Source organism: Cervus elaphus, chromosome 9, assembly GCF_910594005.1.
Source record: "Cervus elaphus chromosome 9, mCerEla1.1, whole genome shotgun sequence".
NCBI lineage: Eukaryota > Metazoa > Chordata > Mammalia > Artiodactyla > Cervidae > Cervus > Cervus elaphus.
Genome location: NC_057823.1, coordinates 7,211,330 through 7,275,111, shown reverse-complemented (window position 1 = coordinate 7,275,111; position 63,782 = coordinate 7,211,330). Strand labels below are relative to the sequence as shown.

Below are 63,782 nucleotides of genomic sequence, written 5' to 3'. Positions count from 1 at the left end.
CATGAGAGTGTGTTTGGGGGTGTGTGTGTGTGTGTACACACCACAGGACAAGCAGTGTGGATACATGAGTGTGTGTGTGTGTGGGGTGTGTGTGCACACTGTGGAGTCAGGTGTGTGCAATGGAGGGTGTGTGAGTGGATTTGGAGGTGTATGTGCAAGGGTATGTGTGTGAGTTTAGGTGTGTATGAGTGTATGTGCGTGAAAGTGAAAGTCGCTCAGTCATGTCCGACTCTTTGAGACCCCATGAACTATACCATCCATGGAATTCTCCAGGCCAGAATACTGGAATGGATAGCCTTTCCCTTCTCCAGGGGATATTCCCAACCCAGGGATCAAACCCAGGTCTCCCGCATTACAGGTGGATTCTTTACCAGCTGAGCCACAAAGGAAGATCAAGAATACTAGAGTGGGTATCCTATCTCTTCTCCATCAGATCTTCCTGACCCAGGAATTAAACTAGGGTTTGCTGCACTGCAGGCAGATTCTTTACCAACTGAGCTATCAGCGAAGTCGTACATGTGCATGGGTGTATGTATATGTGTGTGTATGTGTATGTGCACGGGTGTATGTATATGTGTATGCAAGAGTTTGGGTGTGTGCATGCATGTGAATGAATGTATACATAAGTATGTACATGGGTTTGAGTGTGGGTATATGTGCATATGAAGGGGGTGGGGTGTGAGTGTGTGCAGGTGGGTGTGTGAGCGAGTCCAGAAGGGTTGGGAGCTTGGCCCAGGGTGCCCTGTGCCAGGACAAGGAGCTCTGCTTCCCAGTGGCTGAGGTCAGCCATGTCCCGTTCTGTCGTCAGGCAGCACCTCCCCAAGAAGCTGTGCAGCCCTGGGCATCTGGGGCTGTCTACTCCAAAGTTTCCCCTCTGCCACCCACAGGACATTAGTTGCAACATGTGAATTAGGAAATGTGAGTGTTCTCAGCCGGGGCGGTGGAGAGGCAATGGTGCTCGTTTGGGTGGTGTGCCCTAGACGCTTAGCAGCCACCACTCTCACTGCAAGTGGTGTCTCTCAGGGAGATGAAAACCCATGCCTGGGGCAGAAGCGCTGCCGTCGGAGGGACTGGATTTGGTCTCCACGTGTGTGGCCAACTCTTGTTCCTTGCCCACTCCAGACCCAGCATGTGGTGCGTGTGCTCCAGGTGAGCTCCAGCTTCCCACCCAGATGTGTGGTCCTTCCGTCTGACGCTGAAGCCTTCCTTCTGGTGTCAGCCAGGTTGTGCTGGCGCTAGTGAGCATCACTCTCTTTTTCATCCTCTGTGATTCCTCATGCAACAGTTAACTGGTACCACCTCAGCGCAGAGTGCAACGGCGAATCCTCGGACTGCATCTCTCCAGCCAAGGGGCCCGCCAGTGTGGGTCCCAGGCCCCAGCATCCTGTCCCTGTGAAAGACCAGCAGTCTGCCCTATCCACTAGGCCCCACCAGGTTTGGGGCCTTTTACTCTTCTCCCAGTCTTCTGCTTCAGTCAAAGACCCTGCACCTTTTGCACGCCTGGGAGAAGCTTCTCAGCGTGTTGGACTTTTACATGAACACTACGATGGCACATTCTCATCCTGGGACCTGAGGGACCCTAGTGAATGCAAGGTCCACATAGTTCCCTTGGAGGGGCGCAGTGGTAAAGAAATCATTAGCCAGAATGACTTCACAGAACTCAAACCTCCCACCTGGGTTTCTCAAGCAAGGCACACTAGTTTCCTGTGCTCTCCCAACCCCACCCCAGCTGTTTCCTCCCTGCATGGGGGAGGGACTGTGTCCTCATCAGAGCACCCCAAGGGTTAGCTAGAAGGGCGTGGGGTGTGCACACCACGGGGCCCCCTTCGGCCCATCTGCGGCTGGCTTCGAGAGGCCCGAGGCCCCATGTGATACCGGGAGTCCTGTTCTCAACGCACCACCCAGGGAAAGTTGGGGCGAGCGGTGGAAGACTGACGAGGCTGGGTCAGACGTGGAATTTCTCCTGGAAGGACAGGAGCTGTGGAACCCCATGCTTTCTGCAGGCCAGCAGGAGTCCATCTTCCTCGGGTAGAGTGAACTGGCCACAGGCGGCCCAGGGCCTCGCCGTGGTGAGAGCCAAAAACACACAGTCTTATCCCGAGAGGGAGCCCAGGGCAGCCGGCCGCTGGGCCCACCCTCCGTATCATCCTATCCTCCTGCCCCCGCGGCGGCTGCCACTCGAGCTGGTCAGGCTTTGACTCCCAGCCGGTTGAGAAGCAAGGATGGGAGAAGGGAAGGTTCAATGAGGCAGCTACACGATCTCACCTAGGCCCAGGCTCCAGTGGAGACGGTGGCCCCTACAGGTGGCCTACACCCAGCTCGTCACTTGGAGGGGCAGCAGGACACTCACACCCTCACCCCTCAGACCCCGTCCTCCCTGAGTGCGGTCAGCTCCTCTCCAGTTCCTCACTGCAGTGCATGCAGTGCTTCCCACAGCCAGCGCAAGGCTTTGGGCCAAGTTTCCACTGAGGACAGGGAGGCTGCCGTCCATCCTCCTGTCCTAAGCCTGGCTCACCTTCTCTTTGAGTGATGGACGACACTGCAAGAGCTGAAGGAGAGGCAGCCGAGCAGGGTTGAGGAGGAAGAAAAGCGCCTGGTTTCATCCCCACCCTTGGCAGAGCTGAGGCTCTGCAGAGGTAGAGTGAACTGTCCCCAAGGCTGCCCAGGGCCTCGCCGTGGTGAGAGCCAAAAACACACAGTCTTATCCTGAGAAGGACCATAGGGCAGATGGCTTCTGAGTCCATCCTCTGGGCAGAACCAGCCCGCCCAGGTCAGGCACCTCTCCCCAGCCCCAGTCCTGTGTTTTCAGGTCTTCACTGAAAGGGGCCAAATAAGTTTCAAAAAATTTAAGGAAACCAACACTAAAAAGTAGAAAAATTCACAAATACAGACCCTGCAAATAATGAGGGGCCATTATAACTAGATAATGTACCAGTCAACAAATTAATGGTTTGTGTTTACTTTCTCTCAGAAAGGATCATGCTGGCTTAAAATAAAAACATGTATATGGAACACTTAAAACTGGAAAAAAGCTTAGGAAACTCTGTCTTGTGGAGAAGGAAACAAACCGGGAAACTGGGTGAAGTCACCTCAGGAGGCTGGGCCAAGGCCAAGCGGGCATGTAAATACCTACTTTCGTCGTATCTCTGGGTGGGTGTGGGCTAGCTGAAGAGTTTACGGGAGAAGTGGGTTTTTTTCCACCTGCCACCTTCCACGCAGAGCTGTCTGGAGTCCTTCTTTAAGGTGCTAACTGCGTACTGCTTTTCTGGAGCTCTCTTGGTTCTTCCGTGACCCACACACATTGGAACTAAATGTGTGCATGGATTAGGGATGGTTCCATGGTCCTTGCAAGTGTTGGGTGCTTCTTGCTGACTTTTGTTATTTATAATTAAAAATACAAGCAGCTGTGTGGAGCTTTGCAACACAAGTTTTCCTTCCCTGGAGCTTCTGGATCACTGTTTTGATATTGCAAGGCAAACTTAAAAACAAAACATTGAATTTACTGTAAAACCAACAAAATAAATTGTAGCTGAGACTGGCCCTAAAACAGCCTCTTCCTTGACTACCTCTGTAAAAGTCACAGTTTAAACGTATCACCAATAGATTTATTTGAAATCCATGACCTCCTCTCTGGGATTGTTCCTCAGTTGCAATTTTTATCTCATTTATGGGTTGACCATTAAACACTAATTCCCAAAGGACCATCTGCAGTAGTAATCCTGCAGACACATTCTCACCAGGTACCCTGTAGGGTGGGAGCCTGCACCTCCTCTCCAAAACTGATGTTTGCTTTCTAGTACACCTCGGAGTGATATTCTCAAAACCTATGTTAGCAGATAGTCTTTGTGAAAGGAAAGAAGAGGGGAAATTTATGCTGGAAATATAGTTTTCTTCCCTAGTTACTTTTTAATCTATATCAGGAAATGGAGGTTATTTTCAGGCAAAACTCTGACTTGTAGACACAGCTAGAGTGTGTGAGTCTAGAAATCCATGCTCCAAGGGCCGTCAGAAGAACCTTCTGGCCACACATGCCCTGGGGAGCAATGGCCACCATGGGCTGCTGGCCAGTCTCCTGTCTTCCTGTGATGTCAGGAACATTTGTATTGCTGTGCAGTGTTTATGTATATTCAAGGTTTTGTCACACAAACTTCCCATGGAACTGGGCCCAGAAGGAGGAGACTGTGTCTCAGCTACCTTTGGTGGCCACTCCATGGAAGCAAGCCTTCCATCACGTGGGCTCCTGGAGCACATGCTCACTCACTAAAATCAATGTGGGAGAGTTGCTCTGGGATCATCCCCCAGCAACTCAGATGTCATTGCGCAGTTATTTCTTCACATGTGCACACACAGAGACATACATACACAGAGACACACATGTGCCGGCAGACTCAGGCACGTGATGCTCATGGAGACACACACATGAAGAGACCCGCAGACACGCAGAGAAACGTGCAGACGCACACAGACGCACGGAAACCTGCAGGCCCGTGCAGACAGGCACACACACCATATACTCAGCGCACCTTGTTGTTTAGTTTTGGAGCAGCTTGTAAAGGATGCATAAAATCTCTCACAAAATAAGTTACAAGAAAGAAAATTTGGGAAAAGTATAGTGACATCAGGTTGGAGGTAGGAATGAGTTAACAGAAAGCATCACTCACCATGTGCCTGGGCTGAGGTCTGTGTGATTATCCTGCATGTTGCAGGTGAGAGGCTGCACGCCCAGTCACCTGTCCTGGCATCTTTAGATGGTGTCTGCATGTGAAGTACAGGCCCCTCCGTCAGGAACCGCCCCCCAAGCCCTGCTGTGAGCAGCACCAAGCAGTGCCTGGCACGTGTCCGAGCCGCTTGGTGAGAGAACAGAATTCCTTCCTGAGGCCTCTGTGGGTGCACTCTGCTCCCATAGCCTGTGTCTGGCGTCTCTCGTGCCCCAGACGAATACGGAGGCTTTGGTGTTAACAAAGGCCATTGGCCGCACACTGTGGGCTGTTCTCTTAGGCCCAGATATGGTTTGGAGATCAGAGAGGGCATTTTAAGGAGGGATGGGGGCGGGGGGCTCATGTTGGGACACCCCCTGTGTCACCATATCTGCCCCTTTTGTTCAGGGCAATGATTGGTAGCCAAGAGACCTGTCCCAGCTGGGCAGCCCTGTGGTTCCAGGCATTTCCTTCCCTCTCCAGGCCTTCCCAGCCTGGCCATCTGGTCAGTAAGGGCCTGCTACTTCTTGAGCCCTTGAGGTGAGCTTGTTTTCCTGGTCAGGCCAGCCTCCACACTCACACAGTAGGAATAGAAACCACAGGCAAAACCTCAGACCAGAACAGGTGTAAGTTCTCAACTGGCAGATGCCATCTGACAGCCTGGAAAAGTTATTGTGGGAGAGCAGAAAAACGAAGGTAGCTACCTACCTGGTGAATAGGCTTCTCATGGGGCAGGTGTCTGATTAGGGTCCCGCCAGGGTCTCTGTAGCAGTCATCCTGTCTGAGGTTCCCCTGTTTGTTTAAATCCTTATCTGTCCCCACCCAACAACTGCAGTGTAAAACCCATAGGATCTGAGACTTTATCCAAAACTATTGATATTACTGATGACTGAGCTGGAGCCTCCACCTCAGGTGCCCATAGGGCCTCACTGCAGCCTGAGTGAGGAGGAGCAGAGGTCCTGGAAGAGGAGAAGGCCCAAGGCCTGCACATGCATGCCTCGGTCTCTGAGCATCAGCTCGCTGAGCTGAGTCACAGCCACAGCTCCCCAGGGGCCACGTGAAGGTGCTCAGCCGTCACACTTGGCTGTTTCCATCCAAAGCTCATCAACCACTCGTTTTCCTTTAATTAGCACAAGAGCAGATCCTGCGAATCTTTCCCAGCCTCTCCAGTGGCCCCCGCTGAATTTAATCGAGCTGATTATGGTCTCTGTTACTACATACTTAACTCTGCCGCAGTGGAGTAGAAGCAGCCAGTGACAAAATGAAAGCAAAGGGGTGTGGTTGTTCCAATAAAATTTCATTTATAAAACAGGTGGCAGCCAGACGTGGTCCATGACAACCCCTGTCCTAGATCATCTCATCAGTTTACCCATACACCCTTAGATCATCCTAAAACAAACACCTTTCCCACATCCTCACCGTCCTCTCCACTCTAGCCTCCCAACTGCGACCCGGGAACCTCCCCCTCTAGACGTGCTCCTATCCCTATCATCCCCTGATACCTAAGACCTACCTGTGAGGTGCTTGGAGGCTTCCACTCATGGCATCTGCCTGTGATGTCTTTAGAAGGGACTGAGCAACAGGATCTAGGATGTGCGCACTCCTACACAGAGGTGCGCACTCAATCGGGTTCTCTGCAGTGAGGAAGGGGAGGCCTGGGAGCTCCTGTCCAGTGTGGGACTCTGGGTGTTGACCAAGGGGTGCAGCCTGGATGCCCATGAAGTGCTGGGTTGTGACAGGGCTTGCAGGGGGTGGCAGAGGGGCCTTGGCTCAGGAAGACATGCTGGAACTTCCCTAGTCAGAGACAGCAGGGGCGGCCAGGCCCAGGGACTGGGAAGTCACCTTGAATCCCAGTTCCTCTTGGCAGAATCCAGACTCCAGTCCCCAGATGCTGGAGGGGCACCCGGCGGGCCTTGTGGGGCAGAGCAGCAGGAGTGGAACCTCAGGGCCTGGGCTGTGGTCTGGAGGAGAGAGGGAAGGGCCCAGGTCCCGCCTGTTCCTCATGCCTCCTCTGACCCGTGTGATGGATCCAGAAAACGTAATTTGGAAAATCCACATGACATCACTGGAACCAGACAGGCCTGCTGCTCCCAGGAAGGGTGGAGCTGCCCTCTTGTCCCCTGGGGTGGGCCAGGACCATTGGGGCCCCAGAGATGACTCACAGGAGGGCCACAGGCCCACAGCCAGTTCCAGCCTTGAGTTATGCTGCTTCCTAGGTAATCATGCTTGGGTTCTGCAGTGGGGGGTTTTCATGTGTTTAGGCAGCCCCTGGGTTGGCTGGGACTGACATACACATCACCTCCTTTAACTTGCCCCCTCTTGCTGTTGGAGGGGTTTCTATGCTCCAGGCTGATTGCACTCTCTCTGGGCAGGAATGGGACTCCTGAATGAATGAGAGGGTGATGCATGAATGAGAACTAACTGTACCAGAAGGAAAGTGAAAAGTGAAAGTGTTAGTCACTCAGTTGTGTCTGACTCTTTGCAGTCCCATGGACTGAAGCCCACTGGGCTCCTCTGTCCATGGAATTCTTCAGGCAAGAATACTGGAGTGGGTTGCCATTCCCTTCTCCAGGGGATCATCCCAACCTGGGAATTGAACCCAGGTCTCCTGCACTGGAGGCAGATTCTTCAGCATCTGAGCCACCAGCTGGAGAGAGGCTCAAGTTTGCCCCAGGTGGTCAGGAGCTGGGATCTCCCAGGTACCCCCAGCATCTGGTCCTTTGGGCCAGTGGGTCTTGCAGCCCCAACTTGGCCACCATGTCCCACCCAGGCCCTGCCCCACTCTTGCCTGGGTTCCGCACCCCAAGGATGCTAAACTCATCAGCCCCTCTTGGCCCTGCCCCATCTAACCAGAGACCCCTCCCAGGCGGGAACCCTATCTCTCTCTGCCAGCAGTTCCTGGCCCCCCTGCTCCTACCCTCTCCTGCTATAGAAGCTTGACCAAGACCCCAGCCTACCTGGACAGCTCCTTCTCTCAGAGCTTAGCTCAGACTCTTCCTCCGTGTAACCCCCTGGCCCACTGGACCCCAGAATCTCATCCCTCAGAAGGCCTGAAAAGAGGTGGGCTGCTGTCTAGGGTCTCACCCAATGCTGCTGCCTCTGGCTCTGTATCATTTCTTGAAAGTCTTGGAAAGTCCTGGCTGGTAAGATAATCAAAGTGTCTGATTTCACATATCCTATATAGACTTCAAGAACGGGAGTGGCAGGATCTCTTCTTGTTTCTCTGGAGTAAGCCTGTCTTAGCATCCAGAGTGGGGTGCTGAGGGCAGGGGTGGTTTTCTGGACACCCTTCACTCAGAGAGTCAGTTGAAAGAGGAGCCTGAGCAGGAGCGCCCAGCGCAGCAGCAGGAACTTCTGGGTCACGAAGGAAAAGTGCTCAGGGATGCAGCTAAGATGGCAGGGGAGGGAGTGACAGCCTCCAGTCCCTGAGGCTCAGCCCTTCAGAGTGAGGGCTCAGACAGCCCCCAACCCTGACTTCACATGGGTTTCAATAACAGGCCAGGGCCAGAACCCTATGGGTCCCAGAGATCTGAATCTGGAGCCTAATGATTCTGAGGCCTGTGACATGTGAACCTCTTTCTCCAGAAGCAAAAGAACCTAGCTGCTAAGACCCATCCCCTGAAGAAAGACCAACAGAAGTATTCCTCGCTCCATATGAGCCGCACAGTCAGGGAGTGGTCACCCACTGTGGCAGTGTGCCGTGGCCATGGGCTTCAGGACTGGGGTCAGGGTAGAGTGGGCTAGAGGACTCACTTGCAGTAGGGAGTGGAGGGGGTGGCCCGGGGCCGTGGGGTGTGGTGGAGGGGCCAAGGGAGATTGCTGAGAAGGCCAGACAGTGGCCAGGGCCCTGGGAGGGGAGGGCGCTTCAGAGCGCTGGCCAGGGTGGACTCCTCTGAGCTCCCCCTGAGGCTTGGCCCAGAGGCACTAAGGCAGATAGCACTGAGCTTCCATGGCCAGCTCGCCTGCCTGGGGTGGGAGACGGCTCTTGGCAGACCTAGATGGGCCTGACGCTGGGCACAGGGGCCAGGGGCTCCCAAGGCCTGGGCCCCACCCTCAGGCAGCAGTCTGGTGTCCATTGGAGCAAGCCAACACTGTGGGAAAGCTTTGCTGACACTCCCCCCACCATTCTGCCCCCTGGCTCTCTACCCTCCCCTAGGCAGCTGTGGCCTGGCCCTGTCTGACTCTTCTCCAGCTCCTCGCCTGTGGGGCCTGGGGTGCAGAGGTGCTGGTGAGGCCAAGGTGCTATGGGAGAGGGCCCACCCCCCGGGACTGCGGCCCACACTGAGTGGGCTGTCAACAGGCTTTCTGAGGGGACCCCCTGGTGGTCCCCTCATTCCTACGGGACAGTTTCTGACCGTGTTCTCCTGCACTCTCTCTGTGTACCCTGTCTTGGTCACCCCCAACTACCCCACATGGCCTTACACTTTTTGTTGAGGTGATCAGTTCAGTTCAGTTGCTTAGTTGTGTCCGACTCTTTGTGACCCCGTGGACTGCAGCACGCCAGGCTTCCCTGTCCACCACCAACTCCTGGAGCTTGCTCTAACTCACGTCCATACAGTCAGTGATGCCATCCAACCATCTCACCCTCTGTCGTCCCCTTCTCCTCCCGCCTTCTCTCTTTCCCAGCACCAGGGTCTTTTCCAGTGAGTCAGTTAGTTGCATCAGGTGGCCAAAGTATTGGGAGTTTCAGCTTCAGCATCAGTCCTTCCAATGAATATTCAGGACTGATCTCCTTTAGGATGGACTGGTTGGATCTCCTTGCAGTCCAATTTGTATAAAATGAAAGTAACTATTTTTAGGTAACCATTTCAAGTTCAGTGGTATTTGGTGCATTCACAGTCTTGTGAAGTCCCATCTTTATCTAGTTTCAGAACATTTTGTTACCCCCAAATAAAACACCAGTAAGCAGTTTCTCTCTATTCCTTTCCCCCTGGTCTCTGGCAGCCACCAACTTGCTTTCTGTCTTTGTGGATTTGCCTGCTCTGGACATTTCATATAAATGGAATCAAATAATATGTGGCCTTTTGCACCTGGTGTCTTTCATTTAGTACAATATTTTTGAGATCCATCCATGTTATGGCATGTGTCATATTTCATTCCTCTGCGTGTGTGTGTGTGTGTGTGTGTGTGTGTGGGTGTTAGTTGCTCAGTTGTGTCTGATTCTTTGCGACCCCATGGACTGTAGCCTGCCAGGCTCCTCTGGAATTTTCCAGGCAAGAATACTGGAGTGGATTGCCATTCCCTTCTCCAGGGGACCTTCCTTACCCAGGGATTGAACCTGGGTCTCCTGCATTTCAGGCTGATTCTTTACCATCTGAGCCATCAGGGAAGTCCTTTTATGGCTGAGTGATATTCCACTGTATGTCTTATCCACTGATGGGTAGGCTGTTTGCATTTTTGGCTATTGTGAATAGCGCTGCTGTGAACAAGGGTGTATATGTATTTGCTCAGGTCCCTGCTTTCAGTCCTAAGATTCCACTACCTAGGAATCCTAAGGAATAACCATATGCTAGATCATATGGTTATTCTCTAACATTTAGAGAAACCACCATTCTTGTTTCCACAGTGAATGCACCACTTTACATTCTCACTAGCAGTTACACAGATTCCAATTCCTACACATTCTTGCTGACACTTGTTACTTTCCTCCTTTTTTTGTATCTCAGCAGATGTAAAGTAGTATTTTGTCGTGATTTTAATTTGTATGATCCTAATGACTGATAATAATGAACTTCGTATCATGTACTTGCTGACCATTTGTCATATCTTCCTTAAAGTGTCTGTTGAAGTCTTTTGCCCATTTTTAACTGGGTTGTTTGTCCTTTTGTTGGTGAATTGAAAGACATCCTTTTAAATTCTGCATACTAGACTCTTTTCAGATGTATGATTTGCAAAACTTTTTCCATTCTGTGCATTGTCTTCGACTTTGTTAATAATATCCTCTGATACACAAAAGTTTATTTTGGTGAAATCTTATTTTTCTTTTATTACTTACACATCATACCTAAGAATTCACTGCCAAATCCCAGATCATGAAGATTTATCCCTGTGTTTTCTCCTAAGAGTTTTATAGCTTTACATCTATGATCCGTTTCGGTTAACTGGGTGGGTGGTTAATTGAGATTGGGGTCCAACTCCATCCTCTGTGTGTGGCCATCCAGCTGTTTCTGCATCATTTGCGGATGAGATTCTTTACCCCAAATGATCTTTGTATTCCTGGTGAAATCCGTTGGCCATAGAGGCTCGGTGTGTCCCTGGACTCCCAGCACCATCCCTTGGTCCTGTGTCTGTCCCCATGCGATGACCTGCCCTGCGTTTGAACCACCGCTGTCCCCTCAGCCTCACCAGGACCCCCATTCTTCCTGGGTGTCTGGGTCCTGAGCTTCTGCTCAGCTTTACCTCTGCTTTACTGTCCCTGCCTGGACCTCCGTCTTCTATCTGCAAGAAGAGGGGTTAGACTTGCTTCACTCTGAGTCCATTCCAGCTGTGGCTTAAGGCCATCTGTGCTGGCCCCTCTCTGCCACGGTTACCTGTGTCCATCCCGAGTAGTGCCCCACTAATGAGGGCCCTGAGTTCTTCTCCCCCTTCCCCCTCCTCCCCCCTTCATGCAGCTGGCCCTTTCCTGGGCCTGGGTCCCTGCTCCATGCTCAAGGCCCAGAGCACAGGTCCAGCCGCCCCCATCCATGGCCATCTTGGTTGGAAGTGTGGCCCCGTCGCAGCCCTGGGGCTATGGGGAAGCCCCAGCTCTGGGAATGCAGCACTTGCTGGTGAGCGCGAGTGTGCATACATAAAGGCTCAGTTCTGACAGCCACACCCACGGGCTCAGCTCCCAGCCCGACCGCTTCTGTGGTCTGACCCCGGCTGCTGACCCTGTAGCGGAGGGTGACCTAGTGCCATGAGGGGCTGAGCCCATCATTTCTACTCCCGTCTGGGCCTGAGCCCCTGGCAGAGGGCAGTCAGGGTAAGTCACTACTGATTAAGCTAGGCAGGTATTTTCTGGGTAGCGTTATATGTCTGGAGCAGTCCTGTCCTCAAGAGGCATATGCAGACAGACAACCACTGCTATAGGGGTTCACCTGAGAAGCTTGGCATTGCACAGTGGAAGCTCTTAGGAACTGGACCCTGTGGGCTTACCACAAGCTGACCAGATAGAGGGGACAGGTAGGGTACAGGAGGCAACTGAAACTCAAAGTCCAGAGAAGGAAAGAGGATGGCTTGTATGGGAGAAGGTGGGCACAGCTGGTGTGGCCAGAGCACAAGTGAACCTGAACTCTTATGAGTTCTTGTGAATGTCATCACATGCGTGTAAGTGGGCCTGTGCATGTGCAAATGCGTGCATACATGCATGTGTACAAGTGCGCATATTTGCAGGTGTTTGTGTGTGATAGCATGTATGTGGGTGTAATGTGTACATATGATTGCATGTGTGCAAGCATGCCAGAGTGTGCAATGAATATGTGTTCATGCAGGTGAGTGCATCCATGAACATCCTCATGTGTGTGTGCTGCGTACTGTGTGCACTTGACTGCATGTGTGCCGCTGTGCCCACACGTGCAAGTGTGTTAGTGTGAGTGAAGGCTTGTGTGAGTGCAAGGGTGTGAGTGTGTGGTGTGAGTGCACATACAAGTGCATGTGTGTGCATATGCAAGTGTTCATTTGTTTGCACATGTGTGAGTGCAAGGGTGTGAACATGTGTGCACAGTGCATACACACGAGCATGGGTGTGCATTCCCAAGTGCCTGCCTGTGTGTCCAGTATGGACCAATGCTCTAGATGGTTGATAAAGGGTAGGGGCTCCAGCAAAACCCTCGAGGTGGACATCCTGCAACATCAGTGAGGCCGCCTAGGGTGTGGAGCAGAACCGCTATGGATTGGTGCAGACAGACTCCTAGGAGTCAGGGGGTGGGGACCAGGGTCAGGCGGAGGCCTAGAGCCAGGGTCCAAACAGTAAGAGGCACATGCCCAGAGCACAGGTGACGTGGACAGGTAGGTGGGTACCCGAGGGAAATGGCGATCCCTAGTTGAAAGTCAAGAGGTCTCAGGACTTGGCAGCTAGAGACCCTGCCCTGCCAGGTCCTAAGTAATCTGGGATCGCAGAATGCCATGAGTAGGGTGGACCTGGGCCTGCAGAGTCCCACTCAAGGAGGGGTCCTGACTGGCTTCCATTGTGCGGCACGGTGGGCCAAGGCCAACCCCACCTCCTGAGTCCCTGGTGGGCCACGCCTTCAACACAGCCCGGAGGCTCTTGTCTCCAGAGCCCTGAGCCCCACGACCTCCCAGGATCACCAGTCACCCAACCTGGGCTGCCTCAGGTCCTCCCCTACAGCTACGAGAGCCCCGGTGCCTGAAGACAAAAGGTCCTAGGACCTAAAACAGTCTTCAGCTCTCTCTCCCGTGAGACCTAGTGCAACACTAGGAGGCCATGGGGCCAGAGAGCCCTGGGCTTGTGCCCCAGGAGGAGCAGCATGTTTGGCCAGGTGCAAGCTTCACTTCCTGTTCTAGAGAATGAATACTCATGGCAGTTTCCCTCATGGGCCTCACAGGGAGTGACCGAGGCCTCTGCTCTCTGGAGGGATGTGCCAGTGTGAACCTCCCCATTACCAGGTCAATCTAGGGGCTAAGAGCCAGGGTCAAGGCACCAAGTACCCCCCAAGAAAAGCACACAAGGTCCAACCCCTGTACCCACACATGGTACCCACACGCAGTTCACACATGTGTGCAAAGCATGACCACAATCCCTGCTGTGCACGTATGGCGGGTCCTGAGGACCAGCTTCCCTGGGGTCAGTTCTTCTCTGTCCCTTTAACCTTCACCTGTACAATGCCAAAGAGCCCCCACAGTGGTATGGGAAAGATGTAGCAGCCTCCAGGCAGGTGGGGCAGGGAGCTCTGCAGCAAGCAAGGACACTGGGTCCTGGTCATTCCAGTTCGGGGGTCCTGGGCAATAGACTGCCCCATGGCTTGGCCAGGCTGGGGGCAGACACAGGCCGGGTAGGCAGAATGGGGAAAGAAGACAGGCTGGGGCAGGTGGAGAGATGTGTGCAGTGCTGAGTTGTAACTCTATAGGCACAAGAATGGTGGGCTTCCAGGGGTCCTGGGGCAGCTTCTGCTCTTCCTTATCACGGGGTGGGCCCTCTCAGAGTAAGGGGACAGGGTGGTGTTTGGTTCCTGGAACAGGGGCAAGCATCCCAACCTCTCTTAGGGCTGTAAAAAAAAGTAATAAACAGAAACCTTAATTAAATAGTCAAGAGACCAGAAGGGGGAGCTCTTGTACCCTGCAACTCTTCTTTCCTGGCAAGGACTCAGCCAATGAAAGATCACAGACACTGTTTACTATGGCCCTCCGGAGGTCCTTTCCCCCTCTATAAAAGTGTTCTCCTACACTAGCCATACAGGGACTTGCACGACATGGTTTCAGACCGCAAAATTCAATTCTCTGCTGATTCCAAGTAAGCACATTTTTTCTGGAGAAATAACTGGCGGTCAACATTTTGGTAGCCCATAAGGGGGTAGAGAAGGCTCCAGAGCTGGGAAGCAAACAGGTGTAGGGTCCCACTGTCACTCATGGCTTTTCTTGCTGACCTTGGGGCTTGAAGATACATCTTTCTCCTGGATTCAAATTCATGCTGTCTTTGTATTTTGAAGCTCTCCAGTTTTTATTTGAGATCAATTTAAAGTTTTATCCTTTCTGGTTAAGGCCTGTTCTGTACATGAGTACTCATTTTTGGCATCATGTGCTAGCCTTCGACAAATTCCCTTTGGAACTGGGGTTGTTTCCCCTGGAACTGGCTAGTCTTCACATTCCTTTGGGAATGGGATGGAGGTGGGGAGGAGAGTGGAAGGCTAATTCATTGGAGCTGTGCCAGTTTAGCCTTTGGCCTATTCATTTGTCGTAGGGGTTGGCCATTGGGAACTGGGCTAAACCTTCAGCTTGGCTCCTTCAGGACAAAGCTGTTTCCTTAGAACTGGCTGGTATTAGGCCTGCAGGCTATTTGAGTTGCAAGCTGCCTGAGCTATCTGAAATGTTTAAACTGTTTGAACTGTAAGCTGTTTGAGCCGTAGGCTGTTTGGTCATTTGAAAATCATTCTTCCACTCTAGAGAAGAAATCTTAATAAATGGGATGCTAGTTACCTATATATTTTGAGCTTGTCCCGAGACACAGGGACTTGGGGTAATTTTATATTTAAAAACCACAGTCCTTCCTTATGCACAATTCTAACTAAATGGACAAACTTAACCAATACAATTTAGAACATTAATAACCATTATGGGAAAATTTGAAATCCCCAAAATTAATTTTCTTAAAACCAAGTTAGACTATCATAGCTCTAAAACTTTCCAAACTGAATGGAATGCCTATTTTGATTGGTACTTTGCAGCCATCCTCTCAATTCTCCTATCGTAATTCTTTCACCAAATTTCCTTTTTCTCTGAAACTCTCTCCACTCCCCTTTCCTTTGAAGTTGTTAGAATCTGTTCCTTTAAAATTAAGCCTCTGAGGACCCAGAGGCTAAATTCTTAATTTCTTATATTCCCTAGACTAAAGCCTAACTGTGAATCATAGTTAAGGAATTTCCCAAAGTGACCAAAAATCCTCAGATATTTTCTGAGGAATTTAATATAGTCATTCAAACTTACCATCCTGGTTTCTCTGACTTACGTTGGCTAATTCATGTGCTTGTCATTGAGGGTCAGATCCAGCAATGGATGAGAACTGCTAACTGGGAAAACCTTGAAAGGGCTCTAGTGTTACAACCAGGAGATCGGCCTGCTAACAATCACTAGGAAGCTTCATCAAATAATTCCTAGGGCTTTTTCAAAGCCTTTTGATTAGAATAAAAGTCAGGCTTGAACACAAATATCTGAAGAACATCTTCATGACTATTATAATTTACTTCAGATTATTTTTAAAGAAAATTCTGGTCTTCCTTCAGATGTTGATTCCACCAGGGTAGCTTTTAATTCTATGTTTATTAATGGACTGAATCAACTCTTTCTTTTCTAGTAAAATGAACCAGGACAGAATGGGAAACTATGCCTATCCACGTTTAGTTAATCTGGAAAACAAACTTTATCACACTCTAAATGAGTCACCTAAAAGGAAGACAGCTTCCCAGGTGGTGCTAGTGGTAAAGAATCTGCCTGCCAATGCACGAGCCTCAGGAGGACACAGGTTTGATCCCTGGGTTGGGAAGATCCCCTGGAGGAGGAAATGGCAACCAACTCCAGTATTCTTGCTGGGATAAGCCCGTGGACAGTTGTCCACTGGGTCGCAAAGCGTCAGACACGACTAAAGTGACAGCACACACGCATGATATTGGAAAAGAGATTGTTACAAATTTAGGTGCTTTAGGCTCCTGTAGCTCTTTAACGAATCTTTCCAACGTCCCTCCAGTTTTCAACGACAAGTTTGAAGGAACTACAAAGGCACTTCCTGATGTATCCTCTTAATCAACATGCAGAAATACTTGTTCAGATTAGAAATGTGTCTCTTCCAGTCCTACTTGACGAGAGAACCACACTCTCAGTACTCAACCTACTACAATAAAGCGGTCCTTACCCTGGAGTCCCAAAGCAGCTTAAATAGAGGGGCTCTCTCATGAACCACTACAGGTTCCTGTTAATGAACCTAGTCCCTTTTGCTTAAGCACTATGAAAGGTCCACACCCTTTTCTCTTTAGTTTCTCTGCCCCATCTACTTATTCGGCCAAGACTTTTTTTTTTTGCTTTTTATTTAGCACTGGAGTATAGACGATTAACAATGTTGTGATAGTTCCAGGTGGACAGCAATAGGCTGAGATTTCTTAAAGAAGTATCATGCTGGAATTTTCTCAGAAAAAGAGAAAATAATTCCAGAACTTGGCAGCAGTCATCAAAGTGGTCTATCAGGTAAATTAAATGACCTTTTGACACCTTTTATTTGCTCTGTCTCTGATGGCAGAGCTGATTCTGGAAACACTGATAATTTGTCCTTATTGAATTAGGTACCATCTTCCTTTGGGCAAAATGTCCAACTGATTTTGGAAAAATTCACACGTATCTCCCATCAAGATTCAAATATATCCTTCAAAACCTCTTCCAAGAATGTATATATATAGCACTATAAGAAGCCCTTAAAGGCATAAAGCCCGTTATAGAAGCTTACAAGTTCAAGGCCTTGTTATCTCCTGGACTAGCCCCTGTAGCACTCCTGTTTTACCAGTGATAAAACCTAAGGGCCAAGGGTGGAGGTGTGTCCAAACCTCTGAGCAATAAACAACATTGTCATTGTTATCCCTTGACACCCTGTTGTTCCTAACCCTCGTCCTAACGTCCATCCCCCCTGGAAGCCAATTCTTTACTGTAATTGATTCGTGCTGTGCTTCAGTTCTTCCACACTTCAGTTGGTAGGGCTAGCTGATACCTTTTGCCTTCACTTGGGAAGAAAATTAATTCACCTGGAACAGTAATGCCTTGGGGTTTTACTGGGAGTCTCACAAATCCTAAAGGCTCTATGACTTAGGTTTCCAAGAGGTTCTATTCAATTGCAATATGTACATGATTTGCATCTTTGCTCTCTTTCTCAAGCCTCCTCACAGGAAGACACTCTCCACTTGCTAAAATTTTTAGCTTAAAAGGATATAAGATCACCAAAGAAAAATTGCAATTTGACCAAACCCAGGTTTGATATTTAGGGCATCTGATATCAGAAGAAGGGCTACACCTTGATCCAGAGAGGCTTCATGGTGTCCTAAGTTTCCCAAAACCCAGCTGCAAGGTTTTCTTGGGCATAGTCAGTTATTAGTGAAATTGGATTCCAAATTTCTGTTTTATGGCCAAACCTCTGCATTTTTTTTTAACTAAAGAATAATAACCCCTACCCAATTTTATGGGAACAACTGAATAATATAACCTTTAAGGCCTTAAAGGAGAGTTTGATGAACCTTACTCTTGGGCATAGTAATTATCAGATTCATTTTTCTTTTTTGTATGTGAAAAGAAAGGGAATGCCCTTGAGGTACTCACCCAAAAACAAAGGAACCATCATCAACCCAAAGAGCATTTTTTCTTTTAAACAAGAACCCAGTTTTTTAATTTCATCATGTCTTACATTTGAAGTACTCTTCGATGATATCCTTGGCCCAAGACTCTTTGCCATAGTCCTTAACCACCACGCAACTGCAACCAACCACTTTACGGGGGTTTTCTCTCTTTGTCAGTTTTACAGAGGCCTACCCATTCCCTTAGTTTCTTGTTGTCATCAACCTTAATCAGGTTGATTTGGTGCTTAACACAAAGGGCCTCCACCAACTTGACATCACAGTTGGATGCAAACACACGCAGATGGGCTTGGCGCTTATCTAAGGCTTTGGCAGCTTCGTGAATTTCATGTGCTAGGCCATAGTGGATGAGGGCGGTCTTCAGCACCTCTTGCAGAGCAGTATGAACGTCCATGACACCTCCAGCAGCAATGCCTTCCTTGGCCATGGCAGTGGATTACGGGCAGAGCCGAATCTTGAATGCACTGAAGCCTCCGCCTCCAGGGAAATAGCAACCCATAGAGTATTATAGCCAGAAGCTGGACCTGGCCACATGGGGATAACCCAGTTTGCCTTATGGCCATTACTGCCATTGCTTTTTTGATTAAGGCCACTGAGAAAATCGTTGTGGGATCTTCTTTAACCACTTTTGTACCTCAATCAGTAGAAGCCCTCCTGGATTTTCATCACACTTACCATTTCTCAGCCAGCTGCCGCACATCCTGTGAAGTCCTTTTGCTAACTGCTCCTCTTGTACTGCTGTTATGCTGAGATGACTTTAACCCTGTTCCTCTTCTTCAGTTGCTGAATGCTGATGGGTCACCTCCTGACCCCTGTGATGAAGCTCCTCGGGGTAATGCTGAGTCTCATGGTTCGGAGTTCTTATTTAAAAGGTAACAGTGGTCACCACAGAGCACTGAGGAGCGTTCCCTGTGCTATACACTAGGTTCTCATTACTGATCTATTTTATAACACATAGTAGTGAGTTTATGACAGACAGTCTTAATCTCCCCATTCATCCCACCCTTCCTTCCCCTCTTGGTATCCATGTTTGTTCTCTGCATCTGTGTCTCTATTTCTGCTTTGCAAATAAAGTCACCTGTATCATTTTCCTAGATTCCATATATAAGTACTATTATACAATATTTTTTTTCTCTTTCTGACTTACTTCACTGTGTATGACAGTCTCCAGGTCCATCCACAACAAATGGCATGATTTTGTTCCTTTTATGGCTAAGTAACATTCCATTGTATACCTGTTCCACACCTTCACCCATTTCTCTTTGGATGGACGTTTAGGTTGCTTCCATGTCCTGGCAATTGTAAATAGTGCTGCAGTGAATATTCGGGTGCATGTGTCTTTTTGAATTACGGTTTTCTTTGGGTATATGCTCAGGAATGGGATTGAAGGAAGTCCAGAAAAGAGGGGATATAAGTATATCCAGCTGACTCATTCTGCCATCAGCAGAAACTAACACAGCACTGCAGAGCAGCTATGCATGTGTGCTAAGCCACTTCAGTCGTGTCCAACTCTTTGTGACCCAGTGACCTGTAGCCCGCCAGGCTCCTCTGTCCATGGGACTCTCTAGGCAAGAATACTGCAGTGGGTTGCCATTTCCTCCTCCAGGGGATCTTCCCAACCCAGGGATCAAACTCAGGCCTCTTATGTCTCCTGCATTGGCAGGGGGGTTCTTTACCACTAGTGCCACCTGGGAAGCCCCTATACGCCAATAAAAATTAATAAAAAGTAAATTTTAAAATGAGATTTAATATCATCTTAGAAATAATATCATTATATTATAATGCCAGATAGTCATCAGTTTATACATTTTTCTTTTGCCTTTCTGGGGATAATCACATAATTCAGGATTAAAATGTAGCAGCCTTGGGACTTCCCTGGTGAACCAGGGGTTAAGAATCTTCCTGCCAATACAGTGAACGTGGGTTTGATCCCTGATCCAGGAAGATTGCACACATGTTATGAGGCAGCTAAGCCTGTGTGCCACACTGAAGCCCACACTCTAGAGCCTGCGGGCCACAACTGCTGAGCCCACACTGCCTGCAGCCCATGTTCTGCAACCAGAGAAGCCACTGCAATGAGAAGAAGCTCATGCACCGCAGGTAGAGAATATCCCCTGCTTGCTGCCACTAAAGAAACGTCTGCACACAGCATCAAAAAAAAAAAAAAAGTAGCAGCCTTTTATTAAAAAAAGTTTTTTTGTTTTTTTTAAAAGTTAAAGGTAACAGTGGTAAGTATTGTGCTGGGTATGCTATTGCAACTCCTTTTGATGTTGTTGAGGCAGCATCTTTACCTATGGCTACCTCAGCCTGATACATTCTTACATGGGCTTTAGCCAAGGACCAACTGCCAATATCTGTGGTGATAGTAGATGTGCTTTCAGAGTAGCCCATGATTCGGGGATATTGTGGAAGCAACGTGACTTCCTTACTTCCAGCAGAAATAAAATTTAAAATGGCCCCTAGGTCCAGGAATTACTGGATAAAACATTGTACCTGATGTTTTAGCTATTATTAAGATTCTGGGGCATCCTAAAATTGGCTTCTGGAAGCTAAGGGGAATCACCTTGCTGACATTTCTGCAAGGAATGCTGTCCTTAAAGGAACCAACAGCAGCCAAACCTCTGTCATGGTCCAAAGGAATATTTCCCCCAAAGGAAAACTTAGAAAAACTGGCTCGAGAAGCCCAATAATTGGCCTCAGAAAGGAAAAAATGAGATTGGAAATCCAACAACTGTTGGTTCAATAAAAAGAGAAAGCTCTGGTTCAATCCAAATAACAGCCCAATCCTACTAGAGACTCTAAAATTCCCACTCCTCACCACTGTACATTGCAGTAATCCACTGATCTACTGAAAAAAGAATCATGAATCTGTATTGGTGGGGAAGCATTAACAAGGCTGCAAAAAGCACCGACCTCACTTGCCCTGCTTGTCCAAAACACAGTCCAAGGAAGCCTGTTCATACTGCTCCTGGGCATTTTTAACTGCCTAATGGACCATTTGAGTTCTGGCAAAGCAGTCACATATGGAAGTGAGAGCTGGACCATAAAGAAGGTTGAGTGCCGAAGAACTAACGCCTTCAAATTGTGGTGCTGAAGAAGAGTCGTGAGAGGTCCTTGGACAGCGAGGAGATCAAAACAGTCAATGCTAAAGGAAACCAATCCTGAATATTCATCAGAAGGCCTGATGCTGAAGCTGAAGCTCCAAAACTTTAGCCACCTGATTCAAAGAGCTGACTCATTGGAAAAGACCCTGATGCTGGGAAAGATTGAGGGCGAAAGGGGAAGAGGGCGGCAAAAGGATGCGATGATTAGATAGCATCACTGACTCAGTGGACATGAATCTGAGTACACTCCAGGAGATAGTGGAGGACAGGGAAGGCTGGCTGCTGCAGTCCATGGGGTTGCAAATAGACGTGTTTCCGACTCAGCAACAGATGGCTTTCATATAACTTTCTCTGTCGAGTGGATATAAGTATGTTTTAATCATGGTCAGTTTTCACTTTGGACTGAAGCTTTCCCATACAGACAGGCTACTACCTCTTGTGGCTAAAACTCTTTTGGAAAAAAATTATCCTACATGAGGAATTCCTCTTGAATCATAGTGATCAAGGCACCCATTTTATGGGTCAGGTCCTTCAACAGGTCTCTAGCAGTTTGGCTGGTTTTATGACACTTTTAGTGGACTTGCATGCCTGTGTGTGCTCAGTCATGTCTGACTCTTTGCTATCCTTAGAACTATAGCCTGCCAGGCTTCCCTGTCCATGCGGGTTTTTTCCCAGGCAAGAATACTGGAGTGGGTGGCCATTCCTCCTTCAGGGACTCTTCCTGACCCAGGGGTCAAAGAGTGTCTCTTTCATTGTGGAAGGATTCTTTACCTGCTGAGCCACTGAAGCAGCTCCTTTACTGCACTTACCGCCCTCAGTACTCTGGTTTACTTGAATGCACTAGTGGCGCTATTAAGACTCAACTGGTAACATTCATAGAGATTCTCTAAATGTCAAAAGCATTTTGGAACTCATGAACTATTACCCATAGAGATAGTCACAGGATGCCTGCCCAATGTACTTACCTCCTATCACTTTTTACCCACTACTGATAAAAGGGGAGATACTCCAGTATGGCAAAGACCTAATTGTTTCCATTTAAAATTGCCATGTTTTGATAGAACAATCTTTTCACAGTGCATTTTCAAGAGATGAAGACTTTAAGCATCATACCATCAAACCTGGAGACTTTTTCTCTTGGAAAAGACACCTCCGGAAGGACTCTTTTCAACCTCACTAAAAAGGCCCCACTAAATATTTCTAACCAACTCTTGTGCCAAAACCCTCCAAGAAATAGATCCTTGGATTCACATGACACACGTAAAGAAAGCAACTGACTGGACCTGCACATCATCTGGTGACCTGGAAGTATTCCCTGGAATTGAAGCCAATGACACCTGAACAGACAACCTTCCTAAGATATTCAGACTGGGCCTTGATCTGATCTCTTGTTGCTGTTGTTGTTGGAGTTTAGTTGCTTTACAGTGCTGTGTTGTTTCCGCTACACGGCAAAGCGAATCAGCTATATGTATACATATATCCCCTGTTTGTCACAACCTCAGCATGGAGTAGAGTTCCCTGGGCTATACAGTAGGTTCTTATTAGTGATCTGTTTTACACATAGTAGTGTATATATGTCAATCTGAATCTCCTTGATATACTCTTGATAACATATGGACTTTGGATAAAAAAAGGCCTCTTACCCTTCCTTGTTACTCAAGTGTAACCTCAATAGGTTTCCAACCTCTGTACTTACCCTCCAACACGGGGCACTCAACCCAGGAAAGGTCCTTCTTCGCACTGAGGGACAAAAAGCTGCTGAAACTGGAAAAGCTGACTCTTGATCTGTGATACTTTCAAAGTTCAAAAGTGGAGAAATGTGAAAAACTAATGAACAGAAACCTCACTTAAATAGAGTTGGGCCACCAGAAAGAGGAGCTCTCCCTCTCTGTGACAGCAATACAGCCCAAGAGGAATAAGAAAAACTCCTCTCTATTTCTGGCCAGAACTCAGCCAATGAAAAGTCATAGACTCATTGTTTAGTGTAACCCTCCAGATTTTCTTTTGCCCTCTATAAAACAGTTCTCCTCCCCTGGCTGAGCAAGAACTTGCACATGGCCTGCCATGGTTGCAGACCCTGAATTTCAATTCTCTATTGATCCCAGATAAACCCATCTTTGCTGGAGAAATAGCTGGCATCTATTTGTTTTAGGTCAACAGGAATCCAGTCAAAAGCCAGTGGCCCCAAAAGCTAGGCTACCAAAAGCTGTGCTGTGTGCTGTAACCTGCTCAGTCATGTCTGACTCCTTACGACCCCATGGAGCTCCAGTTCACCAGGCTCTTCTCCACAGGATTAAGCTGGAGTGGGTTGCCATTTAGAGGAGGAGGCTATAAGAAGGTGGTCTCCAAATAGCTCTCTTACTGGAATGGGCCAGATCCAGGGCTCTTTTTCCTGAGAAGAGTCCCTGTCTGCCCTCTGGAGCCGGCTGAGAGTCAAGGTCCAGAAGGGCAGGGTTGAGGAGACAGGAGCATGCTGCTCCTGCCTGCTCCCAAGGCTGGAATGTGGAATGAGTGAAGGATCAGGTTTCCTCATTTGCCTGACAAGTTCGCTTAACCAGTGGGATCCAAGCCTTGTTCTAATGGGAACCAGCTGTGGGAGGGGGAAGCTGTGTCTGGAAGGAGCACAGGCCACGTACTCTCTGCTCAAGTCATCTCCCGGGGAAGACTTGTTAGCCCTCCTTTTACAGCTGGGGAAACTGAGGTCCAGGGAGGTGAGCCACAAGAGATTCATGTCCAGGGCTCCTCCACACAGACTGTAGCCGGGGATCCTTCGGCCAGGCCTCCAGATGGCTTCTCTTTGAGGTCACTGCCCAGGGGGACTGTCCTCAGGCCCCAGCAAAGCTCTTCAACAGGGCTGACCTGGCTCCTGGTCTGGGTACCTCCCACCTGGCCCTCCGTGCCCCTCTGGTTTCCGTGAGTGCTCCCCAGGGTGAGACCTGGATGTTCTGCTTGTTCCTGTTTGCTTCACTTCCTTTTAGTATAGTCGCAGCTTCCCCTCATGTTAGGGCACTCAGGAGCAATTCACAGGTCTGTCTGTGTAGGGTTGTTTCTGGGAAGGTTGGCAGCCGTGATGCAGGGGCTTCCTAGCAGGGGGCAGCGGGGAGCTGATGTGCCCAGTCTGTGTCCAGGCTCTGAATAGAGGGGCATGGATCAGACCTGCATCAGGCCTGAGGAGCAGTGATGACCACTCCTGGTACTCATGCCTGGACCTGAGATGCTCCGGCCACTCACAGTCATGCAGGACCTATTGCAGGACCAGGCCTCTCCTTTCTGGCCTCTAGGTATGTCCTGGGTCTGTCTGGCATGGAGTTCATGGGGGCAAGGGTGGGCAGAGGACACAGAGGGCGAGACCCTTGGTGGGCCTTGGTCCCTGTGCAGGAGCCCAGTACTGTTTATGACATTTCCTGCTACGCTGGCCTCAGACAGTGACTTCGGGAGATCAGGGTCAGCCTGATCTGAGCCTACCTTGCAGCTCATACACCCCATCCACCCTGACAAAGGCCCAGGAGGCCCAGCCTTATCCTCAATATTAATCCTGGGAGAGGTCGCCTAGCAGAAAGCCTCCACAGGGCAGGTTCCTGTGGATGGCCTGAGTCGTCCCATCCCGGGGCATCATCTGTACTAGCTGGAGGCCAGGGTGGCTCTGCAGAAATAGGCACATGAAGTGGAAAGAGCAGTCAGGAGAGTCTATGGACACAGTGGGCTCCATTTTCAGAGAGTCCACAGTGGACTCCCAGGCCAAGGTGGACAGAGCAAGAGCCATAACGCAGGGTTGGGAAGTACTAGTAGGGGATAGCCCGGGGTGGAAGGAGCAGGTCTATGGGGACAGTGAAGGGAAGAGGAGGGAACACGGAAGATGGAAGAAGTAGGCCTGTGGGTGAAAGTCAGAGGTTAAAAGGGGGCATTAGGGTTGAAGGCATAGGACCTCCCCACGAGGATGGAAGGAGACATGAAATATGTAGGAGGGGCTTGGGTGGCAGGGGGTAGGCCTGCAGGGAAGTTAGTGGGAAGGGAAGGAGACACGCGGGGTGGAAGGAACAGGCCTGTGGGAAAGAGTTAGGGGTTCAGTAGGGGAAATGGGGGATGGAAGGAGCAGCCTTCACATGAGGACCCAGTCTCACAAACAACAGTGAATTCTTACGGTTTTCATGAGCTGTGTCAGGGGTCAGCAAATCTTTTCTCTGAAGGGCCAGAGACCTGGGCCCTACAGTCACAACCCTTACCTTCATGGCTGTCTCAGAAAAGCATAAGTGATTGAGCATGACTCAGTTCAATAAAACCTTATTCATGCACACTGAAATTTGAATTTCATGTAATGTTCACATCATAATATATTTTTTTCATTCACCTAAAAACATAAAATCACTCTTAGATGGCAAGAAATCCCAAAGCGGGTATAAACCAGAGTGTTCACTTGAGTTAGAATAGTAAAGATTTTAAAAGTAATAACATGCAAATGTAACAATATGCGATACTCAGCTGGCCATGGAGATGTGCAACTGTGTGCACTGCTGGTAAATGTTGTCAAGCAGCCCAGATTCTTCTAGGAAAGTCCTTGGCAGGGTATTGGTGGGAGTTTGAGCTAGAACAGTCATTTTAGGGGAATTTGACAGTGCCCACCAACTTTTAAATATGTTGTCCTTCCAACCAGCAACTGCCATTTTCAAAAAATCCATCCCACAGGAATATGTGTTGTGAGTGCAAGAATGTGGCATCATTTGTAAAAGTAGAAAACTGTGATTTTATTAGGGAGTTGAGATAATATCTGTGAAAGGATGTATTGGTTATGTGGAGCATACTTCTGTATGTTAAGTGGGTCCATATCCACTTCCACCTGTATCTACACATTATCCCCCTAGTGATGGGCATGAGGGTTGGGGCCTCTCCCTGGTCGTGGAGGAACTGGGACAGTCTTAGTTGGGAGATGGTGGAGCTGGAGCAGTGGAGGGGAGGGGGCCTCACCCGTGGCTGGCTAACCCGGGAGGCGGATTAAAGAACATTCCGCGGATGCCGCTGCCCGGCCTTTCTAGCCTGCCTGGCGGCAGCCTTTTGAGGCCTCTGGCTGACCCGGCTCCTGGCTCCTCCTCGGAAGGCAGCCAGGAGTTCCCGTCAATAAGCACCTGGCTGGGCCCCACCTCACAATGCGATGCTCATCTCTGAACGCCTTTGGGGAGGGAACTCTGCCAGGTGAGGGGTCGGAGGAGGGAAGAGGAGGCCTGGACTGCCTGTCTGTGCGGCCCCTAGGGACAGGAGTCTCTGACAGCTCCGTGAATAGCTGCCTGGTGTCCTGGGTGAGGGCACAGGCCAGCGCAGTGCACAGAACCCTTGCAGCCCTGGCAAGTCCCTCTGCCAGCCCCAAAGTAGCAGATGTCTTTGCAATGATGCTGCATTTTGTCATCACTGCCGCCCCAATCCCAATTCCCAGGACTCATGGAGGCTTAATGGAAAACAGGGATGAAAGCACCAGGAAGAAATCAGCATAGCCAGCTACTGGCCCTCAGTATCCCATCATCAGACACCGTTTTGATTGCAGATGTCTGCCCCCTATTTTTCCAAGTTCAAAGGCAGATGGCTGATCTGCGTGTATCTGCCCCTGCTGCCCCTGGCTCCCAGGTCTTGGTCACTGGCCTGTGAGGCAGGGTCTCTTCTCTGTGCTGTCCATTGCTCTGCTCTGATTGAAGGACTCTGACCCATGAAGGTGCTGCAGGAGCCCTTTGACCAGGGTCCTAGCAGCAGACTTGATGCAGGTTCTGAGCTGGTTAGAGCAGCTCTGGCTCAGCTGGACGCCAGAACATGGTTCTCTGTACTGACTCAGTTCCTGGGTGACCCACAATTAGGGCCTCTGAGCTTTCAGATCTTCTCAGCAGATCCTCCCATAACCTCCGTGCTCACCTAAAATTCAGGGTTCAGGCCTCCACAGTTCCGCTTACCCATGGCCACCTCACCAATAAAAGGATATTTACATGGTGTCCCCACAAGGCAGATGCAAGGTGGACCTACCATGCTGGGAGCTTGAGTGGCCTGCCTTTCCCCCCAACTCTTATTTTAACTCTAAGTTTGAACCAAACAAAAGCCCTGGTTGCCTCCCAGGAAAGTTCAGAGCTCCCTGCAACCCTCATGCCTCAAAACTACCTGCCTCACCCAAGCTATCCTAGAACTCTCTGCCTCAGGTCAAAAAGTGAAAACAACCCAAGTGTCCATCAGTTGATGGGTGGATAAATAGAATGTGGTATATCCATATGATGGAATATTATATTCAGTCTTAAATAGAGATAAAATTCTGATACATGCTACAGTGTTGATAAACCTTGAAAACATTATGCTAACTGAAAGAATCCAGACACAAAATGGCAAATATTATATTATCCCACTTATACGGAGTTCCTAGAAGAGGCAAATTCATAGACATGAAAGTAGAAGAGAGATTACTAGGGATTGGGAGGAGGAGGAGGGTGACAGATAATTTAATGGATACACAGTTTCTAGTTGGTGTGATGAAAAAGTTTTGGAAATAAATGGTGGTGATGGTTGCACAGCATTGTGAATGTACTTAATGCCACTTAATTGTATACTTTTAAATTGTTAAAAGTGATTTTAAAAATTATGTATACCTTACCATAATAAGACATATGATAAGAAAATTCACTAAAACATTATTTGTAGTGGTGATATATTAATATAAATGTATATCAATCAATAAACTATGGAAAACCACGCATTAAAGAGGAAGGAAAGCTAAAAACATTTGCCATCTCTAATGGCTCAACATTCTTTATACCCCAACATTTCATGATATCTGTTATTACTGGCACTTCATTGCTAATAATAATTTTTTCTAATTTTATGGGATTAATTTTAATCCCATGGATAGTGTGAGCTCTAACTTATGCCACTTTATGACCTTTAAATATTTTGAAAATTTAAAAGTTAATCTTTTTGCTTACTTTTTTGCTTTCTTATTTTCTGATAATATAGGCATTTATTTATTTATTTTAGGTTTGTTTTTAAAATTAATTAATTTATTTTAATTGGAGGCTAATTACTTCACAATATTGTAGTGGTTTTTGCCAGACATCGGCAGGAATCAGCCACAGGTGCACATGTGTTCCCCTCCTGACCCTCCCCCCCATCCCATCCCCCAGGGTCATCCCAGTGCACCAGCCCTGAGCACCCTGTCTCATACATCAAACCTGGACCAGCGATCCACTTCACATATGATAATATATATGTTTCAATGCTACCCTCTCAAATCATCCCACCCTCGCCTTCTCCCACAGAGTCCAAAAGACTGTTCTTTACATCTGTGTCTCTTTCTCTGTCTCTCATATAGGGTCATCGTTAACATTTTTCTAAATTCCATATATATGTATTAGTATACTGTATTGATGTTTTTTTTTCCTGACTTACTTCACTCTGTATAATAGGCTCCAGTTTCATCCACCTCATTAGAACTGATTCAAATGCATTCTTTTTAATAGCTGAGTAATATTCCATTGTGTATATGTACCACAACTTTCTTATCCATTCATCTGCCAATGAACATCTAGGTTGCCTCCATGTCCTGGCTATTGTAAACAGTGCTGCGATGAACATTGGGGTACACATGTCTCTTTCAATTCTGGTTTCCTCAGTGTGTATGCCCAGAAGTGGGATTGCTGGGTCATATGGCAGTTCTATTTCCAGTTTTTTAAGGAATCTCCACACTGTTCTCCATAGTGGCTGTACTAGTTTGCATTCCCACCAATAGTGTAAGAGGGTTCTTTTTTCTCTGCACCCTCTCCAGCATTTATTGCTTGTAGACTTTTGGATAGCAGCCATTCTGACTGGCGTGAGATGGTACCTCACTGTGGTTTTGATTTGCATTTCTCTGATAATGAGTGATGTTAAGCATCTTTTCATGTGTTTGTTAGCCATCTGTATATCTTCTTTGGAGAAATGTCCATAGGTGCATGGATTTATCTCTGGGCTTTCTATGTTTTTTCATTGATCTATGTTCCTGTCTTTGTGACAGTACCATACTGTCTTGATGACTGTAGTTTTGTTGTATAGTCTGAAGTCAGGCAGGTTGATTCCTCCAGTTCCATTCTTCTTTCTCAAGATGGCTTTGGCTATTTAAAGTTTTTTGTTTCCATACAAATTGTGAAATTACTTTTTCTAGTTCTCTGAAAAATACCGTTGGTAGCTTGATAGGGATTGCATTGAATCTATAGATTGCTTTGGGTAGTATACTCATTTTCACTATATTGATTCTTCTGATCCAGGGACATGGTATATTTCTCCATCTATTTGTGTCATCTTTGATTTCTTTCATCTGTGTTTTATAGTTTTCTATATATAGGTCTTTTTTTTCTTTAGGTTGATTTATTCCAAAGTATTTTATTCTTTTTGTTGCAATGGTGAATGGAATTGTTTCCTTAATTTCTTTTTCTGTTTTCTCGTTGTTAGTGTATAGGAATGCAAGGGATTTCTGTATGTTAATTTTATATCCTGCAACTTTACTATTTTCATTGATTAGCTCTAGTAATTTTCTGGTGGAATCTTTAGGGTTTTCTATGTAGAGGATCATGTCATCTGCAAACAGTGAGAGTTTTACTTCTTCTTTTCCAATCTGGATTCCTTTTATTTCTTTTTCTTCTCTGATTGCTGTGGCATTCACACCTATGCATAGATCAACTAAGCAGAAATTAGCAAGGAAACACAAACTTTAAATGTTACAATGGACCAGTTAGACCTAACTGATATCTATATAAGTGTTTTAAAAGTACTTCTTTGGGAAAGACATTTTTTTCTTTTACTTATTTTTTAAAATTAATTTTTAATTGAAGGATAATTGCTTTACAATATTAGTTTGATTTCTGCCATACATCAACATGAATTAGTCACAAGTGTACCTATGTCCCCTCTTACTTTTTATTGTGCAATTAAAGTGACCCAGGTACATTTCATCAAAGACTGACATCTTTTACTAGTATAATATCAAAACTAGAAAATTGATATCGATACAATACAGAGAACTAGACTACAGACTTTAATCAATCTTGACCTTTTTAAAATGTTACATTTGTGTGAGTATGGTTCACATGTGCATGCATCTAGTTCTTTGCAATTGGATGTCATTAATAGACTCACAACAACCATCAGGATATAGAACTGCTTCGTTACCACTAAGGAGGTCTAATACTGTCCCTTTAGACTTCAATATTATGGTAATCCAAGTCTTTGCCCTGACCAGTAATGCTGAAGAAGCCAAAGTTGAACGGTTCTATGAAGACCTACAAGACCTTCTAGAGCTAACACCCAAAAAAGATGTCCTTTTCATTATAGGGAACTGGAATGCAAAAGTAGGAAGTCAAAAAACACCTGGAGTAACAGGCAAATCTGGCCTGGGAGTACAGAAGGAAGCAGGGCAAAGGCTAATAGAGTTTTGCCAAGAGAACACACTGGTCATAGCAAACACCCTCTTCCAACAACACAGGAGAAGACTCTACACATGGACATCACCAGTTGGTCAATACTTAAATCAGATTGATTATATTCTTTGCAGCCAAAGACAGAGAAGCTCTATACAATCAGCAAAAATAAGACCGGAAGCTGACTGTGGCTCAGATCATGAACCCCTTATTGCCAAATTCAGACTTAAATTGAAGAAATTAGGGAAAACCACTAGACCATTGAGGTATGACCTAAATCAAATCCCTTATGATTATACAGTGGAAGTGACAAATTAATTCAAGGGATTAGATCTGATAGACAAAGTGCCTGAAGAACTATGGATGACATTGTTCATGACATTGTACAGGAGACAGGGATCAAGTCCATCCCCAATAAAAAGAAATGCAAAAAAGCAAAATGGCTGTCTGAGGAGGCCTTACAAATAGCTGAGAAATGAAGGGAAACAAAAAGCAAAGGAGAAAAGGAAAGATATACCCATTTCAATGCAGAGTTCCAAAGAACAGCAAGGAGAGCAAAGAAAGCCTTCCTTAGTGATCAGTACAAAGAAATAGAGGAAAACAATAGAATGGGAAAGACTAGAGATCACTTCAAGAAAATTAGAGACACAAAGGGAATATTTCATGTAAAGATGAGCAATAAAGGACAGAATTGGTATGGACCTAACATAAGCAGAAGATATTAAGAAGAGGTGGCAAGAATACACAGAAGAACTATACAAAAAAGATCTTCATGATTCAGATAATCACGATGGTATGATAACTCACCTAGAGCCAGACATCCTGGAATGTGAAGTCAAGTGGGCCTTAGGAAGCATCAGTACGAACAAAGCTAGATGATGGAATTTCAGTTGAGCTATTTCAAATCCTAAAAGATGATGCTGTGAAAGTGCTGCACTCAATATGCCAGCAAATTTGGAAAAGTCAGCAGTGGCCATAGGACTGGAAAAGGTCAGTTTTCATTCCAATCCCCAAGAAAGGCAATGCCAAAGAATGCTCAAACTACTGCACAGTTGCACTCATCTCACACACTAGCAAAGTAATGTTCAAAATTCTCCAAGTCAGGTTTCAACAGTACGTGAACCGTCAACTTCCAGATGTTCAAGCTGGTTTTAGAAAAGGCAGAGGAACCAGAGATCAAATTGCCAACATCTGTTGGATTATTGAAAAAGCAAGAGGGTTCCAGAAAAACATCAATTTCTGCTTTATTGACTATGCCGAAGCCTTTGACTATGTGGATCACAATAAACGGAGGAAAATTTTGAAAGAGATGGGAATACCAGGCCACCTGACCTGCCTCTTGAGAAATCTGCATGCAAGTCAGGAAACCACAGTTAGAACTGGACATGGAACAACAGACTGGTTCCAAATTGGGAAAGGAAAACATCAAGGCTGTATATTGTCACCCTGCTTATTTAACTTACATGCAGAGTAAACATCATGAGAAATGCTGGGCTGGATGAAGCACAAGCTGGAATCAAGATTGCTGGGAGAAATATCAATAACCTCATATATGCAGATGACACCACCCTTATGGCAGAAAGTGAAGAACTAAAGAGCCTCTTGATGAAAATGAAAGAGGAGAGTGAAAAAATTGACTTAAAACTGAACATTCAGAAAACTAAGATCATGGCATCCAGTCCCATCACTTCATGGCAAGTAGATGGGGAAACAGTGGAAACAGTGAGAGACCTTATTTTTTTGAGCTCCAAAATCACTGCAAATGCTGACTTCAGCTATGAAATAAAAGACACTTGCTCCTTGTAAGAAAAGTTATGATCAACCTAGACAACATACTAAAAAGCAGAGACATTACTTTGCCAATAAAATTCTGTTTAGTCAAGGCTATGGTTTTTCCAGTAGTCATGTATGGATGTGAGAGTTGGACCATAAAGAAAGCTGGGTGGTGAAGAATTGATGATTTGGAACTATGGTGTTGGAGAAGACTCTTGAGAGTCCCTTGGACTGCAAGGAGATCCAATGAGTCTATCCTAAGGGAAATCAGTCCTGAATATTCATTCGAAGGCCTGATGCTGAAGCTGAAAGTCCAATACTTTGGCCGCCTGATGGGAAGAACTGACTCATTGGAAAAGACCCTGATGCTGGGAAAGATTGAAGGCGGGAGGAGAAAGGGATGACAGAGGATGAGATGATTGGATGGCATCACTGACTCAATGGACGTGGGTTTGAGTAAACTCTGGGATGGGAATACCATCTGGGAGTTTGTGATGGACAGAGAGGCCTGGCGTGCTGCAGTCCATGGTGTTGCAAAGAGTCAGACACGACTGAGCAACTAAACTGAACTGAGACTGACACCTCCCCGAAAATCCTCTTCTCCATAAAGCAGCATCAAACATTGTCAAAATCAACTTTTTCAGCACTCTAAAAGCTAATAAAAAATATGCCACCACCCATGAACCATTTAATAAAGAAAAATATGTAAAAAGGATTATATACTGTGATGAGGTGTGATTTATATCACATTTAAGAAAACATTGACAAACCCCAAATCAAGAAGATTTAATTTTATGTTTTCATCTAAAAGTTTTAGACTTTTAGCTTTTACAGTTAGGTTTTTTTTTTTTTTTTTGGAGGGACTAGTTCTTTATTTCAAAAAGACATTTATCAATTTCAGTATCAAAACAGTTACACTATTCATTTTTTTTTTCTCCCAGTTGGTCCCCAAAGAGACCACACCAAAGGAGAGAACATTTTAAGCTAATTAAGCTGCAGGATGCACCTAACAGACCTCACTGAAACCTCATCAAAAAAGGGGGGTTGGGTAGGGAAGAAAGTTCAAAAGATCAGCACACTGCTAGCCCACAGACTGTAGAGAGCTCTCACAGGCAGAGGGGTGACCAGTGTGCCTCAACCCCAAAGAAGCAAAGTTCCAAAATAATAGAAAATTTTAAAAGTTTTGTACGTAAGCTTTTCAAGATTTCTCCAGCACTGATACAAAGCACAATGAGACGGCACTTTTAGAGACAGCAGCTTCAGACCCAGAAAAGGGTGATGAGATGAATTTCATATGGCTAAATCAGTGGCAAAACATAATTTTCTTTCCTTTCAAGGAGTCAGGAGAGCAAATAAGTGGTCACTTCAACATAAAGGGCACATGATCCATTCTGTGAGCAGTTGGGAACAGGGTAGAGCTGGGACAAGGATTTGGTCTCAGAGGTTTCACCATCTTAGTTGTTTGGTCACTTCTGATGAAAAAAGAAAAAAAAAAAAGTTGTCCAAAGATACCGTAAAGCTGAAAACCTGAACAGCACTTTTTTTATTTTTATTTTTTTTTTTGGCTAACTCCTCCTAGAATCATCTTTATGGTTTGGTGGGTACTTTTTACAGAGCAATGAGGTTTCCCCAAATGGAGCCTTTCTCTGGGCTGCTAGGCTCTCAGTAAGGCAGGCCCAAACCTTTTCCCTTTCTCTCTGGAGAAGGCAATATGCATAAGCTGAAATGTTACCTTCCAAAAGTGAGAAAGGGATTGAACTGCTGCTTCAGAACTACGGAATTATCTGGAATGTTTTTTTACAAATGGTTGTTACATCAACAACAAAAAAGGTAATTACAAAATGTGTACATCACAACATGCTTTTAAAGACACTTTGCATTGTGCTCACATTTCCTTAAACGTTGTTCCCAAAGGTGCTCAGCCTCTAGCCCAGCTGGAATCTCTGGGGAGAGGCAGAGACAGTTTGGCGAAAAGGACACAGGAGTAAGGGGATGGGAGAGGTGGCGAAAGGAGAAAGCAGCCTTCCAGTGAAAGATCAGCCCTCAGTTTAAAGGTCAGCTTCCGGCAGGCTGGCCTCAGCGGAGTCGGGGTGAGAGGGAGGAGCGGCGGCAGGGCGGGACTGGGGTGTTCTACACCTCATTCAGGTCAAGCAGAGTCTGGTCCAGCATCCTTTGTGTACAGAGGTGCTCCTCTTTGGTGCATTTCAGCTTATCTTCCAAATCATCAGTTGTCTTTTCTAGCTTGGCTACCGATCTCTCAGCAAGCTCAGCACGTGTCTCTGCCTCCTTGAGTTTATCGGTAATAATCTTTATCTCTTCCTCATATTTGTCTTCTTTTTGAGAGTACTTTCCTGCAGCAGCACTCAGACACTTCAGGTTCTGGTCCATCAGTCTGATTTGCTCATCCATCTCGGCAATGGGACTCTGCCAGGTCGGCTCGCTCCTCTGTGCGTTCCGAGTCTCCCTCAATAATCACCAACTTACGAGCCACCTCTTCATACTTCCTGTCTGCCTCTTCTGCAATGCGCTTAGCTTCTTTGAGTTGGATTTCCTGGAGTTCCATTTTTTCTTCATCTTTTAAGGCTCGGTTTTCATACCTCTCTCGCTCTCATCACAGCTTTCTCAGCTTCCTCCAGCTTTTGCAGGGCAGTGGCCAGGCGCTCTTGAGCTCGGTCCAGCTCCTCTTCAACCAGCTGGAACCTACGGTTCAAGGAGGCCACCTCAGCCTCAGCCTGTTCTCGGGCCCGCCTTTCCCCCTCCACTTCCGGCTGGAGGCGCTCGGCCCTCTCCTCTGCATCATCGGCCTGCTACTGCAGAACCTGGATCTTGCGCTTCACCGCCTCGATGGTGGTGATCCCGGCCATGGTCCCTATCCAGCTCCTGCTTGCCTTTGGGGTCCTGCCTCCTCCGCTCGGAGTTGCAGCCGCTTCTCACCCCTACTTCCGCCTGCTCCGCCCTGAAATACCTGAACTCTGCAGTTAGGTTTTTAGAATCATTTTGAGCTAATGTTTGTGAGCTAATGTTTGTGTACCAGCACCACACTGTCTTTGTATAATTTTGTAGTTTTAAAATCAAATCAAGTATGAGTCCTCCAATCTTGGGTTTTTGAAAAAATTATTTTTTCAGTTTTGAATCCTTAAATTTTTGTATAGATTTTAGGATCTGCATCTTGAATTATGAAAAAACAAGCAGCTAGAATTTTGACAGAAATTTCATTGATTCTATAGATCAATATGGAGACTACGGCCATCTCAACAGTATTAAGTCTTCTGATCCATGAACATTGAATGTTTTTATATTAACATTTATTTAGAAATTCTTTAAACTCTTTCTAGAAGGCTTTATGGTTTTCAGTGTACAAAGCTTCCACTTCTATTTAAGAGTTTTATTCTTTTGATGCTACTGTAAATGGAATCATTTTATTAATTTCCCTTCAGTTGTTCAGTACTTCATATTTTCCAGTCTGGATACCTTTTATTTCTTTTCTTGCCTAATTTCCTTGGCTGGAGCTTCCAGCAAAATGCTGAATAGAAGTGACAGTACTGACAATCCTACATGCAGGGCAGCAAAGAGATACAGAGAACAGACTTTTGGACTCAGTGGGAGAAGGCAAGGGTGGAATGAGTTGAGAGAATAGCATTGAAACGTGTATATTACCATATGTAAGATATGTGACCAGTGCAAGTTTGACGCATGGAGCAGGGCACCCAAAGCTGGTGCTCTGGAACAACCCAGATTGATGCAGTAGGGAGGGAGATGGGAGGGGGGTTCAGGATGGTGGGGACACATGTATACCTGTGGCCGATTCATGTTTGATGTATGGCAAAAACCATCACATTATTGTAAAGTAATTATCCTCCAATTAAAATAAATTAATTGAAAAAAAAAAAAGAAGTGGTGAGAGCAGCCATCTTTGTCTTGTTCTTCATCTTATGGAGAAAGCATCCAGTAAGTCATTCACCATTAAGTAGGATGTTCACTGTGGGGGTTTTGCACACAGTCTTGATCACATTGAGGAAATCTTTTATATTCTAGTAGGCTTCTATAGGAAGTCTTCTATATTCTGCTAGTTTGTTGAATATTTTATTATGAAAAGGTATTGAATTTTTTCAAATGGTTTTCTGTTTCTATTGAGATTATAATGTAGACTTTGTTCTTAATCTATTAATATGATTTATAAAATTAATTGATTTTGGAATACTAATTTGACCTCGCATTTCTGGCATAAATCCCACTTGGTCATGGAGTATAACCCTTTTCCTTTGTTGCTAGATTCAGTTTGATAGTATTTTACTGAGAATATGTATAAATATATATATATAGCTACATAGTGGATGGGGACCTTAGTTCCCCAGGCAGAGGTTGAACCCATGCCCCCTGCATTGGAAGCACAGAGTCTTAACCACTGGACCACCAGGGAAGTCCGTTTACTGAGAATTTTTATGTATATATTTTATGAGACAATAATCTGTAATTTTCTTGTGATGATATTGTCTCTTTGGTATCAGGGAAATACCTCATAGAATGAATTGAGAAGTATCCCCTCCTCTTCTATTTCTGGAGGAATTTGTGAATAATACTAATTCTTTAAATTTCTGGTGGAATTTACCATTGAAGTCATCTGTGTTGTGCTGAGTGACCTCAGTAGTGTCTGATTCTTTGGAACCCTGTGGACTGTAGCCCACCAGGCTCCTCTGTCCACGGGGTTCTCCAGGCAAGAATACTGGAGTGGGTTGCCATGCCTTCCTCCAGGGGATCTTCCTGACCCGGGGATTAAACCTGCATCTCTTGTCTCCTGCATTGGCAGGCAGGTTCTTTACCACTAGCACCACCTGGGAAGTCATCTAGTCCTAGGCTTTTCTTTGTGGAAAGTCTTAAAAATCACTACTCCGATCTTTTGTAATGGATCTAATCAGACACTCTCTTTCCCCTTGAATCTGGGTTCTCTATGCCTTTCTCGGAGTCTGTCCATTTCGTTTATGTTATCTCATTTGTTGACATGCCATTGTTCATAGTATTCCCTCATAAATTTTTTTTTTTGGTAAATCATTTCAGATTCTTTTTTTCCCCCCACTGTCAGTCTAGTTAAAGATTTGTCAATTTTGTTGATATTTTCAAAGAACTAACTTTTGGTTATTTTCTCTATTTTGTATTCTATTCTTTTATTTTATTGATTCACTGTAATCTTTATCAACTCCTTCCTTTTGTTTATTTTGGGTTTAATTTCTTTTCTTTCCTATTGTTAAAGGTCATTGTTGATTTGAGAATTTTCTATTTCTTCATGTAGGTATTTGAAGTTATAAAGTTACTTTTAACACTTGTTTTAACAAATCATGTTTTGATGTGTTATGATGCTTTATGATGTTTTCATTTATCTCAAAGTATTTTCTAATTTACCTTGTCATATTTTCTTTGACCCACTGGTTATTTGCTTTCCATATATTTATAAATTCACCCATTTGTTATTTACTTCCCATATATTTGTAAATTTCTAAGATTTTATTCTATTATTCATTTCAGACAATTCCACTTTGGCTAAAGGGTATCAGTGATATGATTTCAATTCTTTAAATTTATTGAGGTTATTTTTTGACATCACATGTGGTCTATTCTAGAGAAGATCCCATGTGTTCTAGAGAGAAGTGTGTATTCTGCTGTTATTGGATGGAGCATTCCATAGACCTGAGGTCTAGTTGGTTTATGGTATTGTGCCAGTCTTGTTTGTCATTGTTTATCTTCAACTATATCTATTACTGAAATGGATTATTAAAGTATTCTTCTTGCCATTGTTATTGTCTATTTCTCCTCTTCAATTCTGTCAATTCTTGCTGCATGAATTTTAGACTATGTTTTCAATGGATATATGTTCATAATGAATTGCCTCTTTTATAATTTTTGAATGTCCTTTGTCTCTAGTAATATTTTTGTTTTAACATGCATTTTGCCTGGTACTGGTATAGCTACTCCAGTTCTTCCGTGGTTTCCTTGGTATTTTTTTTTTTTTTTACATTCTTTTACTGTTTGTATCTTTGAATTTAAAGTGTGTCACTTGGGGACAGTAAGTAGTAGGATCTTTGTTTTGTTTTATCTAGTCTGATAATGTCTGCATTTTAATTACATTTTAACCATTCATAATCTTTCTGTTGGTGAAGGGGTTATGATACTGCAAAAATTACTGTGACTCAGAGACATAAAATGAGCAAATGCTGTTGGAAAAATGGTACCAATAAGACTTTCTTGGCACTGGATTGCCACAAACCTTCAATTTGTTTTTTTAAAAAAAAGCAAAACCTGCAAAACATAATAAAGTGAGGCACAGTAAAATGAGATATGCCTGTATAAATCTTATCAAAATGGACTCCAGATTTAAATTAACTTAAATCAAGAATATATAGAAACTTTACTCCTTTACAGTTCTCTTTTCTCCCCCCTTTTGTTGTATTATTACTGTACATACTGCATGTGTCCTAAGTTGCTTCAGTTGTGTCTGACTCTTTGCGACCCTATGGACTGTGACCCACCAGGTTCCTCTGTCCATGGGATTCTCCAGGCAAGAATACTGAAGTGGGTTTCTCTGCCCTCCTCAAGAGGATCTTCCAGACCCAGGGATTAAACTTGAGCCTCTCATGTCTCCTGCATTGGCAGGCGGATTCTTTACCACTAGTGCCAGTTAGGAAGCCTGCGTGTGTGTGTGTGTTACAAACCCAATAACACATTGCTATAATTATTAATTTACATAATTGATGTCCTTTAAAGAATCTTAGGGAAGAAAGAAGAGCAAGCATACAGTTATAGTTCAGTCAGTTCAGTCCAGTCGCTCAGTTGTGTCCGATTTTTCGTGACCCCATGGACTGCAGCATGCCAGGCTTCCCTGTCCATCACCAACTCCCAGACCTTAGTCAAATTCATGTCCATTGCATCAGTGATGCCATCCAACCATCTCTTCCTTTGTTGTCCCCTTCTCCTCCCACCATGAATCTTTCCCAGTATCAGGATCTTTTCCAGTGAGTCAGTTCTTTGCATCAGGTGGCCAAAGTATTGGACTTTCAGCTTCAGCATCAGTCCTTCCAATGGATATTCAGGACTGATTTCTTCAGGATTGACTGGTTGGATTTCCTTGCAGTCCAAGTGACTCTCAAGAGTCTTCTCCAACACCACAGTTCAGAAGTATCACTTCTTCTGCATTCAGCTTTCTTTATAGTCCAACTCTCACATCCATGGGAGAAGGCAATGGCAACCCACTCCAATACTCTTGCCTGGAAAATCCTGTGGACAGAGGAGCCTTGTAGGCTGCAGTCCATGGGGTCACTAAGAGTCGGACATGACTGAGCAACTTCACTTTCACTTTTCACTTTCCTGCATTGGAGAAGGAAATGGCAACCCACTCCAGTGTTTTTGCCTGGAGAATCCCAGGGATGGGAAAGCCTGGTGGGCTGCCATCTATGGGTTTTCACAGAGGCGGACATGACTGAAATGACTTAGCAACAGCAGCAGCTCACATCCATACATGACTACTGGAAAAACCATAGCTTTGATCAGATGGACCTTTGTTGTCAAAGTAATCACTATGCTTTTTAATATTCTGTCTAGGTTGGTCATAGCTTTTCCTCCAAGGAGCAAGCGTCTTTTAGCTTCATGTCTGAAATCACCATCTGCAGTGATTTTGGAGTCCCCCCAAAATACAGCCTGTCACTGTTTCCCCATCTATTTGCCATGAAGTGATGGGACCAGATGCCATGATCTTAGTTTTCTGAATGTTGAGTTTTAAGCCAACTTTTTCACTCTCCTCTTTGACTTTCATCAAGAGGCTCTTTAGTTCTTTGCTTTTTGCCATAAGGGTGATGTAATCTGCTTATCTGAGGTTATTGATATTTCACTCAGCAACTTGATTCCAGCTTGTGCTTCATCCAGATCAACATTTCACATGACGTACTCTGTGTATAAGTTAAATAAACAGGGTGACAATATACAGCCTTGATGTTTTTGTTGTTCCACGTCCAGTTCCAACTGTGGCTTCTTGACCTGCATACAGATTTCTCAGGAGGCAGGTCAGGTGGTCTGCTTTGCCATCTCTTGAAGAATTTTCCACAGTTTATTGTGACCCACACAGTCAAAGACTTTGGCACAGTCAATAAAGCAGAAGTAGATGGTTTTCTGGAACTCTCTTGCTTTTTCGATGATCCAGTGAATGTTGGCAATTTGATCTCTGTTCCTCTACCTTTTCTAAAACCAGCTTGAACATCTGGAATTTCATGGTTCATGTACTGTTGAAGCCTGGCTTGGAGAATTTTGAGCATTACTTGCTAGCGTGTGAGATGAGTGCAATTGTACAGTTGTTTGAGCATTCTTTGGCATTGCCTTTCTTGGGGATTGGAATGAAAACTGACCTTTTCCAGTCCCGTGGCCGCTGCTGACTTTTCCAAATTTGCTGGCATATTGAGTCAGCCCTTTCACAGCATCATCTTTTAGGATTTGAAATAGCTCAGCTGAAATTCCATCACCTCCACTAGCTTTGTTCGTACTGATGCTTCCTAAGGCCCACTTGACTTCACATTCCAGGATGTCTGGCTCTAGGTGAGTGATCACACCATTGTGATTATCTGGGTTGTGAAGATCTTTTTTGTACAATTCTTCTGTGTATTCTTGCCACCTCTTCTTAATATCTTCTGCTTCTGTTAGATCCATACCATTTCTGTCCTTTATTGTGCTCATCTTTGTATAGAATGTTCCCTTGGTATCTCTAATTTTCTTGAAGAATCTCTAGTCTTTCCCATTCTATTGTTTTCCTCTATTTCTTTGCACTGATCACTAAGGAAGGCTTTCTTATCTCTCTTTGCTGTTCTTTGGAACTCTGAATTCAAATGGGTATATCTTTCCTTTTCTCCTTTGCTTTTTGCTCCTCTTCTTTTCTCAGCTATTTGTAAGGCCTCCTCAGACAACCATTTTGCCTTTTTGCATTTCTTTTTCTTGAGGATTGTCTTGATCACTGCCTCCTATACAATGTCATGAACCTCCATCCATAGTTCTTCAGGTACTTTGTCTACCAGATCTAATCCCTTGAAACTATTTGTCACTTCCACTGTATAATCATAAGGGATTTGATTTGGGTCATACCTGAATAGTCTAGTGGTTTTCCTTACTTTCTTCAGTTAAAGTCTGAATTTGGCAATAAGGGGTTCATGATCTGAGCCACAGTCAGCTCCCAGTCTTGTTTTTGCTGATTGTATGAACCAGTGAAGTTGCTCAGTCATGTCCGACTCTTTGCGATTCCATGGACTGTAGCCTACCAGGCTCCTCCATCCATGGAATTTTCCAGGCAAGAGTACTGGAGTGGGTTGCCATTGCCTTCTCCAGGGGATCTTCCCAACCTGGGGATCGAACCCAGGTCTCCCGCATTGGAGGCAAATGCTTTACTGTCTGAGCCACCAGGGAAGCCCTGGTATAGAGCTGATTGTATATTGCGGATTGTATAGAGCTTCTATATCTTTGGCTGTAAAGAATATAATCAGTCTGATTTCAGTATTGACCATCTGTTGATGTCCATGTGTAGAGTCTTCTCCTGTGTTTTTGGAAGAGGGTGTTTGCTATGACCATCACATTCTCTTGGCAAAACTCTGTTAGCCTTTGACCTGCTTTGTTTTGTACTCCAAGGCCAAATTTCTGTTTGGAATAAATTGCCTGTTAATCCAGGTATCTGTTGACTTCCTACTTTTGCATTCCAGTCCCATATAATGAAAAGAACATCTTTTTTGGGTGTTAGTTCTAGAAGGTATTGTAGGTTTTCATAGAACCGTTCAACATCAGCTTCTTCAGCATTCCTGGTTGGGGCATAGACTTGGATTACTGTGATATTGAATGATTTGCCTTGGAAACAAACAGAGATTATTCTGTCATTTTTGAGATTGTATCCAAGTACTGCATTTTGGGCTCTTTTGTAGACTATGATTTCTACTCCATTTCTTCTAAGGGATTCTTGCCCACAGTAGTAGATATAATGGTCATCTGAGTTAAATTCACCATTCCAGTCCATTTTAGTTCACTGATTCCTAAAATGCTGACGTTCACTCTTGCCATCTCCTGTTTGACCACTCCAATTTGCCTTGATTCATGGACCTAACATTCCAGGTTCCTAAGCAATATTGCTCTTTACAGTGTCAGACTTTACTTCCATCACCCGTCACATCCACAACTGGGTGTTGTTTTTGCTTTGGCTCCATCTCTTCATTCTTTCTGGAGTTATTTCTCCACTCTTCTCCAGTAGCATATTGGGCACCTACCAACCTGGGGAGTTCATCTTCCAGTGTCACCTTTTTGCCTTTTCATACTCTTCATGGGGTTCTCAAGGCAAGAATACTGAAGTGGTTTGCCATTCCCTTCTCCAGTGGACCATGTTTTTTCAGAACTCTCCACCATGACCTGCCCATCTTGGGTGGCCCTACATGGCATGGCTCATAGTTTCATTGAGTTAGACAAGGCTGTGGTCCATGTGATCACATTGGTTAGTTTTCTGTGATTGTGGTTTTCATTCTATCTGCCCTCTGATGAATAAGGATAAGAGGCTTCTGGAAGCCTTCTGTTGGGGGTGATATAAGACCCAATATGAGGAGCTGTGGTGGGGTCACAGGTCAAAGCCACACCACCCACATTTCCATTCCTTGGCCAGGCCCATCCATTTTGCAATTTTCCTTAGTTCTGTCATTTTTTGGATCCTTATCAGCAAATCTGTACATCAAAGGATCAGATGGGGCTGGTACTCCAGAAGCTGTCTTAATATATTTTCTATTAAAGTGGGTGATGATGGATGCATGAAAACCAGTGGCCAAGAGGTTCTACACTTCTCTGTGGATTCCATCCTTACAAAGCCAACCCCTCTGCTGGTCCCACTGGTGTCTCAAATGACTCACGGAGAGATAAACTGACCAGAGGGCTTCAGCACTCCCTCCAGGTTCTGCTCACCCATTGACGATGGGAAGTCTGAGATGTACACATTTGTGGGGTCCTGCTCTGTTGCTTTGCCGTCTATGCCTGCACACTACTGGCTCTCGGTGCTGTTACAGCTTTCTGTGTTGTGGAAGGACTGTCAAAAAGCTTTAGCCTTTGCATTTGTTTGTGGTCTTGCCCAGTATGGCCTTAGGGGAGACAATCTTGCCATATGGCTCACATGGACTAGGTCCTGGTCCTTGGTTCTCGGCTGTTATCGCCAGGCACAGAGATTGATTTTACTCTGTTGGTCATTAACAAATGCTCTCACTCACTGCTGCTGTTGGGAGTACTGTTGCTTGGTGGTGCCATCTGCTGAGACAATGACACATATGACCAACCTGAAATTTATGCCCAAGCTGAAGTTCACACGGTTGGGATGTTTGCTTCAGCTGTCTCTGAGCAACACCACGTGCTGCAGACTTCCGTGTTTGTTCAACCACCAAGCTGCATGTGAGGCGGGATACTGAAGGTTAGTTCTGGCCTTAGAATGTCAAAGGTCACTAAGAGGCCTCTTGAACAGGGCTCACTCTTATCTAATCATAGAGAAGTACTGCTCTCCCCTTCTCTAGGAATTCTATCATTCTGATGCTGCCATATCCCGGGCCTTTGCAACTGCCCCACCTCAGCTTTCCTGCCCTCAGCCCCTAGTTGCATTTTGAAAAATTATTGTGAATTTTCTACATAGAAAATCATATAAATAGAAAAGAATTTACTGCTTACTTTCTATTTTTAGAAAGCTTTTTTATTTCTTTTTCTTCTTTTGCTACACTGTCCAGGAACTCCAGGACAATACTGAATAGGAGTGGTGAGAACGGATGTCCCTGTCTTTCTGATCTTAAGAGGAAAGTATTAACTGTGATGTGAGTGGTAAGTGACTTTCTCTTTCACCCAAGAATCCTCTAGAAGTTGTGGGGTTTTTTCCTAGCTTTGAAGATGTTTTGGAGAAGCTGCACTTTTTATTACTGATTTTGATCTTTAAGCCATTATAGTCAGTGGATATGACCTGTATTATATAAAAAACTTGAAACTTGTTGAGATATTTCTCATAGCTTATTATAGGATTTATTTTAAAGATATTCTACCTATGTTTTAAAAGAATGTGTATTTTCTCCCCAGAGTTCACAGTTACAAATTTTAATTCAACATTACAATAACAGCACTTTTCTTTATTGATTTGTAAATGAGCTTTATTTCTGCTTTGCAAGCCCAAACCTCTTGTTTTGTAAAACTAGATTTCATTTAGTTCACGAGTTATCCCCAACCTGGGAAGGATGATGACTTTTGTTATGCCAAGGCGTTGACTTGGGAATGTTTCATCTCTGGTCATCTTTCATCTTGCAGATGTGCATGGACACATTCTTACTTTAATGGGATGCTGGTCATTCACTTCCACTGGTCTCTGGGCTCCATTCAGCTTCTCAGAGATATTCTCCGGGGGAATTCAAGTTGCCCTCAAGCACACCATCAATATGCTCAACACCAGTACACTTGCTAGTACCTATTGGGAAACTGGTTTTGATACTTTATGCCTACTTATTCTAGAAAAGGGAGTGTATTTCTATGGAGCTCTCATGTACAACACTTTTGTGGGGGCCTGGCTTCTCACAGCAACAAGGCACAGGGCCCTTTTGAGAGCTGTTTTGAGATGCATCTCTCTTGTTTTCCCTCAGTCATGTGCTCCTCAAGTTCAGACCATCTTTCTATATTCGAAAGGTAGAAGGGGATAGAATTATTTTAATTTTGAAAGAAAATAGATTTTTGTATTAGACATATAAACATTTGGTGAAAATACAGTTTTGTTACCTTCATAAAGATTAGATTAAATTTTTTATTATAATGAAATAGACATAGTTTAAAATCTAACATTTTAAACCATTTAAAGCGTACAGTTCAGTGGCATTAAATACACTCATAGTGTTGTGCAACCATCACCACCATCCATCTCCAGAACTTTTTATCTTCCCAAAGATACTGAAACTCTGTCCACATTAAACTAACTCCCCATTTCCTACCTCCCCTTGCCCTAAGTAACCACTGTTCCATTTACTGTCCCTATGAATTTTCCTATTGTAGGGATCTCCTATAAGTGGAATCATACAGTATTTGTTCTTTTGTATCTTGCTTATTTCACTCAGCATAATGTTTTCAAGGTTCATCAATATTTTTGTTGTTGTTGTCACTCAGTCATGTCTGACTCTGTGACCCCATGGACTGCAGCAGGCCAGGCTTCTCTGTCCTTCACTATCTCTCAGAGCTTGCTCAAACTCATGCTCATTGACTTGGTGATGCCATCCAACCATCTCATCCTCTGTCACCCCCATCTCCTCATGCCCTCAATCTCAGAGATTTTTCCAATGAGTCGGCTTTTCACATCAGGTGGCCAAAGTATTGGAGCAGAATGTATCAAAATTTCATTCATTTTTAAGATTGGGTCTAAACTGTTGTTAAAGACTTTCAATGAAATCTGAATTTTGATTTTTGTGTTTTACATTTTTGGAAGTTTTATTTGTTTCTTTTTTAATCTATGTCAAATTTACAGTTTCCAGTTGTTGCAGAAATTTACAAGCCTGGTTTTACCCCCTTGAACATAATAAGGATATTTGTTTTACAATTTACATTTGTTTTACTGAAGATCCAAGTATTTGGACTTTTTCAGGTCTGTTTTTCTTTTTTATTAAAAAAAATTTAGTGTTTAAAATCCTTTGGCAGGAATAATAGCTTTCAGTTGCTAATTATTTGGAATTCTATACCTTTCCCTGCTAATATCATGAAAGTATTTTGAAAGTCTGGAATGAGATTCAAGTTAGCTTATCTATACCAGATGAATTCTTTTTGGAAGGACTGACAGACTAAATTAATTAAAACAAGGAAAAAGACAGAAATAGAGAAAGGAAGAAAGGAAAGAAAGAAGGGAGAGAGGAAGAAAGGGAAGGAAGGAGGAAGGAAGAGAGAGAGAAGGAAGGAAGAAAAGAAACCCTTAGAACGAGATATTCAATAATTGTTCTTTTGTTTCAAATATACTTTTGATGTTTTATAATTTTCTGCATGAAACTTTTGCTGTTTTATCAGCATTGTTTTAGAATCCAAACATTTAGAAAAAAATAATGTTTATATATAATGAAAATAACATTACTATCTTCTATTCCAAAGCATCTGCACCCTTTGAGGAAATTAATATCTTCATTACCTACTAAAGAATACTGTCTATTCTATTCCTATGTTATTCTCCTTTATCTCTCTAAAATAGTTTATATCTAGTATAGTGTAACTTATTTACAATCTTTGAAAACTTTACAATTCAAAAACTTTTGCCTAATTTGCCTAATTATTACCATTTCACTGCCTTCAAACAGAGGCAAATATAACACGACCTGTGGGTCTCATCTAACATTTCACTTTCTACTTTAAGGTTTTGTTGAAGCACAGCTATGCTAATTTCTTTATTCAGATATTGCTTTAGGCTATTTTTGCCTACAGTGGCAGAATTGGGTAGTTGTGACAGAGACTGCATGATACACAAATTGTAACATATCTTTTATCTGACCCTTCACAGAAAAAGTTTGGAGACTCCTTCTTTAAAGGATTGTTGGCCACTGTATCTTACCAACTGTGGAGGTCTGAGTACTTCCTTTCCCGGATTTTTCAATTTTGAGAGAAGTATGGTTGAAATACAATATTATTGGATTGGCCAAATGCTTCATTCAGGTTTTCCTGTAAGATGTTACTAAAAAACCTTCACAAACCTTTTTGGCTAGCCCAATATATTAATTTCTGGTGTACAACATAGTGATTCAATATTTTTAAAGATGACACCCCACTTAAGGTATTTACAGATTAATGGCTTTATTTTCTGTGCTTTACAAAATATCCTTGTTACTCATTTATTCTATACATAGTAGTTTGTGTCACTTTATCTCATACAACTGTCTCCACTGTCCCCCTCCCCTCTCACCACTAGTAATCACTAGCTTGCTCTCTATATTTTAGATTCCACATATAAGTGATAATATAGAGTATTTGTCTTTCTCTGACTTATTTCACTAAGCATTATATTCTCTAGGTCCAACCATGTTGTTCCAAATAGCAGAATTTCATTCTTTTTTATGACTGAGCAATTGTCTATTGTGTGCGTGTATGCGTGTGTGTGTGTGTGTGTGTGTGTATAAAACATATTTTCTTTATCCATTCATCTGTTGATGGATACTTAGATTGCTTACCTATCTAGGATAATGAAAATAATTCTATGAACATTGGTGTTCATGAATCTTTCCAAATCAGTGTTTTTACTGGATCATAGGTAGTTCTACATTTAGTCTTTTGAGGAACTTCCACATTGTTTTCCATAGTGGATGCACCAATTTACAATTCCACCACATGTACTGAAGTTTCCTTGTCTCCACATCCTTGCCAATGTTTGTTATTTGTAGACTTCTGATAATAGGCATTTTGACTGATGCGAGGTGATACCTCATTGTGGTTTTGCTTTACATTTCTAAGATGATTAGGAATGTTAAGCTTTTTTTTTTTCATATACCTATTCAGTTCAGTTGAGTCACTCAATCATGTCTGATTCTGTGACCCCATGGACTGAAGTACGCCAGGCCTCTCTGTCCATCACCAGCTCCCGGAGCTTGTGCAAACTCATGTCCATTGAGTCGGTGATGCCATCTAACCACCTCACCCTCTGTCGTCCCCTTCTTCTCCCGCCTTCAATCTTTCCCAGCATCAGGGTCTTTTCCAATGAGTCAGTTCTTCCCACCAGATGGCCAAAGTATTGGAGTTTCTACTTCAGCATCAGTCCTTCCAGTGAATATTCAGGACTGATTTCCTTTAGGTTTGACCAGTTGGATCTCCCTGCAGTCCAAGGGACTCTCAAGAGCCTTCTTCAACACCACAGTTCAAGAGCATCAGTTCTTCAGTGCTCAGCTTTCTTTATAGTCCAATTCTCATATCCATACATGACTACTGGAAATACCATAACTTTGACTAGGTGGACCTTTGTTGGCAAAGTAATCTCTCTGCTTTTTAATATGCTGTCTAGTTTGGTCATAACTTTTCTTACAAGGAGCAAGCGTCTTTTAACTTCATGGCTACAGTCACCATCTGCAGTGATTTTGGAGTCCCCCCAAATAAAGTCTGTCACTGTTTCCATTGTTTCCCTATCTATTTGCCATGAAGTGATGGGACTGGATGCCATGATCTTAGTTTTCTGAATGTTGAGTTTTAAGCCAACTTTTTCACTCTTCTCTTTCACTTTCATCAAGAGGCTCTTTAGTTCTCTTTCTGCCATAAGGATGGTGTCATCTGCACATCTGAGGTTATTGATATTTCTCCCAGCAACTTGGTTTCAGCTTGTGCTTCATCCAGACTGGCATTTCTCATGAGATACTCTGCATATAAGTTAAATGAGCACAATGACAAGACACAGCCTTGATGTACTCCTTTCCAGATTTAGGACCAGTCTGTTATTCCATGTCAGTTCTAACTGTTGCTTCTTGACCTGCATACAGATTTCTCAAGAGGCAGGTCAGGTGATCTAGTATTCCCATCTCTTGAAGAATTTTCCACAGTTTATTGTGATCTACACAGTCAAAGGCTTTGGCATAGTCAATAAAGCAGAAATTGATGTTTTTCTGGAACTCTCTTGCTTTTTCGATAATCCAACAGATGTTGGCAATTTGATCTCTGGTTCCTATGCCTTTTCTAAATCCAGCTTGAACATCTAGAAGCTCATGGTTCACATACTGTTGAAGCCTGGCTTGGAGAATTTTGAGCATTACTTGCTAGCATGTGAGATGAGTACAATTGTGCGATAGTTCGAGCATTCCTTGGCATTGCCTTTCTTTGGGATTGGAATGAAAACTGACCTTTTCCAGCCCTGTGGCCACTGCTGACTTTTCCAAATTTGCTGGCATATTGAGTGTAGCACTTTCACAGCATCATCTTTTAGGATTTGAAATAGCTCAACTGAAATTCCATCACCTCCACTAGCTTTGTTCATAGTGATGCTTCCTAGGGCCCACTTGACTTTGCATTCCAGGATGTCTGGTTCTAGGTGAGTGATCACATCATCATGTTATCTGGATCCAGTGCTGTGCTGTAATGACTTTGAGGAGATACCCCTTGTCCAAGGACAGAGATGCCCCAGCGAGAAGGTAGGCCCTGGAGCAGTGGCTGTGTGGCACTGGAGTGGTGGCTGAGCTGGTGCTGGAGCAACTTCAAGAAGATATCCCATGTCCAAGGGCAAAGGAGAAGCCCCAGCAAGACAGTAGGAGGGGCAAAATCGTGTTTAGAATCAAACCCCATTCTGGCCAGAGATGCTCAGAGGGCTCAAACAAACCTTGTGCGCACCAGGACCCAGAGACCCCACAGAGACTGAGACAGAACTGTGTTTGAGTGTTTCCTGCGGAGGTGTGGGTCAGCAGTGGACTGCTGCAGGGGTAGGGGCTCTGGGTGCAGTATGGCATAAGCCCTCCTGGAGGAGGTCGCCATTAACCCCACAATAGAGCCACTAGAACTTACACAGGATTGGGAAAGCAGACTCTTGGAGGGCACAAACAAAACCTTGTGCACACCAGGACCTAGGAGAAAGGAGCAGTGATGCCACGAGAGACACCCAGACTTGCCCATGGGTGCCCAGGAGTCTCTGGTGGAGGTGTGGGTTGGCGGTGGCCTGCTGCAGGGTTGGGGGCACTGAGTGCATCAGTGTGTGCATGGGACCTTTTGAAGGAGCTCCCCATTGTCTTCATTACCTCCACCATAGTTTGGCCTCAGGTCAAGCAACAGGGAAAGAACACAGCCCAGCCCATCAACAGAAAATTGGATTGAAGATTTACTGAACATGGCCCCGCCCATCAGAACAAGACCCAGTTTCCCCTCAGTCAGTCTCTCCCAATAAGCCTCTTATCCTTATCCATCAGAGGGCAGATAGAATGAAAAGCATAATCACAGAAAACAAACCAATCTGATTGCACAGACCACAGCCTTGTCTAACTCAATGAAACTATGAGCCATGCCATGTAGGGCCACCCAAGATGGACAGGTCATGGTGGAGATTTCTGATCAAACGTGGTCCACTGGAGAAGGGAATGGCAAACCACTTCAGTATTCTTGCCTTGAGAACCCCATATACCTGTTGGCCATCTGTATACCTTCTTTGGAAAATTTTCTGTTCAGATCTTCTGCCAAATTTTTTAATTAAATTCTTTGCTTTCTTGATATTGAGTTATATGAGCTCTTTATATATGTTGGATATTAACTCTTAAAGGTTATGTCATTTTCATATATTTTCTCTCATTCAGTATGTTGTGTTTTGTTTTGCTGCTGGTTTCTTTTGTTCTGCAAAAGATTTTAAGTTTAATTAGGTCCCATTTATTGTTTAACTTTTGCCTTAGGAGACAGATTTCAAAATAAATATTGCTACTATTTATGTCAAAGAATGTTCTGCCTATGTTCTCTTCTAGGAGTTTTATGGTTTCAGGGTCTTACATTTTGGTCTTTAATCCACTTTGAATTTATTTTTGTATATGAGGTGAAGAAATGTTCCAATCTCATTTTTTTACATGTAGCTGTCCAGTTTTCACAGCCCCACTTGTTGAAGAGACAGTCTTTTCTCCATTGTATATTCTTGCCTTCTTTATCATAAATTGACCATAAGTGTGTGAGTTTATTTCTAGGCTCTCTGTTATATTGATCTGTGTGCCTGTTTTTGTGCCAGTACCATGCTGTTTTGATTACTGTTGCTTTGTAATATAGACTGAAGCCAGACACTGTAATACCTCAAGCTTTGTTCTTTTTTCTCAAGATTCCATTGGCAATTCAGGCTATTTCTGTGGTTTGATATACATTTTAGGATTACATGTGCTACTTCTGTGGAAAATGTCATGGATATTTTGATAGAGATTGCATTATATATGTAAATTGCTTTGGTAGTATGGACATTTTACTAATATTAATTCTTCCAACTCAAAACACTATGGTTTTTCCATGACTCTGGAATGGTTTTTCCATGACTATTGGAAAAACCATAGCTTTGACTATATGTACCTTTGTTGACAAAGTGATGTCTCTGCTTTTTAATACACTGTGTAGGTTCGTCATAGCTTTCCTTCCAAGGAGCAAGTGTCTTTTAATTTTATGGCATCTTTGTGTTGTTTCTGAACTTAGAGGAAAGACTTTCACTTTTTCACATTTGAGAATGATGTTAGCTAAGAGTTTGTCTTAAATGCCCTTTATTATATTCAGACACATTCCCTCTATACCAGCTTTGATGGGACTTGTTATCATGAATGAATGTAGAATTTTGTCAAGTGTGTTTTTTGCACCTATTGAGATAATCATGTGGTTTTCATCCTTCCTTTTGTTAATGTGATGTATCATATTAATTGAATTCACATTGTGAATATTGAATCATCCTTGCAACCCTGGAATAAATCCCACTTGATCATGATATACAATTTTTTTTATATATTGCTGGATTTGCTTCTTTTTCTTAACATATATATTTATATATATTATATATATATAATATAGTTGTAGCTGTATATATGTAGTTGTATTTGTATATAGTTGTATATATATATAATATAGTTGTATAATATAGTATAGTTGACTTACAATGTTTCAGGTGCACGGCAAGGTGATTCAGTTATACAAATACACATATTATTTTTGAAATCATTTTCCATCATAGGTTACTACAAGATATTGAATAGAGTTCCCTGTGCTATTCAGTAAACCTTTGTTGCTTGTTGAATATCTATTTTAATTAGAAATCTAAAAAATAAAAAGAAATCTAGCATTCTGTTCATCCTAAGTCAAAGAAGTAGAATCAAAATGTCATAATTTTTTAGTTAGGCAAAAGTTCATGTTTTCTAAAATATATATATTATACATATTTATATATATGTATACAAAAGCTTTTCTATTACACTTCATAAAGGCTTGAGAAAGAACATCAAAAAAAGAAGAGATGGAGAAATTGGAAAACATAAACTAAATGAAATGGGAACACTGAATATGAAACAGAAAATGTGAAACAAACTAGATAAAAATAAAAGATTATCATATAGTCCAGTTGTTTTTAAACATGACTGCTCATTAGAAACATATCTGGAGCTCTGGAGGAAAAAAGCAGTACCTGGGCATTTGTATTTTTCAAAAAATTTCAAGATAATTCTGATACCCATATAGATTTTAAAAAGTGATTACAGGTTTTTCTACTAAATCGTACTTTTGGTGATAGAGAGTTCTATAATTTTTCTGTTGTCCAATCATGATACAATGCTATTAAGTGAGTTATAGTTACATAATTACAATAGTAAAAGATGTTTGTCAGTTTTCACAATCAATAGACAAAAAAAAAAAAAAAAAAAAAAAACAATTACAATCCATAATGGGAACAGAATTAACTTAACAATGTAAAATAATTACATACAATTTGGGGGGCCAAGCAGAGAAATGTGGTACATGGAAGTGCACTTGTTTTCATCCATCCAGCCAGTCTATGTCTTTTGGTTTGTGCAATTAATCCATTTACATTTAAGGTAATTATTGGTATTGAAGGGAGGAGAAGGGGACGACAGAAGATGAGATGGTTGGATGGCGTCACCGACTCGATGGACATGAGTCTCAGTAAGCTCTGGGAGTTGGTGATGGACAGGGAGGCCTGGTGTGCTGCAGTCCATGGGGTGGCAAAGAGTCGGACATGACTGAGTGACTGAACTGAACTGATGATCCTATTATCGTTTTCTTGTTTTCGGTTTATTTTCTGAAGGTGTTTTCTTCTCTTGTGCTCCTTTAGCATTTGTTGTAAAGTTGGTTAGATGGTGCTGAATCCTCTTAACTTTAGCTTGTCTGGAAAGCTTTTGATTTCTTCATCAAATCTGAAGGAGAGTCTTTCTGGGTAGAGTATTCCTGGTTGCAGTTTCTTTTCTTTCAACACTTTAAATACATCATGCCATTCCCTTCTGGCTTGCAGAGTTTCTGTTGAGAAATCAGCTGATAGCCTAATGGGAGTTCTCTTGTATGTTATTTGTTGCTTCCCCCTTGTTACTTTTAATATTTTATCTCTGTCTTAATTTTTGTCAGTTTGATTACTATGTGCCTTGGTGTATTCCTCCTTGGGTTTATCCTGCCTGCGACTCTGTGCTTCCTGGACTTGGATTATTTCCTTTCCCACGTTTGGGAAGTTTTCAACTATTATCTCTTCAGATATTCTGTCAGGTCCTTTCTCTCTTCTCCTTCTGGGACCCCTATATACTGTGAATGTTGGTGCGTTTAATGTTGTCCCAGAGGTCTCTTAGACTGTCTTCATTTCTTTTCATTCTTTTTTTTTTTTTTCTATATTCTGTTCTGCGGCAGTGATTTCCACCATTCTGTCCTCTAGGTCATTTATCTGTTTTTTCTGCTTTAGTTATTTTTCTATTGATTCCTTCTAGTGTATTATTCATCTGTTTGTTGTCCTTTAGTTCTTCTAGGTCTTTGGTAAATATTTCTTGTATCTTCTCAATCTTTGCCTCCACTCTTTTTTCTGAGATCTTGAATCATCTTCACTGTCATTATTCTGAATTGTTTTTCTGGAAGGTTGCCTATATCCACTTCATTTAGTTGTTCCTCTGGGGTTTTAATCTTGTCCCTTCATCTGGGACATAACTATCTGCTTTTTCATCATGATTAACTTTCTGTAATGTGGTTTTTGTGTGTGTGTGTGTGTGTAATGTGGTTTTTGTTTTAGCCATTGTGAGACTATGCTTCTTCTATCTGCCCTCTGATGGATGAGGCCAAGAGGCCTGTGTAAGCTTGTTGATGGGAGGGACTGGTGATGAGAAAAACTGGGTCTTTCTCTGGTGGGCAGGGCCTTGCTCAGTAAAGATTTAATCCAATTTGCTGGTGAGGGCTTCCCTGGTGGCTCAGATGGTAAAGAATCTGCCTGCAATATGGGAGACCTGGGTTCTATCCCCTGGGTCAGGAAGATCCCCTTTGAGAAAGGAATGGCAACCCATTCTAGTATTCTTCCTTGGGAATCCCATGGACAGAGGAGCCTGGTGGTCTACAGTCCACGGGATAACAAAGAGTCAGACATGACTAAGTGACTAACACTTTCAGATCTGCTGATGGGTGGGGTTGTACTCCCTCCCTGGTAGTTGTTTGGCCTGAGGTGACCCAGCCTTGGGGCCTATGGGCTCTATAGTAAGGTTAATGTGACCCCCAAGAGAGTTTATGCCAAGGGGGACCTTCCTGGCCTGATGTTGCCAGTGACCCCATCCCTGTGTTGAGCTCCTGCTGACCCATGCCTCCACAGGAGGCCCCCCAACACGCAGGTAGTTTTGGTTCAGCCTCCTAGAGGGTCATTGATCATTTCTTCTGGGTCTTTGTGTGCACAAAATTTGGTTTGTGCCCTCCAAGACTGGAGTCTGTGTTTCCCCCAGTCCTCTAGAAGTCCTATAATCAAATCCCACTGGCCCTCAAGGCCAGATTTCCTGGCAATTCCCAACCCTTTTGTCAGATCACCAGACTGGGAAGCCTGACATGGGGTTCAGAACCTTCACAACAGTGCAAGAAGTTCTTTGGTATTATTGTTCTCCAGTTTGTGGGTCATCCACCTGGAGGGTATGGGATTTGATTTTACTGTGATTGTGCCCCTTCTACCATCTCTCTGTGACTTCTTCTTTGTCGTTGGACATGGGGTATCTTTTTTGGGTGGGTTCCGGCGTCCTCTGAACAACCTCCTGTAGATGGTTGTTCAACAGCTAGTTGCAGTTTTGGTGCTTTCACAGGAGGAGATGAGTTCACATCCTTCTACTGCGCCATCTTGAACTGGAACTGATTTTAATATTGATTTTTATATTTATAGGAACATGAAATAGCCTTTACTATTAATTCTGATGACAAATATATAACAGACTATTCCATTATTAATGACTTATTTCACATTTCATTTTGCATTTTTAAAATTTGTAACATACCATCAATTTCCAGATATTTAAGAAAACAATTTATCTCCATTTTATTTTTTAATTTAATTTTTATTTTATCCTGGAATATAGTTGGTTTATAAAGTGTTAGTTTCAAGTGTACAGCTAAGTGATTCAGTTATACCAATACATTGGTGTTCAGTCACTGAGTCATGTCCCACTCTTTGTGACCTCATGAACTGCAGCACACCAGGCTCTTCTGTCCTCCATTATCTCCCAGAGTTTGCTCAAATTCATGTCTGTTGATTGGGTGATGCTATCTAACCATTTTATTCTCTGTCACCCTCTTCTCCTCCTGCCTTCAATCTTTTCTCACGTTGCGATCTTTTCCAATGAGTCAGCTCTTTGGATCAGGTGACCAAAGTATTGATGCTGAAGCTTTAGCATCAGTCTTTCCAATGAATATTCAGGCTTGATTTTTTTTTTTTTAGGATTGACTGTTCCTTTAGGAACTGGTTTGATCTCCTTGCTGTCCAAGGGACTCTCAAGAGTCTTCTCCAGCCCCACAATTTGAAAGCAACAATTCTTCAGTACTCAGTCTTCTTTATGGTCCAACTCTCAGATTTGTACATGACTACTTGAAAAATCATAGTTTTGACTATATGGACCTTTGTTGACAAAGTGGTGTCTCTGCTTTTTCATACACTGTCTAGGTTAGGTTTGTTATAACTTTCCTTCCAAGGAGCAAGCATCTTTTAATTTCAGGGCTGCAGTCACCGTCTGCAGTAATTTTTGGAGCCCAAGAAAATAAAGTCTGTCACTGTTTCCATTGTTTCCCCATCTATTTGCCAAGAACTGATGGGACCAGATGCCATGATCTTTGTTTTTTGAATGTTGAGTTTTAAGCCAGCTTTTTCACTCTCCTCTTTCACCTTCATCAAGAGCCTCTTTAGTTCCTCTTTGCTTTTTGCCATAAGGGTTTTGTCATCTGCATATCTGAGGTTATCTCCCAGCAATCTTGATTCCAGCTTGTGTTTCATTCACCCCAGCATTTTGCTTGATGTACTCTGCATATAAGTTAAATAAGCAGGGTGACAATATACAACCTTGACGTACTCCTTTTCCTATTTGGAACCAGTCTGTTGTTCCGTGTCCAGTTCTAACTGTTGCTTCTTGACCCTGCATATAGGTTTCTCAGGAGACAGGTAAGGTGGTCTGGTACTCCCAACTTTTTAAGAATTTCTCACAGTTTGTTGTGATCCACACAGTCAAAGGCTTTAGCATAGTCAATGAAGCAGAAGTAGATGTTTTTCTGGAACTCCCTTGCTTTCTCCATGATTCAGTGAATGTTGGCAATTTGATCTCTGGTTCCTCTGCCTTTTTAAAAATATTTTGTTGTAAATTTTTAATTTTTTTAATTGAGAGGACCATATTACCTTGTTTACAATTATTGGAAATATCCATATTTAAACTAAAAGTTTTAAAGTATGATGTGTGAGGTAGAGTTCTTGTTTTATTTTTCTTCTTATGGATAGACTATTTTCCAAGTATCTTTTATTGAAAATCTCCTCTTCCTGTTGATTTCCCATGCCACTGCAGTTAAGTATCAAAAGTCCATATATATTTAAAGCTCTATATCTTGAGCTCTATTCCATTATCAATTATCCATTACCAATCCATTTTTTTTGGTCTCAGCATATGCACTACTGAATTTTAATTACTATAACATCATAATGAGATTTTGTATCTTGAGGGTAAATTTATCTGCCATATTCTTCTTAGACTTTACCCTTCCACATGAATTATAAACTTTAAAACAAGTTTTTAATGTACATTTACAATTATGTCAGGATTTTGATTGAAGTTTCATTATATAGATTAATTTAAAGATAATTATATTTATATCCATGAACATTGGGTATCTCACCATCTTTAATTTATCTCATCCCTTGTTGGTTTATCCTAAATACTTGAATATTTCTGTTGTTAGGTTAATGTTGTCATCTTTTAAAATTTGTGTCCCAGGTGTTTTTGCTTATGAATACACATATGATAGTTTATATTTGATCTTCAGTCTAGCCAATTTGCTAAATTTCTCTCTCTTTTTTTTTAATTGAAGGAAAGTTGCTTCACAATGTTTTGCTTTCTGCCATACAACAATGCGAATCAGTCGTAATTATACATATATTCCCTCCCTTGCAAGCCTCCTTCCCTTTCCCCATCCCACCCTTTAGGGTGTCACAGAGTACCAGGCTGTATTCCCTGTGTTATGTAGCTGCTTCTCACTAGCTGTTTTTACACGTGATAGTTGTATATACGTTAATGCTACTTTCTCAGTTTGTCCCACCCTCCCCTTCTCCAGCTGTCCCTGCTAAACTTTTCTACTACAAGAATAATTTGTCTTTAGAGTCTTCTGACTTCTCGATGTAGAAAACCAGATCGTATATATATGACGCACTTATTTCCTCTCTTCCACTTCTTTTCTCGGTTTCTTTGTTGCAGGAATGTAATGATAGAAATAATAAAATTATTATTAGAGCAACAATTCTATTAATAGAATAAGAGAGCTTATTTCAATAGAAAAGGCATTTAATAATCACCATTATAAACACATTATTAAAAAATCTTAGTAAAGTAGTAACAGAAGGGAAATTTCCTAACTTGACCAAGAGTATTAAAAAAAAAAAAAAAGAAACCCCCCCACCACCAACAAAGCCTGCCTCAAACATCATTATAACTGAGAAGGAGTTTTGTGCATTTATTATGAAATAAGGATAAGAAAAGATGCTATCACCATTCAGTTTAACGTTGGGGAGAAGTTAGAAGAATTCATTCAAAGACTGAGAATAAGAAAAGATGCTATTGTCATTCTATTTGACACTGGGGAAAACTTCGGGCATTTCCTCTCAAGTTGGGAGTTAGAAAAAGTGCTATCGCCATTCTATTTTGCATTGCTTTGGATCTACTCACCTGACTTTCTGCCTCAGCACTGATCCCTGTCGATTTCAGCTATGACTGTTCCTATACTTGCTGGTACTTTCATTTTCAAGAAGTGAAAATGTAAGCACTTTTGTCTCCACCATGAAGCATAGGTGCATGGATAAGACTTGGTACATGAGTGCATGTTGCTCTAGTGTGATTTACATCCATTCATGCTCAGTGATGAGTGTTTCTGGTTTGCTGGTTATGCCTCATGTTTTCCACTGGGGCTTGAAGAAATCAAAGAAAGTGTTCCTCTAGTTCAGCAGCTCTTAGCCCTTCTTCCAGCAGGCATAAGTACAGAGTTTCTCCAGGAAATTGAAATGCACCTGTATCCTGTTGCTCTTTTTTGCAGTTTTTAGAGTCTTTACCTAGGAAAAATCCAAGGTAACAATTATATGTGCCAAGATGACAGAACAAAGGTTTCTTCTTCTATGAGTGCCATCAAGGATTGTGGATGGTTGTGAGAGAAATGAGAGTTGAAAGCTAATGGTGTTCAAATGTTCTAGCTCTTTAAGGTACTACTTTTACTAAATAGAAACTTGCCTTTATGTCTAAGTATGGGACACTAGTTATTAACCCCAGAAATATGACTGCACACTCTGATCTTGATTATGGGAAAGCCTCTGTAAGAGTTTACCTGGGGCAAAGAAGCAAAAGCAGAAAAGGCCAGAATCCTGAGACCTAAAGCTAGTGACAACAGCCTAGGGCCACAAGAACTTATTAGAGCACAATGACCCAAGGTTGTGGGAATTGCAGCCATGGGCATCCCTGGTCGGCTAGTCTGAGGACAAGTGTCCTCTCTTTCTCAGCTCTCCTTTGTCCTGTGGGACTTACAGCTCTGCAGGATGGTATTGGTTAACTCTGCGCACAGAGAAACATAACCCCTGGGCTCTGCAGCCCAGTTAGGAGGAGAGGTGAGATATGTCTCTAGGGCATTAACATTATGGAAAGAGACAACTTGTAAGCTGGCCAGACACAGACCTTGCTTGGTTTCCAGCATAGCCACACTGGGAACTTGGCCATGAATTCCTTGGAACTGAGATGTGGGGGTGGGAGACAGGTAAGCTCACTCTTTTCCAGCTCAAAGCAAAATCTTTCTTTTTTCCCAGGGTGCTGAGCTTACAAAACAAACAAACAAACAAAAAACCAAAAAAACAGCTACAAATTGGAATGAAGATCTGGCCTAAATTTCTCAAGGATAAATGGAAACATGCCATATTCTCATATTTCATTAATGCTGCCAGCCATATTGAATGGGTTCCTATGCCTGCAAGAGATGTTTCACTATCCATCTGTTCCACCCAACCCACTCAAAATATAGGCATTGGCCCTGTGGGCAAATTCAGCAAATTCAGTGACAATGCTTGTCTCTTTAGCATGATGTGAAGGGCTCATCCACCTTTCTGAAGACCTTCCTTCCCAAGCTCCTTCCGCATCAATCTGCTGCCCTTGCCTTTTTGAATAGGGTGGGCATTCTTCCTCAAATTGCTGTTTGATTTCTGTCAACCTCATGGACTGTCCAAAGAGTCAGGGCTCTCCGTAGGAGTGGGTGCTCCAGCCTGGGGGTCAGGTGAGGGACTGAAGGAGAGAGTTCAGGATTTCAGACACCCCTTAAGGTCAGGCATGGAGAAACATGCCCTTCCCAAGCCTTGAAGGGTGGTGGTCCTTGAAGCACACTGACGGAATGCAAGATTTCCAGGGATTGGATTGGAGAAAGAATAGTCTTTTCCGAATGATAATTACCCCTTGGTATTGATAGATTCCTTAAAGGTTTATGAAATTATAGTCCCTAGGATTTCTGCATTTGACTTTGTGCCATCAAGACTCCATGATGTCTTTACATATACATGAGTGGGATCCATATATGTAGCCACTGGAACTTTGTGAGAACCAAGTAATGCATCTTGAAATGAAAAGAGGAGCTCTGTGCAGCAAATCTTTTAAATGACACCACAAGTGTGTTGGAATGACAGCGCTGACTTACCTCCCAACTTAAAAGGGGGAACCAAAGATGCATTTTCTCTTCTTGAAAGGATGAAAGAAGAACTGAAATTGCGTCACTACAGAAATAAGGATAATGATCATACTACATTAAATGTACAATGTATTTCTCATTAAAACACTTAAAAATTTATGGATGCATAGTATTTATCATATTCTTAAGGGAAAATCCCAGATGCATTCCTCATCACTTTACCATCTGAGCCACCAGGGAAGTCACCCATAAAGCAACTAATCCACTGAATAACCTGTTATGAAATTATTAGGCCAACATCAGACAGTAGAAAATAACCTGAGGACTTGGGAAAGAATGACTTTAAATTCTTCTTGATAGTTTAAATATAGAAACAAACTCTAAGGAATCAATGTGATTTAGTGAAACTGACCAAGAAAAATAAAGGAAGAAAACACAAATTACTAAACTTAGGAATGAAAGCAGAGTCGTCACTAGCAACCCTAAAGAAATAAAAAGTATTATAAGGGAAACCAAGAACAAATACACTAACACATAATGTAAATGAACTGAACAATTTCTTTTTTTTTTAATTTATATTTTTTAATTGAAGGATAATTGCTTTACAGAATTTTGCTGTTTTCTGTCAAACCTCAACATGAATCAGCCATAGGTATACATATTCCCCTCCCTTTTGAACCTCCCTCCCATGTCCCGCCCCATCCCACCCCTCTAGGTTGATACAGAGCCCCTGTTTGAGTTTCCTGAGACATACAGAAAATTCCCTTTGGCTCTCTATTTTCATATGGTACTATAAGTTTCCATATTACTCTTTCCATACATCTCACCCTCTCCTCCCCTCTCCCCATGTCCATAAGTCTAGTCTCTATGTCTGTTTCTCCTTTGTTGCCCTATAAATTCTTCAGTGCCATTTTTCTAGATTCCATATATACGTGTAGGAATATGGTATTTATCTTTCTCTTTCTGACTCACTTCATTCTGTATAGTAGGTTGTAGGTTCATCCATCTCATTAGAACTGACTCAAATGGTTCCTTTTTTATGGCTGAGTAATATTCCATTGTGTATATGTACCACAACTTCTTTATCCATTCATCTGTCAATGGATATCTAGGTTGCTTCCATGTTCTAGCTATTGTAAATAGTGCTGTATTGAACAATGGGATCCATGTGTCTTTTTCAATTTTGGTTTCCTCAGAGTATATTCCTAGGAGTGGGATTGCTGGGTCATATGGTGGTTTTATTTCTAGTTTTTTAAGGAATCTCCATACCGCTTTCCATAGTGGCTGTACCAATTTACATTCCCACCAACTGTGCAAAAGCATTCCCTTTTCTCCACACCCTCTCCAGCATTTATTGTTTGTAGATTTTTTTTGATGATGGCCATTCTGACTGGTGTGAGGTGATATCTCATTGTGGTTTTGATTTGCATTTCTCTAATAATGAGTGAGGAGATCCAGCCAGTCCATCCTAAAGGAGAGCAGTCCTGGGTGTTCATTGGAAGGACTGCTGCTGAAGCTGAAACTCCGATACTTTGGCCACCTCATGTGAAGAGTTGACTTATTGGAAAAGACCCTGATTCTGGGAGGGATTGGGGGCAGGAGGAGAAGGGGATGACAGAGGATGAGATGGCTGGATGGCATCACCGACTCGATGGACATGAGTTTGAGTAAGCTCCGGGAGTTGGTGATAGACAGGGAGGCCTGACATGCTGTGATTCATGGGGTCACAAAGAGTCAGACACAACTGAGCGACTGACCTGAACTGAATAATGAGCGATGTTGAGCATCTTATCATGTGTTTGTTAGCCATCTGTATGTCTTCTTTGGAGAAATGTCTGTTTAGGTCTTCTTCCCACTTTTTGATTGGGTTATTTGTTTTTCTAGCATTGAATTGTATGAGATGCTTATATATTTTGGAAATTAATCCTTGTCAGTTGTTTCATTTGCTATTATTTTCTCCCATTCTGAGGGTTGTTTTTTCACCTTGCTTATAGTTTCCTTTGCTATGAAAGAGCTTTTAAGTTTAATCAGGTCCCACTTGTTTACTTTTGCTTTTATTTCCATTACTCTAGGAGGTGGGTCATAGAGGATCTTGCTTTGATTTATGTCATTGAGTGTTCTTCCTGTTTTCCTCTAAGAGTTTTATCGTTTCTGGTCTTACATTTACGTCTTTAATCCATTTTGAGTTTATATTTGTGTATGGTGTTAGGAAGTGTTCTAATTTCATTCTTTTACATGAAACTGTCAAGTTTCCCCAGCACCATTTATTGAAGAGGCTGTCTTTGCCCCATTGTATATTCTTGCCTACTTTGTCAAAAGTAAGGTATCCATAGGTGCATAGGTTTATTTGTGGGCTTTCAATCTTGTTCCATTAGTCTATACTTCTGTTTTTGTGCCAGTACCATACTGTCTTGATGATTGTAGCTTTGTAGTATAATCTGAAGTCAGGAAGGTTGATTCCTCCAGCTCCATTCTTCTTTCTCAAGACTGCTTTGGCTATTTGGGGTCTTTTGTGTCTCTATATGAATTGTGAATTTTTTGTCCTAGTTCTATGAAAAATGCCATTGGTAATTTGATAGGAATTGCACTGAATCTGTAGATTGCATTTGGTAGTATAGTCATTTTCACAATATTGATTCTTCCTACCCAGGAACATGGACTATCTCTACATCTGTTTATGTCATCTTGGCTTTCTTTCATCAGCGTCTTATAATTTTCTGTGTAGAGTTCTTTTTTCTCCTTAGGTAAGTTTATTCCTAGATATTTAATTCTTTTTGTTGCAGTGGTGAATGAGATTGATTCCTTAATTTCTCTTTCTGATTTTTCATTGTTAGTACATAGAAATTCAACTGATTTCTGTGTATTGATTTTGTATCCTGCAACCTTGCTAAATTCACTGATTAGCTCTAGTAATTTCCTGATACCATCTTTAGGGTTTTCTATGTATAGTATCATGTCATCTGCAAACAGTGAGACCTGTACTTTTTCTTTTCTACTCTGGATTCCTTTTATTTCTTTTTCTTCTCTGATTGCTGTAGCTAGGACTTCTAGAACTATGTTGACTAATAGTGGTGAAAGTGGACACCCTTGTCTTGTTCCTGATCTTATGGGGAATTGTTTCAGTTTTTCACCATTGATAAAAATGTTTGCTGTAGGCTTATCATATATGGCCTTTACTGTGTTGAGGTAGGTTCCTTCTTTTTTTTTTTTTTATTAGTTGGAGGCTAATTACTTCACAACATTTCAGTGGGTTTTGTCATACATTGATATGAATCAGCCATGGATTTACACGTATTCCCCATCCCGATCCCCGCTCCCACCTCCCTCTCCACCCGATTCCTCTGGGTCTTCCCAGTGCACCAGGCCGGAGCACTTGTCTCATGCATCCCACCTGGGCTGGTGATCTGTTTCACCATAGATATGCTGTTCTTTTGAAATATCCCACCCTCGCCTTCTCCCACAGAGTTCAAAAGTCTGTTCTGTACTTCTGTGTCTCTTTTTCTGTTTTGCATAAAGGGTTATCGTTACCATCTTTCTAAATTCCATATATATGTGTTAGTATGCTGTAATGTTCTTTATCTTTCTGGCTTACTTCACTCTGTATAAGGGGCTCCAGCTTCATCCATCTCATTAGGACTGGTTCAAATGAATTCTTTTTAATGGCTGAGTAATATTCCATGGTGTATATGTACCACAGCTTCCTTATCCATTCATCTGCTGATGGGCATCTAGGTTGCTTCCATGTCCTGGCTATTATAAACAGTGCTGCGATGAACATTGGGGTGCACGTGTCTCTTTCAGATCTGGTTTCCTCAGTGTGTATGCCCAGAAGTGGGATTGCTGGGTCATATGGCAGTTCTATTTCCAGTTTTTTAAGAAATCTCCACACTGTTCTCCATAGCG

At 43.4% G+C, this 63,782-nt stretch overlaps 1 protein-coding gene and 2 pseudogenes across 1 annotated transcript; all 3 read right to left on the bottom strand.

Annotated features, from left to right (window-relative positions):
- Nucleotides 1–17,794: 17,794 nt before the first annotated feature.
- On the bottom strand, nucleotides 17,795–18,165 carry LOC122700991 (40S ribosomal protein S12-like). Its single transcript, XM_043914015.1, has one exon. The coding sequence runs from the start codon at nucleotides 18,162–18,164 to the stop codon at nucleotides 17,871–17,873; it is 294 nt and encodes a 97-aa protein (XP_043769950.1). The 5' UTR covers nucleotide 18,165; the 3' UTR covers nucleotides 17,795–17,870.
- A 15,977-nt stretch (nucleotides 18,166–34,142) lies between these two features.
- Nucleotides 34,143–34,888, bottom strand: LOC122699178 (annotated as a pseudogene).
- Nucleotides 34,889–35,514: 626 nt separating this feature from the next.
- Nucleotides 35,515–58,904, bottom strand: LOC122699461 (annotated as a pseudogene).
- Between the last annotated feature and the right edge of the window lie 4,878 nt (nucleotides 58,905–63,782).

Coding starts and splice junctions, on each gene's coding strand:
- LOC122700991 (XM_043914015.1), bottom strand. CDS start 18,164: ATGGCCAAGGAAGGCATTGCTGCTGGAGGTGTCATGGACGTTCATACT.